The 52,408-nt window shown below is 50.3% G+C and overlaps 4 protein-coding genes across 10 annotated transcripts; 1 reads left to right on the plus strand and 3 right to left on the minus strand.

The window, feature by feature from the left end:
- The first annotated feature begins 554 nt into the window (after positions 1-554).
- LOC122370223 (calcium channel flower-like) lies at positions 555-12,754 on the plus strand. 3 transcript variants are annotated; one of them, XM_043345640.1, is made up of 7 exons: positions 2,576-2,658; positions 3,332-3,475; positions 3,666-3,738; positions 4,026-4,151; positions 4,546-4,653; positions 7,984-9,135; positions 12,320-12,754. In XM_043345640.1, exons 1-6 carry the CDS (start codon positions 2,592-2,594, stop codon positions 8,066-8,068), a joined length of 603 nt encoding a protein of 200 aa, XP_043201575.1. In that variant the 5' UTR covers positions 2,576-2,591; the 3' UTR covers positions 8,069-9,135; positions 12,320-12,754. The 3 variants fall into 3 exon arrangements, with proteins under 3 accessions (XP_043201576.1, XP_043201574.1, XP_043201575.1); XM_043345641.1 differs by lacking the exons at positions 2,576-2,658; positions 7,984-9,135; positions 12,320-12,754 and adding exons at positions 555-801; positions 5,026-5,179; XM_043345639.1 differs by lacking the exons at positions 7,984-9,135; positions 12,320-12,754 and adding an exon at positions 5,026-5,182 and having other exon boundaries at positions 2,542-2,658.
- Positions 12,755-12,963: 209 nt separating this feature from the next.
- On the minus strand, positions 12,964-23,710 carry LOC122370225 (kelch-like protein diablo). 3 transcript variants are annotated; one of them, XM_043345643.1, is made up of 11 exons: positions 23,503-23,710; positions 21,869-22,189; positions 21,529-21,713; positions 20,742-20,905; positions 20,254-20,412; positions 17,166-17,376; positions 16,616-16,799; positions 16,127-16,270; positions 15,766-15,899; positions 15,269-15,477; positions 12,964-14,481 (listed from the first exon to the last, which is right to left on the minus strand). In XM_043345643.1, exons 2-11 carry the CDS (start codon positions 22,054-22,056, stop codon positions 14,290-14,292), a joined length of 1,770 nt encoding a protein of 589 aa, XP_043201578.1. In that variant the 5' UTR covers positions 22,057-22,189; positions 23,503-23,710; the 3' UTR covers positions 12,964-14,289. The 3 variants fall into 3 exon arrangements, with proteins under 3 accessions (XP_043201578.1, XP_043201577.1, XP_043201580.1); XM_043345642.1 differs by having other exon boundaries at positions 23,637-23,701; XM_043345645.1 differs by having other exon boundaries at positions 23,593-23,673.
- Positions 23,711-24,748: 1,038 nt separating this feature from the next.
- On the minus strand, positions 24,749-44,051 carry LOC122370230 (collagen alpha-1(V) chain-like). Its single transcript, XM_043345652.1, has 28 exons — positions 43,867-44,051; positions 38,075-38,254; positions 37,386-37,480; positions 37,006-37,121; positions 36,580-36,742; positions 36,120-36,326; positions 35,301-35,885; positions 34,815-35,003; positions 34,246-34,381; positions 33,566-33,888; positions 33,171-33,287; positions 32,621-32,809; positions 32,124-32,330; positions 31,617-31,823; positions 31,166-31,417; positions 30,678-30,839; positions 30,228-30,389; positions 29,866-30,082; positions 29,305-29,618; positions 28,871-28,987; positions 28,452-28,613; positions 27,879-28,094; positions 27,383-27,621; positions 26,882-27,054; positions 26,263-26,450; positions 25,866-25,969; positions 25,520-25,637; positions 24,749-25,219 (listed from the first exon to the last, which is right to left on the minus strand). The coding sequence occupies exons 1-28, from the start codon at positions 43,952-43,954 to the stop codon at positions 25,076-25,078; spliced, it is 5,370 nt and encodes a 1,789-aa protein (XP_043201587.1). The 5' UTR covers positions 43,955-44,051; the 3' UTR covers positions 24,749-25,075.
- A 1,712-nt stretch (positions 44,052-45,763) lies between these two features.
- On the minus strand, positions 45,764-49,007 carry LOC122370232 (probable RNA polymerase II nuclear localization protein SLC7A6OS). Of its 3 annotated transcripts, none has more exons than XM_043345655.1 (2): positions 48,913-49,007; positions 45,764-47,130 (listed from the first exon to the last, which is right to left on the minus strand). In XM_043345655.1, the coding sequence occupies exon 2, from the start codon at positions 47,063-47,065 to the stop codon at positions 46,055-46,057; it is 1,011 nt and encodes a 336-aa protein (XP_043201590.1). In that variant the 5' UTR covers positions 47,066-47,130; positions 48,913-49,007; the 3' UTR covers positions 45,764-46,054. The 3 variants fall into 3 exon arrangements, with proteins under 3 accessions (XP_043201590.1, XP_043201592.1, XP_043201591.1); XM_043345657.1 differs by having other exon boundaries at positions 45,764-47,084; positions 48,913-49,000; XM_043345656.1 differs by lacking the exon at positions 48,913-49,007 and adding an exon at positions 48,805-48,870.
- Between the last annotated feature and the right edge of the window lie 3,401 nt (positions 49,008-52,408).

Raw genomic sequence — 52,408 nt, forward strand, 5'->3', positions numbered from 1 at the left:
AATAGTGGCCTCAAGTTTCTAGAAAATATCTGATTTTGCTCTTTGGGCCGCTGCAGATCCCTAAAAAGTTAGGAAGCGTCTTCATTATTTAATGTATAAAACCAAATAAATTAGCATTGCTCAAAAGTGGAAGAAATGACAAATGAAAAAAAGTTTTCCTACAGCGTTGCAATCCAGATTTTGAGATAGTGATGGGCGTACTAGAAAGCAAGTAAAAGGTATTGTAAAAGTACTCCGCAAGGTAAAAGTAAGGAACAAGAATATCCTTATACTGTTTTAGAATTTGGTAACAAACATTTTTTATGTGTTTTAAATACCTGAACGAATCGATTCCAGAATCCGTCTTGATGATATATGGTTTTTGTATGGTGTTGGTGGTACTTGAATGACCAAAGTCAGTACATGTCCATCACCTTTCGATATTTCCGTGGTGCTCGCTCCCATTTCATAGCTGCTCACGGTGTTTTCTGCTGACGTCATATGGTGCTGCTCCACTAGCGCCACCATACGGCGTCAGCTGGCGAATTATCCAGTTAATACCAGAGCCCTAAAAATAGAATAAAGTAGCATAAGTTCAGTGGCTGTAATTTTAGGCCGCTTATTTACCTATATTTTGATTCCTTCGGTAACTTCAGATTGTATTCCTGCAAGCTTTGGAGTCGCCATTCGTGAACAATATCAATATCAGGCTTCTGGTGGGAGTGTGTCAAAAATCCATTGCAAACGTTAAACGTCAGATTCTGGATAAAGACAGAGGAACTTGAAGTGATTTTGCTTTTTATTTGTTTTATTTGACTTCAGGTGAGCATCATCAAGTGTGCTTTATCTACACCCTGGTCACTACACCCTTGCACTGGTGGTAGTTAGAGCAGAGCCGAGGGGGAACATCAATATGGTTGGATTTTGAGTGCATTGGGGGTTTGAATATGTGTAAGAAAATGTTTGTATTAGCTGTATGAACATATACACTGATGCAGTGTGACATCATTTATGTTAAAGTTTCAGTAATGCACTGATAAAACGTACTATCAGATATATACCAATAAACGGACAGATTTTGAACTAGCAATTCAAATTGATGGTGCTGAAATTGTCCGTGCAAACACTGTTAAATACCTTGGTGTATTTATTGATGAAGACCTCAAATGGAAAACACACATAGCCAAACTGCAAACAACATTGTCGAGAAACATTGGAATGATGAATAGGTTAAAGTACCTCTTGGGCACAAAACACCTTTTGTTATTGTATCATTCTCTTTTCCAGAGTCATGTCAACTACTGCTGCTTTATTTACACTAACACTTATCCAAATAGCTTAAGTGAATTAGAAAAACTTCAGAAACGAGCTGTTAGAATAATCGATGGACAGCCAAGACTGGCTCATACTGCGCCAATATTCAGGAAATTTAAACTTCTTAAACTTAGGGATCTTGGGCATCAACAAATGTTATTACTATTACACAGAAAACTTAATGGGAACCTGCCATCTGCTATTGCTGAGCTTTTTGTAACCTCCGAACCTACTAGAATTAATCGTTCCGTTAAACATTTCTATGAGTCATTTGCATATAGAGTTTACAAAACTCATACTTTATCATGGGCTGGGCCTAGAATTTGGAACAGAATTATGGTACCTTTATTTCCTAGACTTTCTACGGTGCCAACTTCGAAATCCGTTATCAAAAACATCTCCAAAAGTTTCTTCCTAAGCCAGTATGGTTGATTCATTGAATACAGTGTTTCTCATCAATATATGTTCCATGTATATTAGTATGTACGTTTTATACACATAAAAAACATCTTTATTATCGAGTAGCTAGTTCTGTTACCCGTCCTTCCTTTTCGGTTACCCCTTTCCCATTGTGTGTATGTGATTTTTTTGTGTTCTTTGTTTTTGTTTTTGCTTTTTTGCTTGTTTTTTTTTGCGTCTTTTGATATCGCCTGCCAGTCTCGTTATGTTGCCTTTATTGCTTTATTGCCTTACCTGTCCTAATTTCTACACCAGCCACTTCGGAACTGGCCTCTGTGGGCCGTCTGACAACAAGCCTTGCTTAGTTGGACGGCCCTACAGAGGCTCAGTAAATGACCCTGCCTGAATTTGACCAGAGATGTTACCTACAACTATCCACTATGTATGTATGACTGTATCCCCCTCAGTTGTCTTCCTCCCACTAACATTCCCCTGTGTGAGTGAGCATCAGTGGGCGTTTCAGGGATGTAGGAGGGCAGTCACTAACTGTTTGCAGTTGTGACTACTTTGCTTCTTTTATACCATCTATTAACAGCATGCTTACTCCTCTGATATTCGCCTTCTTTTGTTTTTTTTCCTTACTCTTAGCAGGGAGTGCCGCGACTTGTCATATTAAGTTTTCTGGTGTTAACGTAAGGTTCTGTGTGTCGCTGGGATAGAGGGAGGGGGCACTCCTGGTCACCTGTTCATGGGTGGCGGTGTAGAAGAAAAAAAAAAGTAATGGTTCATGTCGAGCACGGATTTCATGTGACTCGCATATTCTATGATATTGGGATGGCTTTTGCCTCTTGGTACCCAGCCTAAGATGTAATATTTAAGCAAGTAATAATGTTTCAGCCATGATGCAATCAGCCCAGCAGATGCCTCCTGAGGCAAGAAACTGGGCAATGCAGCAGGCTGGACAAGGTTGCCCCGCAATGCTTGTGTCTCTTGTTAGACATTGCAACAGTTTTGTAGACCTTAAATAGTAATAAGTTGGATTCTTGAGTTTCCAATAGTTATTTCCCAATATTAAGTTATTATTGCCCTTGTCTTACATAGTGGCATGCATAAAGCAGAGTACATCATAGTCTGAACTAAGTAGTGTTTTTTATCACCTAACATGCTCTTTAAGGTAGGAACAAATTAGTCATGAACAGAGAGTTAATGTATATGTAGCTCTCTACAGGATCATGCAGTTAATTACCTTTGCATGCTGAGTATTAGGTAGTTTGCCAAGTTGCTGACTATACCTATGCAACATTCCACTTAGTACCTATTAATGTATGTTTTGGAATGTTATTCCATATCTTCTTGTTCACCATTTACAGTTAAGCCTATGTACTTTGCATGCCAGCCTACAATTAAAAACTTACTTATGTAAAAAATCTACAAATGCAAAGTTTTAGGCTTTCTTAGATTTTAAATTATACCTTTTCAGCAGCTACCATTTCTACTAATGTACCTATTCTCTAACAACATGCTAAGGAGTCTGAGACAATAGATTCCAGTATCGTGGTAGTATCCAGTAAGTCCAGTATTGTGGCTGCACTGGACAGTCTGCCCTGCAGCTGAACAACTGACCCTGCTCCCTCCTCAGCCATGATGAACTCAGCTCAGCCACCACCAGCTGCTGGTCAGCCAGGCCAGCCTCAGCAGCCGCCGCAGCAGCAGGTCCCCTCCAACCAGGCACCCTGGTGGATGAAGTATGCAGCCAAGGCCCTGGGTGCCGTGGGAGGACTTAGTAAGTGGACAACTGGCTGGGGCTGTTAGGAGACATGTTGATAGTGGTGCTGTGTTGCTGCCCTCTCACTTTTACACTTGTATATTATCAATACTCTTTCATATTTTTTGTCATTCACGTCATTCATAGATATCAGCTATTATTGTGGCATGCTTACTGCTTTGGATCACACAATCTGTCTCTGTTTCAGTCGCCATCGGTCTGGGCGCCTTCAACTGTGTCACTGTTACTCCCCTGTACCTGCTGGCGGGCATCTGGCAGATGTGAGTACTCAAGAGACGTCCGGTTCGCCGGCGCTGCCGTGCTGCCAAATGACAAACTGTCAGTGGGTCTTAGTGTCGTCAGTACAGGCTTTTAAACTAGTCGTCCTTTTTTACGACGTTTTATCTCGTACACTGAAAACCGATCGCTCCTGCCTCCTGGTCAGGTTTCGTCACTTGCTGTGGCAGATTGGGCCTTACCATGATATTTTGTATCGTAATGCACGGACATTCAGTGTCGTGAGTCGTTCTCATTCCCCGGTGACGCCGCGCGTTCTCCTCTGTGGCAGCATGGCCGGCTTCCTGGTGACGGTACTGGAGGCGCCGTTCCTCTGCATGTTCATCGACTTCGTGCAGAACCTCAGCAAGAAGATGGAAAATGCCTCAGCCTTCTTCAAGGGCGGTCTCTACATCGCGTAAGTTGTGAGAGCTACCACGAGGCTTTACAGCTGTATGCCACTTATGTGCCAGTTATATGGCTTCTGTTGGCAGGGAGTGGCATACTAGCGTGTCGTGTTTCAGGCTTGCAGAGTTGCGGGGATCGGAGTTCAATATCCAGCTGTCGCGTTAGTCAGGCCGTTAGGTTTCAGTAAGAAAGCCAATCCACCAGCTGAAGTCTGGCTAATTTCCCGAAACGCTCCACAAAGGCTCGTGTTTCAATGACATACTTCAAATGACCGCTACTGCATTTTGAGAAGCATCTTTAGAGGCTGCACGCCGGCTGAGCGTCTTGCCCTGGCGTGTGTGTGTGTGTGGCATACCATTTCTGTAATTTCTTGACCCCTGACGTCGTGTCTCTGTCTGTCGCAGGATCGCCATTCCCGCCGTGCTCATGTGCCAGACGGCGTCCATCATTATCGGATCGGGACTCATCTTCTCGGCCGGCGTACTGAACGGCCTGATGGCTCTCGGCAAAAAGTAAGTGATTTTGTTGTTTTGATCAGTCATGTCAGTCACTTTGTCAATGATTGTTTGTGTCGTATGTGCACGATGTTTGGGGATTTTCTTATCAAATATTTCCTTCTTTGATCTTCTCTAGTTCGCTTTGTTACACGCATTACACCCCACTGGGCACAGGGCAGTATTGAATACCTATGGGGTTTATGTTCAAGATCGATCGATCACCTTCGTTCACTTGGCAGGTAATGGGCGAACATTATGCTATCGCTCGCTGTCAAAAAAACATCCAATCCCCATCACAGGGTCACCATGTCGCACTGTCGCCTCCCTTTCCCGGCGCCATGGCTTTCCACCCGAGGCCCACCGATGACTCCGGGCACCGCCTCTCAGGGGTAACCTACAGGACATGCTGGCCACTGCCCGCGGCTCGGACGGCGGCGGGGGCGGCGCTCCTCAGGCCAAACAGGCCCTGTTCAGTGACCCGGCCGTGTGGCAGCCCAACCCGTAGCTCCTGACCGGGGCACGGACAGACCGCGGACATGTCGGTTTGTGTGGGTGTTGTCCGTGAGAGCTGATGACATGCAAATGACTGTGATGCTGTGGATGTTGCCCTGTGTAGGATAATGAGCTGCGTTGTTGGTGTCTAGGTATGGTAGTGTGTTAGGTAGCATGCAGAGGAGATGCTGAGATTGGCTAGCTACTGGATGGTTGTCAGCGTGATGTGGTGTGCATGTGCTCAAAGTCCGTCACCCACCGCTTCCACACGCTGTGTTGGAGACAATGTTTCACATGTATGCCAAAAGTATGATGCTCTCCCTTCTAGCACTGCTCTAGCCAACGTTGTATGCAAGGCACACAGTGGAGACGCTTGTTCGTTCGTTTTCTTTTAACCCTCGCACGACCAGGCCATTTCTCATAACACGAACGACCAGGGGGGGGGGGGTTGTTACGACCCCCCCCCCTGGCGTTTCGAAACGGAAGGTCGTAGAGCTTAGCGGAAAAAACCAACGGATTGCTCTCAACGAGATCTCGCGATTGGTGGTATATTTTTTGGTCCTAGGTCAACATTTGACCTACTTATGACCGGTCAAAGGTCAAATTTTCGGAAAAATCTAACTTTTTCAGATTTCCGCGCCGATTGCGGCAAAACGGTAAGAGATATCGACTTGAAACCTTCACTAACGTGATCCTTGATCAATTCTCTATCGTTTGGTGTGTATTTCGATGTCATAACTTTAAAAATGATGCGTTGGGAGCATCGGAAGTCTGCAAGGTCATTTGTCCATTGGGTCACGTCAGGCGTGTGACGTCACTGACCTGACCCTGACCCAAAATGAACTACAAGAAACAACCGACGATGCCTGAAATGGATAGCAAATTCGAATTCAGGGCATCAAAATACCCCGAAATGGCATACAAGTGCAAGAAGTCATTACAGGTCAACCGAGGTCAATGACCTTACCTTGACCTTTAGTGACCTTCAAAATGTCAACGGACATTGTGCCAATGTCAAATCAGCCAGTTGTGATTCTATAAAACAATCCATCAGTGCGTCAGGTCAGTCGGCATTTATACCAATGTGAAGCAATCTCCAATTTAGCGTAAATCTGGCCGGAGGTTGTTCCCTTTATGATGTCATAACTCCGTGACCTGACATGACCTTGACAAAAAATTACCAAAAGTTGCGCAAAGGATGCCCCAAAGGGTACTGAAAATTTGAGCAGGCTATCTGAAACGGTTCGGCGTGTAGCTAAGAAAAACCTCGGGGGGGGGGGGTTGATACAACCCCCCCCCCCCTAGGCGTTCTAGGGTTGCGCCTGTTTTACAGATGCTGCAGCGGAACCTTTGTGTCATCCGTAATTGTCGAGTGTAGCACGAGACTGTTCGATCAGTCAGTGGCCTAGTTCGTCACCGCACGAATGGTTGTTGTGTGTCCTTGTTTATGTTCGCTGTGCGTGTTTATGTTAATAATTGTGAGTGTTTAATGTCCATTGATCCTCATATGCTAGATATTTTTAGGCATTTTGGGAAACCCACGCTATGTTCCCGGTAGCTCTTTGACAAATGATCACACATTTTCTGATCCGCTTCGTTTTCTCCGGTCGTTCGGATCCCAACTAAACCGGCAAATGGACGAGTAACGTCAAACGTTCTATCCTTGGAGCGCCGCAAACGGTTATGTGTGCCTATTTGCCTCTGCCCTTGTACAGTCGGGCGGGGAAGTATCGATCCTTTCCTGGCGGCAGCAGCTCTGATCCTTCTCATGCCGTTTTTACTTGATTATTTACTTTGACGGAATGATGGGGAGCGTCTACGCTGGATAGTCATTTTATGTCATATCCCATTCGTCCGAGTGCATTCTTAATAATAGCGTTCTGCACGGTCGAGCTCCTCCATGTTGATGCGATTCACGCAGCCGGAAAATTATGCCCTTCTGAGTTCTGACTGAATTAGTCTCACTGTTGGTCGGTCAACCCTGAACCCATATTTCCACCACCCAGATTTGATTGTCTCAGCTACCGGTGCTTTAAAGCCATCGTTATTCGGAGCTACCGGTGTGGTCGAGATCTGATCTCCCGTTGCTTTATATTCTCTCGGTCTGACGTGCGCCGTCGTGTCCGTTTCACAGGTGTTGTTCGACCTCTGTGTTTCTATCAGTCGACCTTAACACCTATCCACTGGGTACGGTAGTCTCGCGTCACTGAGTGCGCAGAGATACGGGTCCGCGTGGGACCGATAACCTCCCCGCTCCCTTCTGTCCCTCCCCTCCCCTCTGTTCGTTGGTCTCCGCCTGTCACAGTCGATAAATGGTGTAAACGGCGCACCTGCTGACGGGAAACAAAGGCCCCCGCCGCGGTACAGTGGGGGCAGGTAGAGAGACCTGTGGAGACCGGAGCAGGCGGACATAGACTGGTGAAGAGAAGCCGTTTTGATATCTTTACATACTCCACTGTTCTAAAGATGTCAAAAGATAGTAATCGGTTCGGTAAACATTGACGTCTATTATGCCTGAGTTTTGTGTCAATCACGGGTTCATGAGCGCCTGCGAAGAAGGCTTAGCTGTCGTTTTACCTCCGTTTTGCGCCGATACGGAGCGTTCCGCGCTTCGCATCGCTCGTTATCGCCATGACGTCATGGCTGAATCATCGTCGGCGTTGCCATGGGTGTTGTGTCCAGTCATGCGGATGGATTTGACCGGATGTTGGTGTAGTGATACGATACTTCCCCATGGCTGGCCTGTGAAGCACACTGACATTCCTGTGTTACTGCAGCTGGTGTTGAGCCGCTCTGACGTGACTGGCGTGACTGATGTGACTGAGCGCTGACCTGACCTGTCCGTGCCCCCAGGGCGTCGCGGGAGGAGATGCTGGGTAACGCCGCCTCCGACAAAGTACCGATCGTGGTCGACCCGCAGCCGATGGCCACATCATAGACAGCCGGAGCCGGCCGGCCGCCCCCGCCGCTGTGGAAGCGATGGAGGAGAGCACCGCGGCGGGGCGGCCGGGCCGTCAGCTGGGTATTTATTGGTGAGCGGGCAGCGGCCACCACCGGAATTCTGTGTTAACCGGGAGAGGCTGGAACCGTGTAGGGGTTCACCGTGGTCTCTGTGTTTAGGCAGCGAGTTCTAGGTATCGTGGTCGGCTCTGGACGAATGTAGGCGAATCGATTGTGTCGTATAGGGATGCTTGGATGTGTGTGACGATTGGTTAGCCCAGTGATGAGAGAGCATATCTAATCTAATCATCCCGACCTAGTGACGCGGTCGTCCCATTAGATGTCATTTGTTGTTCAGACCGGCAAAACGTGTAGCCAGCTTACCGGCTCGACGCAACACTAGACTTACTCACAGGCTTACCAGCACATCGCGGAGTATTTCTGTGTCTACGATTCCGTGGTTCACTACCAGCTGTGATTTACCGACTCGATGTGTTCGCGGCGGAAGACGCGAGGTCTCTGAACCCCTTTAGACGACCGGCGTGGCCATGGTCTCGATTAGGTTAGAGTCACGTCCTGGAGTACCTATCGAGTCACCATCGGCGGCTGACTCTGGTGACTCTTCGACGTTCGACGGTGACCAGTTCGGCGAACCGGACTGTTCAGTTCATCAAACCCTCTGTGTTCCGGCCGGCCAGAGAGAGAGCGGGATATTTCCTGGTCCATGTGCTCTCTGTGCCCGCTACAACCCCGTTTGCGCGTAGCTAAAAGTTCTCCGCTTTATCTGCACACGAGAGCTGTCTAAGCAGGTAGCCAAGACGCCTCTGTGTTGCGGTTTGAGCGTCAGCGCCGCCAAGAAGTATTTAGAACCATTCGGCGGAGACCGCGCCCATGCAGTGGGGCGGGATGACTATGACGGGCTAGGTCGCGTCGCCTAGTCCGAGATCAAACAGGTGCTGGTGCCATGGCGACTCGGCAGCAATGCGGCCGCGCGCCAGAAAGACTGTAATCGATGCTTGTCACTAAACGTAGTCGCTCGTTTGGTTCGCTCGGGTGCATGTGTATGTAATTCAGTGGCGGCGGAAGCGGGGGGGCAGCGGGGGCACGGCGCCCCCCCATCTTCCAGGGTGGGGGGGCAAACATATCTTTTTGCCCCCCCAAAATTGTTATCGACGAAGTACCACAATACTTCCATACTACCTAGTACCTACGTCAGGAACATATGCCAGTTTGGCTGAGTACCTTTTTATTAAGTTGATATAGCGAGTAACTTGGATTGATAATAGCCGTTTTCACGACGGGCTATCCGGCGAGCTAGTCCGTGACGGACTATTTCCACCAAACGCCCTCCACACATAATGCTCAGAAATCAAGCAGAGCTATCTACGAGCTACCGGTAACCGAAGTCTGGAAGAGTAGGACGGAACGCGAGTGGCCCGGCAGGCGGCACGGACGTCACGAAAGTGCGTCTGAGCGTGCCACAGGCCTTTCCCCGCGACTCTGCCAGACGCCAGCCGGCATAGGCGCGTGAGCCGGGGGGCAGCATGGGGGCAGCCTGCCCCCACAACTCTGGGGCCGTGGGGGTCTCTGCCCCCGCAAAGTTTCAAAGGGCCAGGAACCGTCGGGGCAGCTTGTACTCCCCATATTAGCGGCCGAGGGCCTCAAAGAAAAGCTGAATGGAAGACAATACCTATTTAAGTAAAAAAATCCCCCTCTGTACGTTAAGTTGATATAGCGAGTAACTTGGATTGATAATAGCCGTTGGGGCATTCCACGTCAAATCAAACACCGAAATCCGTCATCCCCTTCGATTTTTCTGAAAATTTGTAGGCAGACTGGGCATGGTTCAAAACTGAGTTACGTATAATATTTTCGAAATTTGATAACGTATCGCTGAGATATAGGTCATCGAATATAGCGAAAAATGCCACACATCAATTTTTTAAATAGCTATAGCTCTGGTTCCTTTTCTGGTATCAAAATGATATTAACAGGGTCTTATAGGCAATTGATAAGGCTTTGATTTTTAATTATAAAATTAAATTGAAGTGACCTTGAAATGCATTTGACCTTGAATTAAATCAGAAAAATTTAAATAGCAAAAAACACGTCAGCTTCGATTTGGGTAATTTTTACATATTATGTCCGTCACAATGTTCCTAACCATCTGTGAAAAAATTGGAGTGGGCCATTCATAACTTTCGCGGCAAACGCCATTTTCATGCATCAACATCACGCAACCGCGCGTGACCTTGAAAGACAGAGTCAAGACATGCTTGCTTGTGTACACTTTCTGAAATGAATGATTGCTGATTAGTGATATCCCAGACTCTGCGAGAATGGAAATGCATAGTCATCGTAGTCAAGCATTCACGTTCCATAGTAAAAGTGTCTCAGGCAAACGGTATTTTGCGGTGAATTTTGAGCCGTGTGGAAATGCATCATGAAGTAAATTCAACGAAAACATTATCACGCAACAATATCTTCACGTCTTTTGATCTTCACTTTACGAAAGAACATACATTTTTTAGTATGTATGGGGAATTTCTAGTTAATCCAATAATAAATATGGCAGTTAGAGGCCTGCTAAGAGTAACATGTCGCCGGCTGAGGCGGGCTCGGCCGATGCGGGAAACGCAGCAATCACAATTTTGTGTTTACACGTTCATATTTCAATTGTTTACCAACCGATTTTCAAAATTCTTTCACCATAAGATTGCCTGTACATTTCTTAGTCTTCTCACAAAATTTGACGCGAATCGAACGTAATCAGCGGTAGGGAGCGCGATGTAAAGACGGAACCGTTCCGTTCCGTCCCGGCACAGTCTACAATTCAGGCGGCGCGTAGCGGTCGGCGCCGGCTGCCGAGTCGCCGCGTCGCTGCGGCGACAGGATGTTCACTTTACACCGCTATTACTAGAACAGTTGTGAACCGATTTTCTTATTGCTTGCACGATGAGATGTCCAATTCAATTCTTGACAGGTAGCCATAATTAATTTCGCATTAATCTTATGAGATATTGGCGAAAAACAGGAGGGGTGGGCGAAATTCGCTCTTCCCCCTCCACTGCGCGTGCTAACATACGTTTGCATATGTGCAATTTTCTTCAAAACTTATGAATGGCCCACTCTAATTTTTTCACAGGTTGTTAAGAATATGGTAGGCAATAAAATATATGAAAATGAGCCAAATCGAAGGTGACGTGTTTTTTGCTATTTCAATAATTGTGCTTAAGAACAGAGTTAAGCAAATTTCAAGGTCATACATTTAAGTAGGTGCAATTCTAAACAAATGCTTAAGAAATTACCTAAACAGTAAGGTTGATTTCATTCAAATCAAACAAGTACAAACAAAGTTATGGTCGTTCAAAAATATAAAGATGCAACATTTTGTAAAAATTTGATGCCCTATATTTAGAAGACCTGTGGTCAGAATGTGCAAAAAACATCAATGTAATGTCCGGGGCCACACAGGAACTCGCTCACAAATTTATAATGAAATCGCTGATGATAAGGTGCAAAACAGCCGATTTTTGTTCGATTTGACGTGGAATGCCCCCGTTTTCACGACGGGCTATCCGGCGAGCTAGTCCGTGACGGACTATTTCCACCAAACGCCCTCCACACATAATGCTCAGAAATCAAGCAGAGCTATCTACGAGCTACCGGTAACCGAAGTCTGGAAGAGTAGGACGGAACGCGAGTGGCCCGGCAGGCGGCACGGACGTCACGAAAGTGCGTCTGAGCGTGCCACAGGCCTTTCCCCGCGACTCTGCCAGACGCCAGCCGGCATAGGCGCGTGAGCCGGGGGGCAGCATGGGGGCAGCCTGCCCCCACAACTCTGGGGCCGTGGGGGTCTCTGCCCCCGCAAAGTTTCAAAGGGCCAGGAACCGTCGGGGCAGCTTGTACTCCCCATATTAGCGGCCGAGGGCCTCAAAGAAAAGCTGAATGGAAGACAATACCTATTTAAGTAAAAAAATCCCCCTCTGTACGTACCTGACTTGACAGCTCATGTGTGGAAGCTTTAAACGTTTATTCCAGGTTACCAAAAAGGTAGTTTCTTGACTCAGATGAGACTAATTATCTCACTTATTTGCAAATGTTTTATTTTTTATTTTTGTTGTAAAGGCCAAGAGGTGAAAAATAAGTGGCCTAAAACCGGTGAGAAAACTAGATTTGGGGGTACCCTAGGTTCCGGGAAGGATCAGGTGTGCCCCCCCATCCCAAAATACCTTCCGCCGCCACTGATGTAATTTAAACGAACGTGTATAGCCGTCTATCCTGTCTGTCGCTCAGTAGTAGGTTGTAGTAGGGAATTTACCCGTATTTTCGCCCGCCACCCGGTCACACAGTCAGTGGCTGGTGGCGTGGATTCGGGCTTTGTTATCGTGTACATATAACCATACCACTGTCCGTACTCTGGTGAGAGCTGTTTCACGTGGCACGCGGGCCCGGGTCCCGTAGACTTCGCTTCCACTGTAGCTCCATCGCTGTCACTCTGAGCTTTGCCCGGTCCTGCAGAGCACCCCCGGCACCCTACTGGATATGCCGTCAGCGATAGGTGGATCGGAACGATTGGGGTACCGGCCCCGCGGCTGGCGATATGACATTCCCAGAGATCGGTGGGCGGATGGTAGGCCGGACGGTGGAAGGCCCAGAGTCAATACACTGTGTTCGGTGTGAACGCTGTGTGTTTATGGGTGTGAAAAGTATGAGTTGTATATGTCACAAGCCTGACGAGGGGATAATGCGTATAATGAAGCTGCAACTGCAATGAGCACACTTCAGGCATACCGCCGTCAAATCACTACGTAATCGTTCGCTCCATGCAATCCTAACCTGGATAAAAGATAAACCGAATAAACAAGGCGAAGAAGCATCCCACAGACAATGCACAAGTTGCCGTTTATTACTCAAATACACACAGCAACTCTTGAACTTCACATCCGCTTCATATCAGCGAAATGCATCATAGGCTAGACTCCCGATTCTCTCACCAGGCCGCCTCGTCCACAATAATGTTCTGAGACCGTAAGTTGGGGCGGGGTGGTTCACGAACTGCTACAGCGACGTGCCGCGCGCCTTAGCCTGACCAGAGGCGTCACCGCCCCCCCCCCCCCCCGTCTATATCGCTTATGTACGGGGGATAGAAGCATGACTAAAGTAACTTCTGAGCAGAATTTAATCCGATCGGATCAGTCCCACGGACGACAAATGCTGGCGGAGCACGGCGCGACGTCTATAATTTACACATACATGATTACACAACGCGGATAGACGCACCACACTTCACCTTATGTTAGAGCCCTCTGAAATGTGGGACCTCTGTCTGTGTGGTTTAAAGCTCACTATAGACTGTAGATGCAGTTTTTCGCCAGCTGCTAACCAGCAATGAAAGCACCGACCACCGGAACGGTGGGCTGAAGAAAAGCGCAGCGCCCACCGCTGGAATGCTGACCTTTGTGTGACTCCTGACCGCGCCGTGACCCCCCGGCAGCGCCGACAAGGTCGGCCAGGTCACACAGCAGCCTATGTCACACGGCGGGTGGCGATCAACGGGTATCCAGTCGGCAGTACAATGGAGGTTAAACGCAGAGCTCTGGACGGGGCAGAGCCAGACGCCGTCCAAGCGAGTTGTCTCCTGGCAGTACGGGCCATGGCCGATGCCGTCACTGACACCAGAGTACCAGACGCGCACAAATGCGTCTTACGTCAAGATCTGTCATGGTGGCAGTCAACAACTCATGCGTCAACACTCAACAGCACGGACGCTGCAGTGTGTGACAACAGCTGTGGCACTTGTATGTTCATGTCTTACAGGATCACTTGGTGTTGCAGGGTGCCATTGCCGTCAAACGCGCAGGACCGTAGTCTTCCTTCATCCCATCCCGCAGCAGTGCAGCAGTCCAGCCCCCATGACTTTCCCTCCGGCTCTGATCAGGCCTGTCTGCCTGTATGTCTGTCCCCGCCTAGCGCCGTGACTCCCTTCGTCCTCAGTTCTCACTATCCACCGCCTCAGATTTAATCACTGTCTGAAAACACTCCATCAACCCTACGTCTGGTGTCCTCAGACGACCTCTCCCACCAGCCCGAGTCCAACTCTCCTCACTCGGCATCCCCGGCCCACCCGTGCGCCTTTCTCAGTGACACCGCGCGGCGACAGGGCGGTGGCGGCGGCGGACTGGGGCTCTGGAGGCCGCCGGCCGCCAGTGACGGCCGTCACCACAGCTGGCTCTCGCTGGGAGGCAGCCGCACCACGCCCACACCACCGCCCAGCCGACGGTAGTTCATCGTGCCGCAGATCCGCCACGTGTTCTCGTCCGGGTCGTACATCTCAATCGTCTTTAGGTAGGTGGTGCCGTCGAAGCCGCCGACCGCGTACAGCTGGCCGTTGACCACGGCCAGGCCGACCTGGCAAAGGGGGGGGGGGGGGCGTCAGTCAGTCATGGGATAGTGTGTCTATCGGTTGTGGTAGGCGACTGAGACGTCTTCCAGTTATCATCAGGCAGTGTGTAGTGTCAACGGCGTAAAACGACGGCAAAGTCTGTTAGTCACCATATAAGACAATGTCCCTAGTGGGACGGAGGGTGGCTTTCAGGTACAGGTGTGCGGCGTGACAGGGTGTGGAGTAAGCTGGTGCGGACGGACGCCACACATGGGGCTCGTGCGGGAACAATGGGAGGGAGGGGTGAGAGACGCAGGTGTGTGGGTGTTCGTCATTATGCGGTCATGACGTCATTGGTAACCAATTCAAAGCGAGCTAACGCAGAATGTGATTAATGCGGCAAACATCAACCAGAAAAGTAAAATGGGTATGCATATCGTAGAGTAGCTTTACATTTCCGTAAAAATTACGAAAATAAAACACCGGTCGAGAAACTGCTCCAATTTGCCGGCAACCTGAGCCACTGTATCCATTGAATATCCGATGACCAGCTCCCCAACACAAAAGCCCTCAAACTTGCTCGTCAGCTATACCCATTTGCCAGCTCGTCGCCGCTCGAACCTCGGTTCCTTCACAGCTTCAACCTTCCGATCAATGCACCAACCATTCCCCTAAGCCACAAACCCTCCAGCCCCACCTCCGTTCGCCCAGCGTAACTAACATCAGCCTGCTGTCTGCTTATCTAAAACACTACGTATCAAATCCACACCTGACCTCAGCCCTAGCTGACTCTCAGCTAACCCAACCACTCACCCCACTGCGGCGGGAGCTCATGGCCACGATGGGGCTCCACTGTTTGGTGGCCGGGCTGTAGCGCTCTGCTGACGACAGCTCCGTGCAGTCGTCACGGCCGCCCACCGCGTATATCATGTTGTTGAACACGGCGCAGCCCAGGTGCTTGCGCCGCGTGGACATGGGAGGCACCATGGTCCACCGGTTCGTCTTCGGGTCGTAACACTCCACTGGAAACGGGCGAGGGATAAGATAAGCGTCATATGCCAATCATCTAAACCGATATTCAGGCTGGAAGATCCGTTCCTGTGACATCGGCCTTCGTTGATTCAGAGTGAATCCCTGTAAGTCCATTACATGCAGCTAACTAAACCTGTATCAGACTTGACTGTATGTTCCTTTTGCACTGTGGCCTAAGCTGGAAGAGCTGGCTTACAATTGTCCGCACTGGCAAAACATGTGTTTAATCCATACTGGCCTCGGCTGAGATCAAGGTTTCCGTCCACTCCGTATCTCACCTGAGCTGAGCGGGCTCTGTCCGTCGCTGCCGCCGACTGCGTACAGCAGTCCCCCGAGCACAGCCACGGCCACACCCAGCCGGCGGGTGGTCATACTCGACACCTTACTCCAACGGTTCGTTTTCGGGTCGTAGCTGGGGACGGGAAATCACGTCAGATGATGAAAATTGAACAGCAAAAACATAATTGTATGGGTCCATAGTCACAAAACACCTGAACAAACATTATTTAGTCAATAACAGCATATACTCGTATCAATACCATTGCAATTTCCACAAAAAATGTAGCAATGTTATGACCACATCATCGACAAATGCCCACCATGAAAAACTTCAACTCATTGCCAGCCTGGCGGTCTCACCGTTCGACGAAGTTGAGGCAGGAGACGCCGTCCTGCCCGCCGACGGCGTACAGATACCCGTCGAGCACGGCCACACCGACCGAGGTACGGCAGCTGGAGGTTGGGGCCACCTCCGACGACCACTGGTTCGATAGGGGGTCGTACCTGATGGGGGGGGGGAAGGAGTCAGTGAAAGTCCTTGTATAGTGGGACGGCATAGTGTGACCTGCTCAAATCTGCACATACGGTAGATCCTAAAAGGATACCACGTTGTGCAATCTTACAATCTTATCTGATCTAATCAAATCAACTATCTAAGAATGGAATCACCATTGTGAGACTTCGTCCGAGTCAACGCATGCAAAAGTCGTGTAGGCTCAAGGAAACTGATTCAGTTAAGCCAATCATATCAACTTAGTCCTACACATCCAGCCATGCCTACTGTAACAGCCTATAACGCAACTTCACCACGAGTTTCAGCATTCAACCTCGGCCATCAGCGTCACCCACCTCTCGATGCTGTTGAGGTACGAGTGTCCGTCGTGTCCTCCGACCGCGTACAGCAGGTCGTCCAGCACCGCCACGCCGACGCCACAGCGCCGCTTGGACATGGGCGCCATCATGCGCCATTCGCAGGTCTGCGGGTCGAACTGCTCCACTGAGGCGATGGCATCGCCGCTGCACCAGCCGCCCACTGGAGACGGGGAGAGACGGTCAGTGGTGGCGGCGGGACCCGGACAGTACCTTATTGCTCAGAGGTAGAGTGGGATTACCGGTGTGTGGGTGGCAGAAGTGGTGAAGGACGATAAAAGATGGTGAGACAGATTGGTGGGGAGACGGTCATCGCTCCGCGGTGGGTGGGGGGTGGGGGGGACGACCGTCGATCATTGGTGGGGGACGGTCAGTGATAATGGCGAAAGTTACTTTGATGTCAACCTCAGGATGCAACCGATTCGCTTGCTCTTAGTAAGTCATCAAGCTCCAAATATCCCGATGTGATAGCTAGTCAGAGACCTTGCAAACCACCATACAGCGAACCATACTCGGAAACCATCCTCACCTGCAAACAGCACCTCGCCGCGTTTGATGGGTTTGCGCGGCCGGGTGCGCGGCCCCTGCATCAGGGGTCGCTCCTGGGGCAGCAGCAGGTAGTTTTTGGCCTCGTCCACCAGATCCCGGCAGCCCTCGTCCGATTTGATCAGCAGGTCGGAGCCGACGGTACCCACCAGAAACTTGGGGTTCAGCAGCGGCATCCGGACGTGTTGTAGGATCTGTGAACGGAGGGAGACAGTCAGTCGAAGCAAAACGCGGTCGAAGACACGCCTGAATGAGCTCCTCGATGTTCAGCACAGACCTGCAATATGAAAACGGAAAAATAACGATAAAAGACTTATTCGAGTCGGCATCTAGAATGTTATTTCGTTTATCTTTTAACTTCGACAAGCAATGACCATTTATCGACGAAGAAGTTACCTTCTGAAAGTGGGCATTCCACGATAGATCGTACCAGGCCCGTCACCCTCATCTCTCAGATTTGAATGAAAATTGGTACAAGGGGTAATCATAGGCTCCAAAAACACCTGCCAAAATATCGGACTTCTCAGATGAAAACTTTTTGAGTTACATTGCATAATATTTTCTTAACTTCAGATTGTAAGGGTGAGTTTGATAAGCTATAACTCAAAAACGAGCTAAGCAAGCAACAAACGGTAAACAGCTTTGAATTAACGATGAATCAAAGATAAATACAGTATTTTTAAAATTGGAAAGAAAAGCTTTACATATTGAAAAAAGTCGTAGTATTTTCTTAAATTGTCTATAATGACCCTTGGGACCAAAATTTTTGCCATTTTTATTTCTTCAAAATAAACCTCAGGTCCTTTAAAATCGACATGCAAAAAATAAGAAAGGTGTTCTTTCTATAAGTTCCTCATTTAAATGTATACAAAATGGGTTTCCGGGGGGTCGGTACGACCCCAGCTCGCCGTTTCGCCTCTAATGGAGCTAGAACATTGCGGAAAAAACGAGCATGTGCGCCGTTACAAGATGCATCGAATGATACCAAATTTTAAGGTCTTGGGTTCATTGGTGACCCCTGAGGTCATTTCAAGTGACCCAAAATTACGGGTCCGGTTTTTGATAGATAACTTCGCAACAAATGGTCGCAGAGCCGCGATTTTAGCATCTTAGTGTTTGCCTAGCTCCGGCGCGTCGAATGGTATACTGTTTGTTCTGGTGAAGTCAGCTTAAGTCGCTGACCTCGGGTAAGCACACTGCCGTGTATTTGGCTCCGCGCCCCGACCGGGCGGCCCAGCCGGCAGCTAGCCCCCGGGCATCACGTGACCGCCCCGAGTCCGCGGCAAAGCCAACCAGCGCGGCGCTGGACAAACAGCGCCGCTACAGAGATGGTTAACAGTCGGGTCAGGCCACGAAGCTGGGTGAATGAGATCATTTTGCACATCATTCGATTCGCAAGGTCTTCCCGAGTCCATTGGTAGCCTTCCCGTCTCTCTAGCTCAATTTGATCGAGAGTTATTGACGAAAAACTCTTATGACCCTAGTGACGTACGAATGACGTCACGCAAGGTCAACAACGCAAAAGTGAGGCAAAAATGACTTCAATTGAACTTTCAGTAACCAGTGATGTCATTAGGCAGCTTTACCACACCATTTGTAGGCTCTCTTCCAAAATCACAATTCGAGACCATTACGGTGACGCAAAATAAGTACATTTATAGAAAGAACACCTCCCTAATTTTTTGCATAGGGGAGAGAGGTCATATTGCGCCACCTTAAGGATATCGGCCTATTGCGGCTAAAGTTGACCAGCTGTCATGCTTGATGATATCTCAAATTGTACCTCAGTTATTTTGGCATCAAATTACAACTCCTAATTTGTATCACACCCATAAAAATTAACAAGAGAAAAGTTTTCCGACACACCTGCAAAGGGCGCATTTACGGACTACCCCATCAAAAAGCGCCCATGCCTCTCATGTAAAAGCGCCCTATTAAAAACAACGGTTTGCCACCTAACTAAGTAGCCTATTTGAACGTGTCAGCCCATTAACCATTTATGCTGTGAAGGCTAAGGTAATGGTAAGGTGAGCGTTCTAATAATCAAAGTGTTCAATGAAATGTGTCCCAACCACCAGATGCTGTTTCTCTGGGTTGAAGAATAGGGCGCAAATAGGGTGGGCGCAATTACGAATGGAACACATTTTTCATGAGCTTCAGATATGGCGAGGACAGCGAAGCCACGGTGGTGATAATCTTTCAAAACTACCATTAAACGAGCAATTAACAATGATTATTAGTTGAATCACTATCTCTAAGATAAACCATGACACTAGCAAAGGTCGAAATAGACTGTTTCGCGTAAGAAAATAGAGGAAATCACAAAAAAATGGTCTGCGAGAAAGCTGAGACACCTCACCTGCCCCCGTGGACCGGAATAAGAGCGAGTTATTGGTGGTGAAGTAAATACACACATTCGAGCATTCATTCGAATCGAATTTTGGACAGGAGGAAGGTGTGGCGCATTTAAGAACATGGCGCAATATGACCTCTCTCCCCTACTACTTTAAAATGATCCAAAAATGTTTTTAAGCAAATAAAAATTCAAAAAAAATTGGTCCCAAGGGCATAAAAATGCAAATGAAAGGAAACTCGAGGTGTTATATATAAAAAATAGTATATATTTCAAAATTTTAAAAATGCATAATATTCTTTGTTTCAATGCAAGTTCAATGCCGTATAGCATTTGGCATTTGGATTATCCGTCTTGAGTTACAGCCCGCCAAACTTGGGGCTGCAACGCAAGATCCAAAACATGTTATACACTATAACTCAAAAACCACTCGTCTGATAAGCCTGAAATTGTTACAGGAGGATTCAGAGCCCCTGATTACCCCTTAGACCAATTATCGTTAAAATCCGAGAGATGAGGGTGTCAAATTGGAAAAAAGTGGTACGATCTATCGTGGAATGCCCCAGTGGTGAAAGTGAAAGGTGCGAACACTCCAAGAGAGTAGGTAAAAATTACCTTTCAGAGCGCTAGCATCTGATCAACCACTATCAACAGAACTGTAGACTGTGACGGCTCAATGAACCTGCCTATGAACGACGCCTATGAAGTATGAACGCACCTGCAGCAGGTGATGTCGCCTCTCGGAGATGTTGTACTTGACCCAGGACATGACGGCGCTGTACACCTGCTCCTCATTCCGCACGTTCAGCTCGTCCGAGGAGATGATCTCCACCAGCTGGTTGACTGGTAACAGGAGAAACTCTTCGCTCTCCATCACCTTTGGAAGCACGGGGGCATCCAGACATATGAGAAAAATACGAAGCCGTTGGCTCCCCGTGGCTTTTATCGGTCGCATCGGCAGATATTTGGTCAAGTCGAATATGAAAACGCATGGAAGTTTTGCCCTAGGAAAATATACCTATTACGATTACTCCAACTCAGCCCGGGCACATGATGATAAGCTTGGGCATCTCGAATGCGCATATTGCATCAATAAAAGGCCCACATTAATGACAGACAGTACAAGAGTCCACAACAAAGCGTGAAAGTACATAGGTAAGTTAGGATATAACAGACTTCTAACGACCTGTGCCCGTACAGACGCACCTCCTGGAAGTTGTGCTGGGTGAACTTGTCGGCGATGCGGAGCAGTTCTCTGCAGGCGTGGGTGTCTGCGAACGCCCGGATTCCCAGGCAGTTGGTGGGGTCGAGCTGCCGCTTCAGAAACTCGCAGCACACCTCCTGGATCTCGGTGAGCTGCAGAAGGCACGCTGCAGGGAGAGAAAGGTTGGTTGTGTGATATTAAATCCTTTTTTTGCGACAGTGGCTCGATGGTTGGACAAGCGAGAAAAGATATTATGCTAAGAGCAAATTATGGTCTAAAAACTCAGCATAAAATAACTCAGCTGCTGTTAATATCTGATCGACTTAAGAATGCCAATGAAGTTACTAGTCAACACTCAACAGGCTATATGGGGTTTTAAACTGCTTAAGCTCCGTCAGGTAATTACGAGCACACACCGGTCACTACTTGAACCAAACTAGCACAGCACACACTAAGTTGACATCAGAGAGTCGCACAGCAAATGAGACAGCAAAAACAACAACAGCCGCGGTAGCAACCCAGCTGTCTTGAGCTAACCCAGCTGATGGTATAGGTACTGCAATCATAAAAACAGCCGCAAGCAAAAAGAGCCTGCCACTTGGCGGTAGCACCGCAAAATATCCACCACATACGCCAAAGCATAACACAAGCCAGCCCTACCGCCCAGTAAACACTCAAGTGAATATAAACCAGTCTACTTTCCACCATCCTGGTCTGTGATGTACCTAGATCTGAACCTCGGCCTCTGACCTAACAAGATCCACCCAGTCCGTCGGCGGTTGCACTGACCTGCCGGCAGCAGTGTCTGCACGTTCGACTCCTCGACGACGATGTGGGACGTGTAGCAGAAGTCTATGAGCAGCTCCATGGCCAGCTCGTCAATGTCGCGGATGGTGACCTCCGTCTGACGCGACTCGACCAGCTCGCCCGTGAACATGGCGTGGAAGTAGGGACTGCACGCCGACAGGATAACTCTGCGGAGAATACGGGTACTGTATGAGGGCAGAATCCCATCGCTTGTATCAAGAAACAAAAATACAAGGAAGTAAGTTACTAGCAACTCATGAAGCACGTTTTTCACAATACAATTTACATGGACTGACATCTCGACCGGCTCCGACGTCCTTACCTGTGAGCGAATATTTTCCGGCTGCCGACGAAAAGGACAACATCGCAGAGCTCGCGGTGTTTCCTGAGCAGCGCCAGGTCCTTGAGTGTGGAGCGGGGGTGTTTCTCGGAGGTGAAGGGCAGGCGCGCCGGCGAGGGCGGCCGCTCGGCCTCCGACAGCTCCGTCAGGTTCATAGCGCCGCGGATCATCGGCTCATCTCAGGGGGCGGCGGCAGGCGAGAGACGGCCACCGGCGGGCGGCGGGTACCGGCCGGCCCCACTGTTCCGTCACTTCAGGTGTGACCAGGGATGGAGACAGTGGTCACAGGTCCTAGTAGGTGGGCTGCGGGTGCAAAAAGGAAGAGTGCCAAATGCATTAATATACTGCATGTTAATAATGTAACCATAGCAATATCTTTTGATGTTGTCATTTGCCTAAAGTTGTAATGGAATGAAATATGGGTAATGGGTATGATAATGGAAATTGAAACATTTTAAACATAGGGTTCAACAACTGACCCAAAACATGGTTAGCTGAGTCTGTCATTTTCAAGGTTTTTGCAAAGTATTGGCAGCTTAGTAGCAGGAGCAGCTTTTTAACTACAACAGCAAATTGCAATTGTTAGCGTGATAAAAATACTTGTTGGCATGGCAGAAACTTGGTAAGAACTGCATAGGTACTGCAGCCAAGAGGCCATGGCAGAAACTTGGTAAGAACTGCATAAGTACCAATTGTGCAGTGTGCAGTTGCACACACACAAAAAAAAAATGCTATGAAAAAGATTCTCCAAGCCCAGAAATGACTTATTTTACAAAACAGAAAGATCTAAATGCTGCATAATACCTAAAAGCTCTTCAATTATTCAGCAGCTGCTGCAAGTCAAGCCCACTTAATGATGCTATGCCATTTTAAGCTTATCACATTGAGCTCAGGGTCATTTGTAGTTTTCATTCTTGGAACTCTAAGTTTCCAAAAATGAAACTTACACGAAGTTGTCATCAGGGCATCATGTTCGCCATTTGCCTACCACTCATTTCCTAGATTGCAGTAATTTTTGGAAAAAAAATCAAGAAAAAAAAACACAAGTCACAATATTACATTAGGTAAATATGATTTACATGATAAATCCAAAAATATCCATGATTTTAGATGAGTTTTGATTTATGGAACCTGAGTTTTCATAAATGGAACACACTCCCTTTAATTTTTGGAAACGTTTCCATAAATAGAAACGTACCACCTATCATTTATCAATAAATGGGCCAGATACCATATTGTGCAAGACTGGCAACTTGTACTGGCCGCAGAGCCAGAATGAACTGAAGGGATTGTGTAGCCTTCTACCTGCAATAATTTTAACATTCCATCAAATTATCATGGTCAAAACGGGCGCAGGGTAAGGTCGAGTGGTGAGTATGTGAAATTATTCACAATCCGCGAAATTATTCACAATCCGCTTTGCAGAATGTGGGCCAGAAGCTACCCATTCATCCATTGAAAGTTAACTGTATTCATGTGTATGAAAGTGACAATGGAATTATTTTGATGATAATAACTAAGAGAAAAACTCTGACAAAAGTTGTTTGCGTAACAGGAAAACAACTTTGCAAATGCAAACTCAAGATAAGAAACAAGCCCTGGCCATTGTGCCTAACCTTGGCAGGACTGCTAAAAAACGGTACTGTATGAATCTTAACGAGCAGATCAGATGAAGCAGATTGAGATGAATGCGCTTCTCAATTTACCATAAACCAAAAAAAGTTTAAGTTAAGCACAAAATGTATTCTACTCGTTCAAAATGTGTTCCACAAAAACACAGAGAGAACACAACGCACATAACGGCGCGTCTTGGAACTATCTACGTTTATGGCGCACCACAGACAAATCCTGCTGGTAAAGTTTTAACTTTATATTACATTGACTCATGAAGGTTTAACTTCACTGGTTGAAAAACAAGGAAATTATTTGCATTGTTTCACTTTTGAGCCGGCCAGCTAATATTACTGTGGCCAAGGGCACCCAAAGCTCTTCTATTCCTTCTGCTCATCCTCATTCTACACTTGGGCCAAACATCTTATTTACACAGCGTTGGATGTTCCGGTCAAACACTTGGCACCTGATCGGTGACCCGCCTTGATTGATCACTCATTAGGAACAGGAGTTCGTTGTCACCGTTTTGTCCTCCCTGTTACAGCTCGCCCTGGCACCGGCTTCGCTCGCCTATATCGCGACAGTATTGCCACCGAGCTGTGGTCATAGGCTAACCCGTCGGTCTTCGTGAGAAAATAGCGAGCCACTTTGCACTTTGTGACTCGTAACTCGTACGCTATAAAGTAACAGGCTGGCATAGGAAACTGTCCCTCTCAATCGTGCGTGTACTTCCGGCTGACACTGTTGACTTAACGTATCAGCCAGATGCCCGAGTTGGTATGCTACTATACTCAAACGCAGCGAAAATCTATTCAGTTCACGAAAGCACCGTGTAAACCTGTTCAAAACGAAGTTTTTATGTTCGGTACCCGCCGCTTTCAAAAGTGGCCTCAGGAATCATTTGTTTCCTCTTGTCTTTATATCATAAACCGAAGACGATAGGCGAATAAGAAAATCGAATGACAGCGAATCCTATCGGACTATCGGACTACCTGTGGTGTTCGCCTTTTCCATTGTTGCGGTTGCATTGCCACATCAACTGGTCATGTGAATACGCGAAATGGCCCTCCTCTCAGTCTCATCCACTTTGAATACATGTGGCCATCTCGGACAATCCGCGTTGGCTTCATCGCCTCCCTCGACACGCTGTTTTTTTTTTGTGTGTAACGTCTAGCCTCCCGTGTCTTCCTCCGTTCAGAACTAAAGCGACATCGGCTGATAAACGTGATGCAAACATTCCATACAAATTCATCATTTTGTGATTTTTATTGGTTTTATCAAAATGGCAGTACTTGTGCAAATAATATCTAACAATCATACACATAAAACATAAACAAACACATGTATGTCGACGATCCTTATCCTAGTGCGCGCGGGTCACTGTCGCATGGCAGTTCAGTTAGCGGGACCGCAGCCCGCCTCACTCACACGACGCGAGCAGTGGTGCGACCCGCCCCTCCCTCCCTCCCTCCCTCCCCAATGTAAATGGAGTGTGATGTGTTCTGCAGCCGCACCTCCTCCCTCCTCCTGTGTTCTGCAGCCGCACCTCCTCCCTCCTCCTCCTCTCAGAGTCCGCTCTCACTTGAGGCAGAGCGGGCCCACCTCGAAGCCGAACGCCTGACTGGGCAGGCCGTAGTCGGCCGGCAGGAAGTCCAGGATCGGCAACTGACTCAGCTGCCGGGTGCGCAGCTCCAGAACCATCCGGCCCGGGCCGCGCTTCTCCTGGGAAAGCGGTTCAAAGAGTGAACAGACTGGTTATTTCAGTAATGCCCTTTTTACTACGGTAAATGGTGAAATTATTGGAGCGTTGCGAATTATTATTCAAGTGATATTTGCTGCCTACCAAAATACTATGATATCCGTTATTCATGAGTCAATAAATTCTAACCCATTATAATTCATGCTTAGCAGTTGTATTGGAACCTAACCGTGACCCATGTCGTAAAACCAAGGCAACATAAACTAGCCCATGACACTAAAAGTCGACGGGTAACCTTCGAATCATCCCCATCGCCTCCATACCTTGCACTCATCCTCTGCTATTTTGATTTTCCGCAGATTTTCCGAGTGGCTGAATATGCTGCTTCCTGAGCCCAAAATCTGGATGCTGTTATCGTAATTCAGTGTGGTTGAGTCGTACCTGAAAACAACGTACGTTCACACATTAAATAGACCATTTCATCGCTGTTCTCATATACTGATAAAAAATTATTCCGTAACAAGCTTAGAACGTGTTATCATCCGTGTGGACCGAACGCCGTAGCATTCTACCGATGCTGCAGTGTGCATCAAGCTTTATTCTGCAGATTTTCCATGCATTATTCATTTCTTCCGGACAGAGCGGTTGTCATGGAGATAGGGCACTCACCAGGCGGCCGAGTTGATGCAGGTGTAGGTGAAGTTCTGACGTCCCGTGTCGGACAGGAGGCGCAGGAACGTCATCTGAACCGTACCAATCGACTCGTACGTGATCTGAAACGGGACATGGCCGGGTTAGGGAAGGTCCAGCAGGAATTATTACAGTGTTACATGTCGAGTAGGTACGCTTCGCATTAGACTAAAACAGGACAACACTTTCAATGACTGTATAATCTTCGAATGGGAAGCAAAAAATAGAGCAACGCATTAGCTGTTATACTCGTTGGATGCATAAATCGGTTTAACAATTATTACAACGAAATATTCAAAACCGACAACTATACTCATCTAACTCTGCCATGGTTGCATTGCCTAGCACCATTGGCTTCTCAGGAGCGTCCGCTAACCTTGAAGCCGCCGCGCAGCGTGGAGAACCAGCTGGCGCGCTCTGTGGTCTTCCTCCAAGGGATGTTCGGCATCTTGCTGGCGTGCGCGTCCGGGTAGATGCACGTCTCGCCTCCCGCAGAGGTCATGTTGCAGAAGACATAGATGGCGTCGTCGGGCATGCCCAGGTTGGGGTCGATCCAGTACCAGTCTGAGGATGGTACGCGGAGGGTCGGGGGACGCGGTGAACGTTATGTTATGTGTTCATGCATAAGAGGTTCGTGTTAAACAGCCGTTTATCCTTAGGACCCCATAGGTAAATATCTTTTGACGACTCCCGAACTTACAGGCTTGCGGTCAAGCCCTTAGTGTTGTGCGGTACAGCATACCCTCCAGCATAGACCACTAGTGTCATCTATCGACAGGCAGCGGCAATAGCTCTCGCCTCGGCTACCGAGATATAAACCGTATAAACGGCATTTCCCAACATCTTTCGTCGCCAGGGTATTAAAAACGCAGTTTATGCTTCACCATTAGCCCCACCCATTTACCAGAATGCAAAAAAAAATTATCTTATCGTTTCTCGAAAGATACAGATATTGAGCAGCATTGACATGAGCCAGACATGAGCCGGCACCGTACCGCTCTTGTAGTTCGGGTGTCCGAAGTACAGGTCCCGACAGGTGCGGATCGGGTTGTCGCGGCTGCCGATTGGCTTCTCGATGCGCTGGATGTCCTGGCGCATCGAGTAGATGCTGCTGTACATGCTGAGCAGCTTGTTGGAGAACTCGCTGCCCATGTCCAGCTTGTCCGGGCTGTTAAAAGTCGGGGAAACATCAGGCTGAGAGAGCAGACTCGCTCACAGAGCTGTAACACAGCCGAAATAGCACAGCACACGGCGTAACACAGCTTGTCACGAGAATAAGAGATTCAAATAGAAAGATTGAGCAAAGCCCTTGAGTAAATATAGCATGCCTATTGCCTATGCCTACATCATACAGACGAATCACGATATTTTAGCCAATTCATGGGGAAAACGCCAAACTCATGCATGAATGTCGCGAACAATGGCACCAATCGAGCCATGAATTACCTTTAAACCTGAACTCCCATTGTCATCCTGATTTTATCACACTGGCTTACATTTCTCGTTTGCGTCGCTCCTCGGGTCCTTTGAAGTTGCTCGGTCCCTGGTAGAACAGCTCGGCCGGTACGATGGGCTGCTCGCCGGGCGGGCCCGGGGGGCCGGGCGGGCCGGGCGTGCCCTGTCGGCCCTTCATCCCCGCCACGCCCTGGAGGCCCTTACTGCCCTGCGGCCCCTCCACCCCTGGCAGACCCTGCGGCCCCAGCAGGCCCTTGTCGCCGTCGTCGCCACGAGGTCCCTGAGAACAACATCAGACATGGGTGGGTGAGCTGTGTGGCATAAGTACAGGCTAAAGTGGAAATTGCAGAGGAGTGAAGGCATCAACGATCTTGCTCATCAAGGTTCCCTGCAGTTACCGATGCGAATAAATGAATGCATTAAAATGTATCATAGCATAAAATAACCACGATGCACTGAACAAAAAACTCATCATCAATGCAATTTGGACCACGTTTCAACAATATTTCATGCCTGCCCACACTTCGTTCCACTGACCATATCTCCCTTGAGGCCGGGCAGTCCGGGCGGGCCGACCATGCCGGGCTCTCCCTTTTCTCCCTGATCTCCCTCGTTGCCGGGCAGGCCGACGTCGCCACGGTGTCCCTTCTGGCCACGCTGACCGCGCCGGCCTCTGCGGCCCACCGGGCCCGTCTCTCCCTTCAGCCCAGGCGGGCCCGGCTCGCCAGGGGTGCCCGGCGCACCGCTCTCACCCTGCGGGAGATGGGCACGGGCGGCCGGTCAGAGCTAACAGGCAACAGTCAGGGTGGACAAGAACGGTCAAGGGGAAAACAAGAGCCGCGCCGAAAATCACTAAGTTTTATTTTACAATGGCGCTTTGCTTTCTAGCCTTCTAACTTACAAATGAATATGACAAAATAAAAGCAGGTTCAGTAACGAAAGGTAAGGTACACGTTTAACAGCTTGGTTATTTTATACAGTCACGACACGACTAAGAACATCTAAAATCTACACCCATCATTGTACATTGCTTGGTGCGAAGCATTAACCAAGTTCCTTTTCATCCGAATATCACGTACGACCGCTGTCGCCTCGTCTTCGGGTACTCACGGCGGCTCCCGGTGATCCGCGCAGTCCGTACGTTCCCTGCGGTCCGGGCATGCCGGCCGGTCCGACAGGACCCTGCCGGCCGATCTGACCCTGCATGCCCTTATCACCCTTATCGCCGGGGGTGCCCTGACTGCCGACCGGACCGGCTGGCCCCTCCGGACTCTGGCGGAGAGAAACGGCACGGTCACTGGAGAGAATCATAAAAGCAGGTAGCTGTACATTGTACAACCCAGAGTACCCAATCTACAAAACTCAATACCCATAAAACAATAAAAACAAAGGCAAATGACATACAACTAAGTAACCATGCCCGAATCAAATCATGAATGCAAAATGTACGGACAAGTGAACTGTAACTTGAAATTGAAGCTCGGATGTTTGCTCATGGCTCTCAGAACTGCGGTTGCTGTGTCACTCACCGGCTGTCCGACGGCTCCTGGTATGCCCTGTTCGCCCTGTGGCCCCGGCTCGCCAGGCGGCCCCGGTGCGCCGGCCTTGCCGTCCTCTCCGAGCGCTCCGGCTTCTCCTTTGACGCCCTGTTCCGATCGAAAGACACGCGGCCATGTTAGATACTGGCGACAGAACTAAGCAGCATTACATTAGCCGTACCTACTATTATTACTACTACTATTATTACTATTTTAACAAAGTTCTGACGCACAAATTGTACCGATACAACAGTTCTAACATTACGAGAAGCGAGAGGATAAAATGATGCTTGATGACTGCGTAAAATGAATTAAACATTCGATATTACAATCCCACAAATGTCTCCTAAAAACTATGAGGCTTCCCCAGCATCGCACGATGATCACACGATCCCACGTAATGACACGGCGTCCAGTAAGCTCACCATGAGGCCGGGCTCGCCGGGCGGTCCGGGGAAGCCCTCGTTGCCGGGGCTGCCCTTGGGGCCGACGGGTCCGGGCGGGCCGCGGCTGCCCACGGCCCCCGGCGCTCCACGGTTACCCTGCTCGCCCTTCTGACCGGGCGGGCCCATGTCGCCGTTCCGGCCAGCCAGACCGACCGGTCCAGGCGGGCCATCGCTGCCCGGGGCACCCTTCATGCCCTGCTGGCCCTCGGGTCCCGGCGGACCGGGCAGACCCTCGCGGCCCGGCGCGCCGGCCTTGCCCTTTTCACCGGGCAGACCGGCACGACCGGCAGGTCCTGGGAAAGGGCGGGACACGGTTAGATAGGCGAGCCACACCAAGATGGGCAGCAACTAAAACAAACATGAACCCTACCTCTGAGTAAATTCAAACTCATACGGCAATTTGTAATCGCACCACTACCAGAAAACTTGCACACACAGAGTACACAGAGTACTGCCAGAGTACTGCTAGAGTACTGCCAAACAGAGTACACAGAGTACTGCCAAACACACCAAAACGCCAGACCGGCGTCACGTACTGACCTTTTCGTCCGACGTCGCCCTTGTCTCCCGGCTCGCCGGGCGCTCCGGGCAGGCCCGGTTTGCCCGAGGCGCCGGGAATGCCCTGTTTGCCCTGCGGTCCCATCTCGCCCTTCCGGCCGTGGCGGCCCATGTCTCCGGCCAGGCCCTGTTCACCGGGCGGGCCAGGGGGACCGGGCTCGCCGCGAGCGCCGTGGGGGCCAGGCGCGCCGGCCAGGCCCTGGGGAGGGGGACATCGTCACATTCTGAGGCTGAGAACAGTCTAAATAAAAGACGATCACGGTAGTCTATAATCATTACCAGAAATCATTGTATTCCATTTCAGTCGTTTCACTCAACACTGCCGTCAGTCCGTAGTCTCTTACCGGCTCTCCGCGGGGTCCCTGGTGACCCTTCTCTCCAGGTGAGCCAACCTCTCCCTTTTCTCCGTCCTCTCCCTGGGCGCCCTGAGGCCCCGTGGGACCCTGAAGGCCCCTGAGGCCGGTCGGGCCGTCCCGTCCAGTGGGACCTGTCAGGCCCGGCGGACCCTAGAAACAAAGGTACAAATATCAGCCGCTGGCTATGACACGAGCCGGATTCATTGAATTTTACAAATTAACTCCATCGCACAGCAAATATAGTAAATACATACACATATTCGTAACTAGCTCAGCACAAAGATCTAACCCAACTCGGCCAAACGTGGCTGACGTTAAGAAATCGTATACAATATCCACCAACACTGACATCCACATTTCACAATGCTGCGTGACAAAAATACACCAAGAGGCCCAAGAGCACTTGGAAAATTTCTCACCCACAACACCAGTGCTTACCTGATCTCCCTTGGTTCCGGCCGGTCCCTGGTTGCCGGTCTCGCCTCTCGGTCCCGGCGGTCCGGGAGGGCCCAGGTCACCGGGGATGCCCGTCTTACCCTTTTCGCCCTGCACTCCCTGGACACCGGCCGGCCCCCGGTCGCCCTTCATACCTTGCAGACCCTGTGGAAAGATAGGATCACGGATCAAGTGGCGGACCTGGTACCAGATGCTCATAATGGGAGGTGATGCAACAAATACCCATTTTGTTCATACTAAGGAAGTCCGATCGTCCAAGTGAGGACGTATTTTCGAAATCTTAGGTTTCTCTTCCTGCTTTAGATATGCCGAGAATCTATGGCCGAGACAATAAAAAATTACCGTCCATTTAACCATATTCAATAGTAGGCTGTGAGGTGTGATACAATAACAGTCTATGGATGAAGGTAAACACCGTTCCGCGGCTGTGTACCACTGCCGGGCCCAGACCTCGCTGTCAGCGCACATACCGTGAGTCCGGGCAGGCCGCGCTCGCCCGGGTAGCCGGGCAGGCCCGGTGAGCCGGTGGGGCCCGGTTTGCCCGCCGATCCCTGCGGGCCGGGCGGGCCCTCCTTCCCGGCGGCGCCGACAGCACCGTTCTCGCCGGGCAGGCCGGGCAGGCCGGGGGCGCCGGGCTCCCCAGCGGCGCCCGGCTCGCCGGTGGGGCCCGGCGGGCCGACCACGCCTGCTGAGCCCTCCGGTCCCGGCGGACCCGGCTCACCCTGGGAGCGGCAGACAGGGACGTCAGACAGAGCGAAAACGGTACGGAAACGGTGGTTAAATGCACCATTGATGAAGAATGGTTAAATACGCCATCTTATCATCAGCACGGCATATATGTATCTCTACAAATTAGAAACAAAACAACTAAAAATTGAATAGTGACAGACTACATCACCCACAGTTCCCCGTGCCTCTGACCTGCTGTCCGCGACCGCCGGGCGGGCCGGCCACGCCGTCCTTTCCGTGGTCTCCTCGCCGGCCGATCTGACCGGCGAATCCCCGCGGGCCCTCCTTCCCAGGAGCACCGCGTTCGCCCTGCGGCCCGGCCGGCCCCGGTCGGCCAGTGTCTCCCTTGGTACCGACCGGACCCTGCGAGCCGGTCTTACCGCGCGAGCCGCGGAAACCCTGCAGGTGGTGGGGAGGGGGCGGTTAGACAGGGTATTTGTGAGCAAATCATAAATGTTAACGACATAGTCATAAATCATAATCATACATAGTCATAGACTCGAACATAAAAAGAAAACACACCAAACAGATGAATCTATGTAAAACCAAATACAACGAAAACACTGCAAAAAAAAAGATTATAAAGAAAACATTAAAAGAGCAACTAAAATTAACTAAGATCAGATGAGCTAAGACAAAAACACTGAATACTAACACCCACCACACACCATGCCGTTTTCCCCGCAGGCAGTGACTCACCCTAGGTCCCCGTTCCCCGCGCTCGCCGGGCAGGCCGTCCGGACCCCGCTCGCCCTTGTCGCCCAGTCGGCCCGGCTGGCCACGCACGCCCTTGTTGCCTTTCCTGCCGGTCAGACCGGGGAAGCCTGGGAAGCCGACCGGGCCCCGTTTGCCCTTGTGGCCCGTCGGACCGATGGCGCCCACTTCTCCGCGCGGGCCCTCGAAACCCTGTGGAGAGCACAGGTGAGTCAATTGAAAGATGACGGTGACAGTTAGGTATAGCTTAAGCAAGCACGGAGTGTGAAGAACGATCGGCTCGGCAGATGAGTACATCGTATAGACTGTAAGAGAACGTAAGCTTATATATAAAGTTAAAAAAAGACAAATGAGCCATAGTTCTGACCAACTAGCCTATACAGCGTAGTTGGATAAAAACATCTTTTATAGAAAAAATCAGCAATTTGTTATTCTTCTCCACACTAAAATATAGCACTGTTTGCACGTCATGTGTTCCTCACCTTGGCGCCCTGCGGCCCCTCCAGTCCGACGACTCCCTGCGGGCCGGGCTCTCCCCGCTCTCCCTTGACGCCCATGTCTCCCTTCTCCCCCTCCAGGCCGGCGTCTCCCTTCTCTCCCTTGTCTCCGACCGTGCCGCGCTTGCCGTGATCTCCCTTACTGCCGCGAGGGCCCGGGAAACCGATCGTGCCCTGGAAACAGAACACAGGTTATGCATATCCCGCTTTCCTGAAGTCGGCTGGATGTTTAAGTCAAGCACATGTGCAACAGTCATCACTGAAAACAAAGTCGTAGCTTTCGTCAACACGGCACAGACCGCAAGAAGAGCGTGCCTTGCGGTACAGCCTAACTTCAGGCATTGACCATGGGCGCCATCTTTTGAGTAGAATGTTAGTTATGTAAGAATGTATGCATTCGCAAGCAAACCAGGTGCAAAAAAAAAAAAACGATCAGCGTGGACACAACATACGCCTCCGCCAAAAACATAAAACTAAGTTCTCTTTTCGGGCAATGGGGGAGGGGGGGGGGGGGCAGCGCCAGCTGCCAACTCACCTGGGGTCCTGCCACTCCTCGCTCTCCCTTCTGGCCGGGAGCGCCGGGGGTGCCGGGCCGGCCGGGGCTGCCCTCGGCGCCCGGCAGGCCGGGCAGACCCTGCTTGCCCTCCGGGCCCTGGCGGAGCAGAAGTCAGGCCGTCAGACATGGAGCGATAAAACCACAGTTCACTGGTGCACGGAAACCACATGGCTATGCTAAGCAGAACACAGCTTCGCATTTCATTTTAGCACATTATGGCAACTCAGAGTTCAAAAAGACAAGACCTTCCATTACTCTAAGGAAACAATGCTGCAAAAACATCGAAAGCCCGGGCTCTCTTTCTCTTTTCCTCCCCCAACGTCTCTAGCTCTACTGCATTGGGTACCTCGTCCCCGTTTACCAAGCAATCTCACCGTGGGTCCAGTGGGTCCGACGGCGCCCACAGGCCCGGTGGCTCCGGGGGCTCCGGGCGGCCCCACCAGTCCCGGCGGGCCCGCCTGACCCGGAGCGCCCACGCTGCCTTTGAGGCCGGGCGGGCCCTCGGAGCCGGGGATGCCCGGGCTGCCGGGCAGGCCGCCAAAGCCGCGAGGGCCGGGGAAGCCGCGCGGACCCATCTCTCCAGGGATGCCCGGCGGCCCGTGGATGCCCGGCTCGCCGCGGGAGCCGTCCATACCGGGAGAGCCGCGGTCTCCGCGCTTACCGCGCCGGCCACGGTGGCCCTTCTCGCCGGACAGACCTGCCGGGCACCAGTCAAGTCATATGATAGGGAATACGGTGAATGATGGGAAATAAGCCTGATTTTGCAACTTTCCGTCATCTGCGGTAATTCGAAAGGCGGAGAAGTGAATGGACTCACTGGAGACGATGAATAAGTCACAACCAACTTTTAAAATATTCTTCCAAAGATCGGCTCAGAAAGAAGGTAAATAAGCAATCAGAAGACTAAGCTGAGAGTGGCGGGATGGCAGGTTGTGTCTTTCCGAAAATGTAAAAAAACTTTCGAAGAAGACCTGCAAATTCAGAAATGAGTAAATGGCAAACAAGATCAAGGAACACAAATCCAACGTTACTCGCCAGGACAGTAAATATTTACCAGGCAGTCCGCGGAGTCCCTGGTCGCCCTTCTCTCCAGGGGGACCAGACAGACCACGTTCTCCGTCCTTCCCCGGCTGGCCCCTCCTGCCGGACCGGCCGGGCAGACCCTCCGGGCCGCGACGGCCCCGCATGCCCTAAGAGAAACATAAAGGGGAGTCTGGGTTAGCTATATCAATCTCATTCTCACCACGAAATTAACAGCCGTGAGCAAAGAACGAAGGACTTCACAAGCCGCATGCAGTGGTTTGAATAGATTTGCACATGGATTGGAAAGATCCATTCACATCGGCCTCAGGGCTCCTCGATGACAAACTGGGTCTAAACCTCAAAGCTTACCGTAAATGTCAACCCGTCATCCCTCTATCGATCAAGCAGAGCACGAAAACGGTCCCCTCCCCCCCCCCCCCCCCTCCTAGGTTCGGCCGATCATCTATTACCTCTTTCCCGACTATCCCTCACCAACTGCTCACACAACCATCCCTAGTTGGTTTGCACAACGCGTTCTCTCTGCCATCTATCAATGGTTCACCTGGCCAGCTCTCACCGGTTCGTCACTTCATTTCTTACCGGCTCTCCCTGTTCGCCAGCCTCGCCCTTGACCCCGTCCGGGCCGGGCGGACCCTGGGGCCCCGGTCCGCCGGTGAGGCCCTGAGGCCCCTGCGCTCCCTGCATCGCCTGCATGTGCTGGTCCAACATCAGTCGCATGGAGCTGGCCATGTTGTCCGGGCCCTTGGGTCCGCCCACGTGCTGATTAATCTGGAACCGAGACAGACCGGTTGGTCAGATCGCTTGAATGACGATGTGCGAAAACAACAATATGATTGCGCTACAAAGAATGAAAGAAATGTAAATTAAGATATATCAATCCACATATTCCATACGAAAAGCGAGGCAGATCTCGACCTATTCGGTCTCCAAAATATCAAAACGCAAATTGTCCCATATGATAGAGGTACGCCTGAGCAAATGATCTTGAAGCCTTCCCTCGCTCTAGGGGTTAACATATTTCGTCTGATTATATGAATCAACCACAGCCTGCTCGCCCGCACTGACCGGTATCATGAAGACGCTGCCGGGCGGTCCCTGTGGTCCGTCCAGACCGGGCGGTCCGTCCAGACCGTGGTCCCCGGGCGGTCCCATGGGTCCGGGCGGACCGGGCGCGCCGCGCGGTCCCTGGTACGTCGCCGGGTAGTGGCCCTCGTACTCCCTCTCATCCTCCTCCTCTTGCTCCTCACTGCTGTCCTCCTCTCTCTCCGGGGACTCGGGGCGGGCCGTGGGTGCCGCCTCTGGTGGCAGGGGTCCCTCTAGCTCCGGACCAGACTCCGGCGACAGGCCAAACCCGCCGTCAGGGACCGGGGTGGGCAGAGGCGCCTCTGTCGGCGGCGGGAACTTCGGCGGCGGGTCGTCGTAGTCTGGCGGCGGCTCCGCGGCATCCGGTGTCCTGTCCTCGTAGTCGGCAGTTGGGACGCTGTAGTCGGGGTCTGGCACGGGGACAGGCTCCGGTGGCGGTGTCTCCCCGACGGCCGGGGTCGGAGGCAGCTCCGGGGAGGGACGGTCTGTATCGTAGTCGAACGGAGGCGGTCCGCCCCCGTCCGGCTGAGCAGGGTCGAAGTCGTCCGGCGGGATATCACTGCCTCTCTGTGGAAACACCGGCACCGGGCGTCAGACGGGACAATAGCCAGGCTTCGGACATCGAACAGATACAGGCAGTTACGATCACAGCACGTCCGGACATTTAAAATCCACTTGAGACTACATGAGAAGCGCTCTAACAAAGCAGCTCTTCATACCGAAATAACACATCCCAAAACAGCCTAGTGCTTGGCTCATTAATTTGACGATAAATCACCATCCGAAGAACCCAATACTAACCGAATCATAATCGTAGATATCTTCAGGTCCGTAGTCCTCTCCGTAGGTGTACTCATAGCCGTCATAATCTTCGTCGCCGTAGTCGGGCTCCTGCGCCTGCGGTTTCTCTTTGAGCGGCAGCGGGGTGTCACAGTTGGGCGACCACTTAGAGCACTGGTCGTACGCGGCCGATGGTGACGGCACGAGAACCAAGTCCTGGATGTCGCCCTGTGGGAAGGAAGAACGGTGTTATAAGGTGTGCGGACCCACAGGAAAGTACGGAAGTTAGGAGGGTCCGTGATTTCTCTCGTGGATAAAGAGTAATAGATGCACAAAACATGTATTTAATAAAGAAACAGTAACAGTGTAAAAACGACCACAAACCTAGTTCCGATGCATTGTTGTAAATAATTAGCACTTAGGTAGACCTTCACGCTGTGTAACATTCCAGGCGCGTTTCCTCCTCCGTCAGCCATCTTACCTTGAACACGTGACTGGCCAGCAGGTCCTGGCCGACGATGGTTACTCCGCGCCGGCTGATCCGGGACTTTTCGTCCCGCTCCAGCGCCTGTGTGGACTGCTGGGAGCAGTCGACGAACAGCGACGCAGAGTTGCCCTTCACGGCTATCGAGAGACGGTGCCATCTGTCGGTCGAAACACGAGTTACTGACTCAGGCGGCGTCTATAGTGGGATTTGCACACACAATGCAGTATGCACATTACACAATTCACGTTTGTGTGTTGTATACAAATGTGTCCAAAATGACGAGTCAAACGGAATATATTCAAACATGTAGATATCTTTCGCAAATGGAAAATGAGTGGAAGGCGGAGTTAACAAGAGAACGGCTCGAGCGGCATTTATCGCTATCCCGCTACATACAAAGTTGGTCACGGTGCTGCTTACTTTCCGTCGTTGATTTTGACGGGGAATGTAACGGTTTGTATCTTGGGTCCCTTCTTTGTCCGGCTGGCGACAATTTTCAGCTCTATCGTATCACCGACGGTGACTATCAGCTGGTCCTGTAAGGTAAGGAACAACAAATCACAGACGTCAGCAATCAGGAATAGGTATTTTTCACCAAAAGCAGTCATTTGAAAGATAAACGTTAAAATAGCAAAAATAGCAGCATGTGTAATTTGTATGAACCTATGCAAATTGTAACCAGAGTGGGACAAAATGTTGAGAACGAGCACGACACTTATCCCCTTCCAAACACATGGATGCCTAAACAGACGCATTTTCATCCACGAATGCCTTGTCGACTTTGTTCCGTCGGCACTCGCCTCTCCATTGTCGTTGTAGACAGCCAGCAGTGCGCCTGTCGTACCGGACTCTGGCCGAACAGTCGCTAGTAGAGAAAAGTCCAGCGGAAACTTGCCTGCGAAAACCACAGGGATAAGTTATGTTGCCAAAACACAAATAATCGTGTACCTATGTTAAAAGACAAAACAATGATAACAACCAAAAGCTAATATGTTTATTGCCATTTCTACTTCACAACTCGAAACAAAACTATAAACGAATGAAGAACATGTAAAAAAAAAAAAACATCACAGGTCACACAGATCCTGCTCCTTCCAGAATCGGTAACCACATCCAGCAGCAAACGTTCAGCTTTTTTTTTGTTGTTGGATTAGGCCCTTTCGGTCGACAAGACCATTGCAGAGCCGGAAGGATGATAGGAATTAGGGGGAGACATTGGTCTAGGCAGGCACCCTAGTGAGTCGCCGGGGCTGAGCCCGTCCAGAGGACAGACCACCCAGCCCCAAGGCACTCACTGCACCCGGCTACGGGGTGCGCTCCCTCGGGAGCAGCGGTGCCGCTCCAAGGGAGCAGCCCGCATGAGATAAAGTTGCCTGCCCAGCCCGGAAGGGGGTTGTGGCGTGGAGGAGAAGGATTTCAGTATCCTGAGGATAGAAGCACGGACAGGTGAACCGTTCAGCGTTGTGAAACTGTCTTCGGTCGGACCTACCGAGTACTTTGTTGGTGGGTACGCTGGGCACGGTGGCGGCCGGCAGGGTGACTGCCGAGTCTGGCGCCGTGCCGCCGTCCCTGTGGGGTCGCCGATCGCACCGACCCACCGTCCGCCGTACGGCTACCTGGCCCGAACTGAGACCGGATGACCGTAGCAGGTCCGCCGGCCGGCCGCCGCCTGCGGTCACAGGACGGGACAGGTCAGCACACAGGTCAGATACAGGTCAGATAAAGGTCAGCACACAGATCAGATACAGGCCAGACCGGTCGACCACAAAAGGTCCGTGGCCGGCCGCGGCCTCCGGTTAGAGGACGGTACAAGTCAATACAAGCTAGACACAAATTAGACAGGTTAGACATGGGTCAGGCACACGTCAGAACGGCCACCATCTCCAGTCACAGGTCAGACAAATGTCGGTGTTAAGCCTGGCACAGGGCAAACTAGATGTGACCGGCCATCCCAATGTCACAGGTCAGACCATTATTCGTTGTCAAGTTCTCGCCCTGTTCCGCCACTACGGAGGCTTGCTATGCTAAGCCCCACAGGCCATCTGGAGACTCGATCCCGCCTCCGTCAGCCCCATCATGGCGGTCCGCTCGTCGGAATCCGGCGAGTAAACACGTCTGAGAGCGGGCCGCCGCTGCACCGGCTCATCGACTCGCCAGCCGGGTGTGTGTGCGTGTCTGTGCACATGTGCATGTCCGGGTCCGTTACGGTAGAAATGCCGAGCGGGGGGCACGGTGGACGGTGGGGCTCGCAAGTCGCAGCCATAGCAGCTGCCAACTAGGGTTGCTTTCCTTCCCGTGCGTTATTTTGACAGAGTGTGCAGTTGCACTGTGCATGAGCTGTGCACCTGCTCCGAGAGCGTGACTGCTAACAGCGACGTTACATTTTGTCATGTATATGTTGCAGGCACTTTAGAAAATCAGTCATTTTGTAAAATGCCTAGGCATTTTACAAAAAGACGGCTGTTTGAAAAATGACTGAACGCAACCAGGCTTTTTTCAAAATGGCTAGCCATTTTACAAAATGACTAGGCATTTTGCAAAATGCCTGACCAGCATGGAACGTAGATCCCACTACAGATACTATGGCCAACAGTTTTTGGACGTCTTCCTATACCCTATAGGTACGTGTTCAGCCTGTAGCTGATCGATCTGAAGCTCTGTGATGACGACAATGCTGTGTAACGACCAGGTTGAGTTGCAGACTCGGCTGTAGCATAAAACATTGTTTAGTTAACGCTGTAAAAACTCCCAAGTACATCAACGCCGTTCATGTTCTGCCTGAAACTAGACTGACTGACTGTAGGTTGATAAAAAGTCTACTATTTCTGTCCGTTCCTGGTTCGTTATGAATTGATGGTTTTTGCCAGCACTTGAGTCTATGATCTCCGCCACCTTGCGGTCGAATTCTGGACGCGACATAACGGTCCACGAGGCACTCGCGACACGCACGGACGCTCACTCACAGCCCACGGATCAACAAAGAAGCCCAGTGTGGACCACCCCTCCCCTCCTCAGTTGACTGGACAGCGCTCATTGGCTCTAAGGAACTTCAACAAGTCTACCCTAGGCCTAGTCCACGCAATTGTTTACAGTATTATTGTTTAGGTTTTCTTCCTAACTTTTTTTTTGAATAAAAAAGCTCTCTGATCACAATGAATATTAAAGCAATAATTAACAAAACACGATTAATTTTGTTCTGTGGCAACAGCTTTGAGTACCTACTTGCATGGTCCCAGTTAAAAATATCAAGCTCCACATCGGGAGAATCATCAGGTCGCTTGGCGTAGGACGAGCGCGTTGGTTTCAGAAGACACTAACGCCTAAGTGTGTGGGATCGAATCCTCGCGACCTCTAATAGTCTTACAGATACAGGCCGGCATTGGGCCAGTCGTTTGTTGACGCTCCAGATCGATCATTTTAAATCCAGCAGCGTCGCTGACGTCGGGGTTGGAAATGTCGCGGGCCTGCACTTCTCAAAATAGAGGTAGGTATGGACTTCCCACTGCTGGACTCCTCTGGTCATAATGCTGGACTCCTCGGTCCACCTACACGCTACCAAAACGTATATAATTAGGTACTCGTATCTACAACACGCTGCTCAGTCATTTTGTAAAATGGCTAGGTATTTTGTAAAATGCCTAGGCATTTTGCAAAATGACTGGAGAGTCAGTCATTTTGTAAAATGCCTAGGCTTTTTGCAAAAAGCCTGGAAAATCAGGCATTTTGCAAAATGCCTAGGCATTTTACAAAAGGACTGATTTTCTAAAGTGCCTGCAACATATATATCCACAGCTATAGATCAGGAATAACGTTGCAAACAACCATCCACAGGACAAAAGTGGCCCGTCCTGCCGCTCCCTTATACCCTGTCCATGCTAACGGCCTAGTGCGGGCCCAGCCGCGGCAGTCAAAACCCAGCGCGTGTTTGGCCAGGCGATGCTACTCGCCGTTTGTTTAGATAAAGCCGACCGGCCTAACTGCCCCGCCGGATCAGAGCCTCGGCTCTTCTTTCATTGCTGAGAATGAGGAGTAAAAAATAACCCGAAATGCCACTGTCGTGGAGTGACTGTACTCGTATCTTTAGGTACCCCAGCCCCAAGTAAGCTTTAGCTATACCTCCGTGGACCTCGTGGCTCGTGCACAAGAGTTAACTTAGAATCCGCCCAGAAAAAATTCGCCCACCTCAAACGCCCGAACGTTTCACACCCAGCCAGCAACCTTCGAGGTCTAGTCTACCGTCTGTATGGTAAATTGGACGTTAGACGTTCATCTAGATCTGATTTAATTTGCCAATGCATCAGAATCATATGCCTCTGTATACCGGTGTATAGAGGTCATGATCAAATTCAAATATTCACTAAAAAAAAATCCATTGTTTCAGCCCCGATAACTCTCCACACTACTGAGAGCGAAGATGGGCGAGTGTCCACTGCACCGCACGGCAGGTAGGCATTGCGGCACAGCCTAACCGCCAGTGAAACGGCCAGCCGGCGCGGCTGTACCACGGTCGGCGGCCAAACGAGCCTCAGCTCTGCAGCCGGCCTTTCGTCTGTTGTAGATCCTTTGAGAATTGAGTGTTTCACACATAACTAGCTATATCTAAGCCCCCCCCCCCCAAGCCCCAATACCAACCTCGCTGCCTAGGCACTCCAATTCCACCCCCACCAACGTCCGACCTCAATACTGTTTTACGAATGCTGATGATACCGACGATGGTCTTTTTTCTGCAATTTCTTCTTTTTAAAAGGCACGGGAGAAATGTTGCAGAAAGTACACGAAAACTCTTTACAGACAATTTGGTAAGAAATATGGAAATATTGATCAGGTCAATGTCGGTCAAATATTGGTCATTTATTGGTCAACTCAGTATACTACATGGAAGTGGAACCGTCTCAGTTGTTTTCCCAGAGGGCCGGATCGGGAATTTTTTAGCCACCGTAATTGGAGGAGAGGAAGGGGTATTGCGCCTCCGGGAAGGCTTTCCGTCACTGGTTCTGCACCCGGAGACGGAGCCGGAGCCGGAGCCAGCCTGCTCTGGACGGAGCGACAGGGTGGGCGGGGAGAGGGGATAGAGGGGGAGAGGAGCAGCCGGAGAGCTCGTCAGCGGTTCCCGCGCCGCCGGCCGGCAGCAGCGCGGCATTGCAGCGGCTCGGTCGACAGCTGAGACAAGCCATGTGTCCGGGACGCCGCGCCGGCCGGAATCTGGGTCTGCTAGTGTAAACAGCCGGGATGGACCGTGCCGGCCCCGCGGCGGCTCTGGTGGGGCTGACCGGCCGTCCGGGCGGAGAGCCGGGACAGGGAGATCGCCATACACTCAGAGTGGAGGACGGTCTTCTAACGGGTAACGGTCCCTGCCATATGGAGAAGGAAAAAATAGAAAACAGGAGATCGAGCAGACAGCAATGGCAACATGCTTTGTTTTGATGATTATTCAGACCGGCTTCGGGCCACAATAAGCAAATGAGAAGGAAATGTGCAGTTCAATTTTTTTTTACTCATTGAACGGTCTTCTCATGAGACAATGAGGCGCATATATGAGTACATTCTTGGGACAGACGGCAGTTTAGGCTCTTGGCAGCTGGCAACTGTGCGCTCGTAAAAAGGACATTCCACTAGGTTGAAGCCTCGGTGTAAGCACTACGGCCCGGTTCAACGCACTGGCGTGTCTGTATAAACATCGGAGCCGCGTTAGCGGCAGCTCGATCAGGCAGACATCCCCAGAATCAAATATGAAGCAGGTCCCATGGGCATACGGCATTCAACGCGGAAACGTCTTGCATGATAACTCAGACTGCTATAAAACTGCTTGAGTTTGAACTCCTGAGGCTCACTAGCCTTGGGCTGGAATAAAATCCCAAGAATCGAGACCAAATTTTCAAAAGTTTACCAAAAGTTTTTAAATTTACCAAAAGTTTTCAATCTGGACAAAGTAACCAACAGATACTGCCGTCTGTGAGCATAAAATGTTGCCAGCATGCGTTAGAGGAAGCTCCCGCCGAATACGGCTTTAGCACTATCGTAAAGCACACAAAACAGTTATTCATTTGATTCGAAATCCTGCTGCCTCCTGTTGAGCTAGCACGGTCCCGTTTGACTCGTGACGTCAGTGTTTATATACCCAACAGCATCCGATTCCGGTTCGTGTTTAGATCACCAGTCGTAGTCCCGGAGCACTGGGAGAGATGCCGGATATGCCAGAGCAACGAAAAATATACCACGAAAGCAGCGTGGTATGTGATACGAAACGGCACCTTTTTTGCTCCACAAAAAACTACGCTCAGCCATAATTTTGCCAAGAGAATGACTCTTAGATGAACGTCCCACAGATGCAACAGGGTGGGTGATTATTTTTCATAGTTTATTCATTCATAAGTTAACAAAGTTCAAAAAAGGAAAGACGATGAACTAACTTGGACTTAGGCTCGACACGTTTATTTTGCAGCCGTTCTGTAAATAAATAGACCCACAGAACCTCTTTATTACGATGTTTATCTAACCCAGATGCAGCCAAAGTGCAAAGAAAAGTATCCATACCAGGGAAAGACAGAACGAACTGTCGTGCCCACACAAAAATAGGACTTGAAGCATGAAAGCATGGTTTAACTTTCTAGACAAATGCTCAACAGCAGCGCAATGCGCTGACGGAGCTGAGGCATGAGCTGCGGTATGGCTTGTAGGAGCTTGATCAACATTCAATGCAAATTTCTATGACTACGGGCATTTTATGATAACTTTTCAGCACAACAGAGGACAAACATCTTAGTTCTGCTGAGCAGTAGATCGATCTCAAGACGCAAAGTACCATGACGCAAATGCGTACGCAATGCAGGGAAGGGGAATGCTTAGGCGAATGATAAAGCCAAAGCGAAAACCAAACCGAAAGCCAAAGCAAAGAGTAACGGGTAAACTAACGGGTAACGAGCGAAGAGACGGACTTCTTCGGTTAAATGGGGCCAGCCTCATCAGGAAGAATGGATGGACACTGGACAGTGGATACGTGGGCCAAGGCACAAACATACATGGACGAGAGAAATGAGTTTCACAGACAAATAATACACTTGTACTAACGGTCAAAGCAATGATCTGCACCGGCGAACTGAAACGGAGGAAACACAGGGGCCAGCCTATACAGACGAGACACAAGATACACCCGAGGTCAGATCTTTTGAGCTACACGTCCGAGGGCAGGAGCTACACAGTACACACTAGGAGATAGAACAGGAACCAAACCCCCTAGGGCAGTATCGCCGCGCCCATGGGCCGGTGCCGGGGCGGACTCACCTGACTGGGCCTGGCCGGTGGTGCAGGAGGCGGCGACGAGCAGCAGCAGTGGCAGCAGCCGCCGGCGCCGCAGCTGGCCGTCGCCCATGGCGGCTGGCGGCCGCAGCGCGGACGGGCGGCGGACGGGGGAGCGGGCCGCCGCTGACTGCCGCCCCCGCCCGCCGCCACTGAGGCGGCGCCGCTCAGACACGGCGCCACACCGGGCCGCCTACAGCCGCCCGCGCCGCGCCGCCAACAGCCGCGCACTGCCGCGGAGCGAGCGGCGGCGGCGGCGGCGCAACGAGCTGACGGAGCTGCGGTATGAGCTGACGGAGCTGCGGTATGGCGTCCAGGAGCTGCGGTATGGTGCTGCAGGAGCTGCAGGCTCCCACCGAGCTGAGGGAGCTGCAGTATGGTGCTCCCGGAGGTGCGCCAGCTCTTGCAGGAGTTGCGGCATGGCCTGCCGAAACGGTGGTACACGCATGGTGTTAGGATTCAGGCGGTTAGGATAGGCTGACGTCACACACAACAGGTAGCATTCACGATGTGATGTCAGACTTTTACTGAGGTATAACGTATAATATAGCATATCACGTAAATCAAGGCTTTAAGGACCTGGTGCCACCTTCATACTCCCTCGAGGGTAGTCCCCTTCCTATCTGTGACTCACACGGTGACCTTGGTGTCCTGGTGGACACAAGGCTTAGATTTCACGAACGCATCGGATCTGTTGCACACAAAGCGTCTGGTTTATGTTACAGTTTTCTTAAGTCAACTGTCTGCCGCTCATCTGATTTCATGTTGTTCCTCTTTAAAACTCACATAAGACCACTGATAGAGTATGCTTCAAGCGTGTGGAACACTGGTTACAAGGGCGATATGGTTAAACTGGAACGTGTGCTAAGGATGTGGTCTAGACATATAGATGATTTGCAGAATCTGAATTATGAGGAGCGTCTGCGAAAACTCGATATGTATTCAGTCGCAGGAAGGCTTCTGCGCGCAGACTTAATCCAATATTGAAAAATATTTAATGGTAAAAGTCATATAAAACCTGAGACGTTTTTCTCTCGTCAATTACACGGCTGCACTCGAGGCCATTGTTACAAGATACGCGTGCCACATGTTACACTAGATGTTCGTCGTCGCTCTTTCTCCATCCGGTGTATACATATCTGGAACGGCCTCCCAGAAAACGTTGTGACCGCACCTGACTTAACTAGCTTTAAGAGGGCCTTGGCCGATGCGATTCGTGACGAACTGTACCAGCCTGCGGAGTAGTTGATGATGAGCAACTTCGTGTCAAATATTCTTGATTTACATGTATTTTTTCGTATGAGCTATTTATGTGGATGCTATAACTCCAGTTGCTATGTAACCCGTCTATACTCGCGAATTCTTATCTCAACTGGCGCATCCTTTGATCCTGGGTTCCCTTGCCTTGACTATCCTTAGGGCTGTCAGGCTTGGTGAACCCTACCAGGTGAGAATACCAGGTGAGGTTTTTACGAATGCTCATTCTAAGTTAAACGCCTAGAGATGCTCATGCATTGATGCTCATACATGTTTTACGCAGTGATGTAAGTGATATAATCGTTCAGTAGTTCACAGATAAGAACTTCGATATGTCTACAACAACATTGATTTTAAGATCTCCCCTAGTTCAGCCTACCCCAGGGCTGACACTGTGTGCGACACCTACCGGTGGAGGGACGAACGTTGACTTCATCAACGCCACGTGGGTACTACTTTGTCGGCGGAGAAGAGGCACTCCCCGACATACAAGCGCAACAGGGATGTTTTCCAATTACCATTTACGAATTATTCAACAGCTGCTCTTTTGATCCAACGACGCGACCATTCTACAACGGGTGGTAAAGTTGAACGCGAGAATTACAATAGTGAAAAGACAGAGGCATAAAGCATATTTACAACAATGTATTTTCGACTATTATAAAATGGTGATGAAAAACAATTATGATGACGATGCTTCCTACTTTCTTGTAAGTTAGTATGAATCAGAAAAGAAGAGACTGGTACAGCAGTCAAAACAGACACAATGGCTATCACATCTACGCTTTACGAACAGAACATTCAAGACCTATCATCACGGGTTCGCTTTCAAGAGCGTCTACAGGCAACAAACATTCCCATCCACAATAAACCCTGATTATTATCAGCCATCGCACATCACATCTCCTATCTCGGCCTAATACCCCTCCTCCTCATCACTACCGTCTCCGGAGTCCGCCAGGTATCCTCCGTCCCCGTCACTGTCACTGTCCTCACCATTAATCTGCCGCAGCACGCGAGCCTTGTACTTATCGTACGGGTCTTTATCCCCTCCCTCTTCCAGTTCATCCAGTCCATAGGCGAGAGGTTCATCATCATCATCATCTCCAGCGATCTCGTGTGCCTCCATGCGTCTGATGAGGTCGAACTCTGCACCATCCACGGGGTTCATGTAGCGTTCGTAGTCAGAGTCTCCCAGCTCCTCTGGGTAGTCATTACGCCAGTTATCCTCGTCGTTGGAGTCATCGTCGTCGTCGGCGAAAGGGTCGTCGCTGTCGCTGTGCCGCGCCGCGCGGTGGTCCCAGAGTTGGACGTCGTCGCAGGGGCGCAGTTCCAGCAGATCGTCGTCGGCGGATAGTGGGGCGCTGCTGACGTAGAGGTCGTACACGTAGGTGGTGGAGGTCGGATCCGGCACTGCCACCCGCTCCATGACCTGGCCGTTACAGGTCAGCTGCTCCTCTGGGCCAGAGGGAGGTTTGGAGGAGGCCGCGGAGGCCGCCGGCGCCTCCTCCTCCACGTCAATAACGCCAGGGAGACTAGCGAGGTCCGAGTCAGCGTCGGCCGATTCACCGTCGGGCTCCCCGCGGCGGCGCGCTACGATACGGTAGCGCCGCGCCTTCTGTTCGTCCTGGAGTCGGGCTCGGCGCGCTTCCTTGGCGCGCTCCACGGCGGCGGGAACCGACATCGGGTCACGCCGCGCCGCGCCAGATTTCCGCTGGGCGCGCACAGCGCTCAGCGCCGCGTCCGGTAACGTGGTGTCCTCCGGTTTCATAGTGCCGACGAACTGGAGGACGGCACTGAGCGGCGTGTCGGCGCTGGAGGAGGCGGCGGCCTCGTCCCCCGAGTGGAGCCGGCGCCGTTTGGTGGCCAGCAGTGCCTGCTGCGGGTCATCGCCCACCTTCCGCTTGATCCGGATCACAGACGTCATGACGATGGAAGTGTGAGAGCTGGTGGGCAATGGAGAATAAAGATCAGCTCTGGAGGCCGGAGCAGCTGTGGAGAAACAAGAAAGAAGTCGGTGGATACAACGGTTGAGCTTGTAGTATAAGTTTATCAGTACCACAAGTAAGTAGGTAGAAGGTAGGTTAGCAGCTAGATCAGATGAATACTTAAGCTAAAAAAATCATTTTGTTTCAATTCTGGGCCAATTCAGCTAGCTAACCTTGTTAATTCATGCAAAATTCTCCAGTACTGCTACAGCTGCTAACCCATATTAGCAGGATGATTCAGAGGAACATAATCAAAAGAAGTGGAAGATGCACACTGGTTCTGTTTGCTATTTTTAGATGCATCCTGACAAGAGGTCCACACTGCAGACCACATTACTGCCACTACCTGGGAGCTGCAAATTTCAACAAATACCTTACTTCACTGATTACTGAACCTGTTTGCCATTTCTACAAAATAAGTGTCAGAATTACCATTATTACCTAAACCACTACAATGAATTTGACCACAAGCCCAATAGAACCGAAATGTGAATACTGAATGGGATCAAAACATGTTCAATGTTCATCCTCCCCAAAGGTCAGACATGCCTTTGAAGAAATTTGTTAAAGATTATCAATATTTTGTCTAAGCCCTGCAACGAATTATACACAGGGTCCAGGGATGAGGTATGCCAGTGAAATACATATCAGTGGCCTTTACCATCCATCCATCCATCCATTGATCTGTTAAGGCACACTTTTTGCAGGTCACAGCCCCTCACACAGGCCAATCCAGTGGGATATTAATTATCAACTATCAATGGAATTAGGAGATCCCAAGTGCCTGCTCTGCAGCATTCAAAATTTGCTGCAGTTTAATAACAAAGTTTGCTTCAAAAATTAAATGTGCAGCAATAAGAGCAATAGTTTGAGAAACCTTTAGCCCTACAAGATGGGATGGGCAGTATCATCATGCCATGTGCCCCATACCTACTGTGTTAAATGAGAGCCAACCAATTTTCTTGATCTGTAATAACCACTGAACTCAGTCATTTCCTCTTTTATGCCCCCTCTAAAAACTGGCCAAATTGGCAAAAAAAAAGAACATGAAAGGAAAGGACACATCCTTCTAAGCTTAAAAAGTGAGACCACACATAATACTTATACTTATAAAAAAATTATAAGTCACACCAAACCACCCATTAATTCAGGTTAGGACAGGTTACGTCAGGTAAGATTAGGTCTGGTTATCTTAGATTTTGTTATTTTCGCTCGTAGAATGTAGTTGTACATGCTTTTTTAAGAGTAAATGTCTGTTTGCACAATTTTCTGGGTTAAATATATGATTTTGACAATATGACATGGTTTCAATCTTATCATTTCTCAGCCTACTGAGTACTGACTGTCTGGGGTGCAAGAGGAGTTCACCCAGACTTTTCCTGGTAAGTTAACAGGACCTTTTTGCTACATTAAAATAAAGTGCCAATATTAATAAATAGCCAGGCAAGTTACCTAGGTAACATTTTCAACGTTTAACTAAGACCGTTACAATGGTTACGTGGTCAATATGGTCACAAAGAACATGACAAATGGACAAATCTTTTAATTAAAATACTTTCACTTTATGAAAGAAAGCACACCAATAATTACAGGCATCATGTAAATTGGAATTGTTAAATAATGAGCAACTAAATTCGAGCTTAAAATCAAAATCAAAATCTGACAACGCATGACTGACAACCATTCTTTCTGTAAACCACAGTTATCAATAAAGTTGGTCGTCAAAACTCAAAAGACAAATCATGATATCAACATGCTGAAAATAAAAATAGAACGCTAAACACACCTCAATTTCTAAATTCAAACACAAAATGGACAAAAAGGCACGCAGAATTCACACACCCGCGCGGCAACGCAATGCACATTCAAAGTATGGCGCAAAGTCTCAGATGCGCCATAAATGCATGCAGATATACGATTATTTTGCTGCAAGAAAATGACAGGGGTACAAAATGTACTGCTGGCGCCAACATCCACTTCACAGTTCAGCACTAAAGTGACTCAAATGGCCAGCAAGTATGAAGTAGCAAGTAAGTGCCTCGAACTTGATGGACGAAATCAAAGCCGTCATAATCTATTACGATAACAGTCATGCAATGCCGCGGCAAAAAGGATTAGATTAGAACTTAGAAACAGGGTTCCGAGGCCGACGTTTTTAAAAGATTACAACTCGATGTCGGTTTTGAGGGACTTCAGCCAAATACTGGTGTGAGAGGCCCTTATACTGGTCTGAAAGACCGCAGGGATTCGAGCCCAAAGACCCCCACAGGATCTCCATTCTGCAGCTCTGATCCCGAGTTCGATCCGTCCTCGACCAGCTGTCCAGTGACGTACCCAAGGGGGGGGGGGCACGGGGGCCATGGCCCCCTCCTGAGCGCCGAAGGCGCTCAGGGGGCCCCTCAGACCCCGGTTTATTTTTTTTTCAAACACTGGATAAAACGTCTTTTACTAGGAAGAAAAAAAAAATGATATCAAAGTTTCATTTATGTGCCCCTGGTTACCCGAGGGGCCCCTGATGACCTGATGGGCCCCTGCAGTCATCCGAGGGCCCCCGGTTTCCTCGGCCCCTGGTCGCCTAGGGGCCCCCTGTAGCCGGGGCCTGGTCGCATGGGGGCTCTGATTGCCTAGGGGGCCCTGGTAGCCGGGGGGCCTGGTCGCATGGGCCCCTGTCGCCAAGGGGGCCCCTGGTAGCGGGGGCCTGGTCGCATGGGGGCCCTTGGTTGCCTGGGACCCCTGAGGGCCCCTGGTTGCCTGGGGCCCCTGTTCGCCTGGGGGCCCCCGGGTGACCTAAGGGCCCCTTCGGAAGCAGGTGGCCCCCTCCTGGGCGAAATCCTGGGTACGTGCCTGCAGCTGTCTCGAATCCTCAGGATCGTAATCAGCATGCGCCATCCTACCTAACGAGACTGGTCGAAAACTTGCTAGAATGCTTGAAATAGCCAGTTTTCAGCCAATAACCATGGAAGCCAGTAAATGTTGACTTAGAATTTGGAGCCCGTATACGACTTTGGCAATACCCATACAATGCATTTTTTACCGCGGTACCGAGCGTACATACCTTTGTAGCCTATGTAGGTATATGCCAGTATAGTGTAGGTCTGGGCATGCGTTGCATTACCTGCGGTTGCAGGGCAGTCAACAATCATTCGTGGCTAGTGCTGCCCCACCCCCTGAGAGCAGATTGCCAGTGCGAGTGGTATGGTAGGTACTACGCAGGGACTCCAATTCCATCCAGGACTCTAAGGTCACCGTCTAAAATGTAAAAACCCTATGCATGATGCCACTCTGTCGAATTCGATGCTCGATAGCATTATGCACTTAGAAGGTGAGAGTATGTCACATAGTGTTTTGTACCTTAGCTTTTTGAGGTATAAGCGCTACCGTGCTTATGTCAAAACCTATCTGCTTAGCATTTAACCAGGCGCGCACACATAATTTTTGAATGGAAGGGACTCGACCTGCAAACGGAGCCCCACATGCCGAAGGGCCCCAGGCCCCAGCCGAAAAAAAAGTTGCCTTACATGGAGTCATATGGGCCTGCTGGGCCCAAAATGGGCCCTCCTGATCTTTAAATTTCAACCATGAGTTCAGCTCATTTTTAGACGGTTTTCGGCGGTCTAAGGGTTAGAGGACCATTTGAGGACCATTTGAGACGGCCTTCGGCCGCCTCAAATGCCCCCCCCCCCTAATTCGAGTGGGGAGTGCACGGGCCCGTGTGCCCCCCGCCCCCGCCCTTGTGAGCGCCCTTGCATTTAACTGACTGAGGAACTCATAGGCAACCATGCCTAGCCATGCATTCATGATATAGTAAATTCAATATTAACTGCACATAATCAGTGTTAATTCGAAACTTCGGAAAGACGATGGAAACTTCAACAACGTAATCAGCAGTCACCTCGGGCAAGGAAAACGAGAAAAGGAACGCAGTGAGGACGTCTATCTCTCCCGGTCATTCGCTCGCTTCTCACGCCGTTCCGATTGAGCGAGGAGCTTTGTCACGCTCCGGCGGCTGCGTCTCTCTTCGGTGGTGTCCCGGCCACCGTCCCGCGGTCCGGTCGGGCCAGGTCGCGGCCCTGTCCCGGTCACACCGCCGCCGCCGACGCGTCGTTTCACAACAGACGTCGCACCAGGCTGGTGTCAGTCGCGCCCGCCGTGTGACCGACCAGAGTTTATAGAACAACTGACCGACCACACCCCACCGACTGGCCGGCGGCGGGCCCCGGGCGGGGCCCCTGGACGGTGCAACCATTGACCACTGGCCACTCACCACTGACCAGTGGGCAGTGACCGGCCAGCCGCGGCACCTCACACGACCAACACCGCTCCAGTGGTCACTAAACGCGACTGCTGGTGGAACTTTCAATATGCTGCAATAAAGATACATTGATGATAAGGCTATCTTGTGAAATCGCCGATTTAGTTATCGTGTAAGAGGGCTGGCCAAACGTCCGTTTTCACGGCCGATGGCTTCCGGATAGTCAGAAATCGCGCCTTATATCGTTCACGGAAATGAAGGCGCAAGAAAAGTGCCTAAAACTTCTGCTTCACCTTACATAGCGATAGCTTGCATCATCCATACCGGGTTTCCGGCGCGAAACATCGACCTTGGGACGTTCAGAATGTTTGCAACGGAAGTTGCGTATTCCTATAAAGAAACAATACCTTTGTTCATTACATTTGTATGCAAAGGCGAATTAATCTATCGATGCTGGATCTCGTATTTCGGTGTCTACTAGGCATACCTACCAAAATATTTATACCTTGAGTCTTCGATTTTTTTCTGATCATTTTCGTTTTATTTTCAATATGGAGGCAACCCGAACGGTCGTGAGATTTAAGTTCTTTCGAGAAGAGATGTTTCGATCAAACAAAATGAAACATTAGGTTCGTTAATTGTGCAGATAGACCGATTTCTTTTTACTCGCTCAATCAACCTGACCAATAGGTTGAAACCCGACCTCTACACTGATTCAGTACTGGGAAAGACGGTGAAAAAAAAAACGATAATAAGACAAACGACATGGAACCGAAACCATTGCGCGATATCACCGCAATCAAAAGTGACTGTGGGGCACAGGTGCCCGTTCAGTTCCACTTCCCGAGTCCCTACACCGGCACCTCTCCCGGTACCCGCTCTCCGCCGGGGCGGCAGATCCTTTGTCTCAGTACCGGGCCGGGCCGGGCGCTCCAGCCTGCGTCAAGGTCAGGACGAACATCCTCCGTGGATCGCAGGCGACCGCCATCCCCAGCACACGCAGGCCCTCTCTGGATACGGGACCATCGGC

Source organism: Amphibalanus amphitrite, unplaced genomic scaffold (genome assembly GCF_019059575.1).
Source record: "Amphibalanus amphitrite isolate SeventyFive unplaced genomic scaffold, NRLGWU_Aamphi_draft 001111F_arrow, whole genome shotgun sequence".
NCBI lineage: Eukaryota > Metazoa > Arthropoda > Thecostraca > Balanomorpha > Balanidae > Amphibalanus > Amphibalanus amphitrite.

Coding starts and splice junctions, on each gene's coding strand:
- LOC122370223 (XM_043345639.1), top strand. CDS start 2,592: ATGATGCAATCAGCCCAGCAGATGCCTCCTGAGGCAAGAAACTGGGCA. Junction 3,739..4,025: donor CTGGCGGGCATCTGGCAGAT/GTGAGTACTCAA, acceptor CCTCTGTGGCAG/CATGGCCGGCTTCCTGGTGA. Junction 4,654..5,025: donor CTGATGGCTCTCGGCAAAAA/GTAAGTGATTTT, acceptor ACCGCCTCTCAG/GGGTAACCTACAGGACATGC.
- LOC122370230 (XM_043345652.1), bottom strand. CDS start 43,954: ATGGGCGACGGCCAGCTGCGGCGCCGGCGGCTGCTGCCACTGCTGCTG. Junction 28,614..28,870: donor CAGGAGCCGTCGGACAGCCG/GTGAGTGACACA, acceptor TCTCTCCGCCAG/AGTCCGGAGGGGCCAGCCGG. Junction 25,638..25,865: donor TGCATCAACTCGGCCGCCTG/GTGAGTGCCCTA, acceptor CGTTGTTTTCAG/GTACGACTCAACCACACTGA.
- LOC122370232 (XM_043345655.1), bottom strand. CDS start 47,065: ATGACGTCTGTGATCCGGATCAAGCGGAAGGTGGGCGATGACCCGCAG.
- LOC122370225 (XM_043345643.1), bottom strand. CDS start 22,056: ATGATCCGCGGCGCTATGAACCTGACGGAGCTGTCGGAGGCCGAGCGG. Junction 20,413..20,741: donor CCCAGCACAACTTCCAGGAG/GTGCGTCTGTAC, acceptor GTGCTTCCAAAG/GTGATGGAGAGCGAAGAGTT. Junction 14,482..15,268: donor TGAGCTCCCGCCGCAGTGGG/GTGAGTGGTTGG, acceptor CCCCTTTGCCAG/GTCGGCCTGGCCGTGGTCAA.